This window comes from Cyprinodon tularosa, unplaced genomic scaffold (assembly GCF_016077235.1).
Source record: "Cyprinodon tularosa strain WSP-4 unplaced genomic scaffold, ASM1607723v1 ctg61, whole genome shotgun sequence".
Taxonomy (NCBI): domain Eukaryota; kingdom Metazoa; phylum Chordata; class Actinopteri; order Cyprinodontiformes; family Cyprinodontidae; genus Cyprinodon; species Cyprinodon tularosa.
The window spans coordinates 923,374-995,462 of record NW_024039352.1 but is presented as its reverse complement, the minus strand read 5'-3'; the positions used below and the strand labels follow the sequence as shown (position 1 = coordinate 995,462).

The 72,089-nt window shown below is 38.3% G+C and overlaps 2 protein-coding genes across 3 annotated transcripts; one reads left to right on the top strand and one right to left on the bottom strand.

Moving 5' to 3' along the window:
- The first annotated feature begins 11,755 nt into the window (after window positions 1-11,755).
- LOC119798090 (sprouty-related, EVH1 domain-containing protein 2-like) lies at window positions 11,756-41,561 on the top strand. The gene is made up of 6 exons (XM_038307433.1): window positions 11,756-12,380; window positions 29,823-30,015; window positions 30,178-30,346; window positions 31,838-31,902; window positions 39,782-39,943; window positions 40,543-41,561. The coding sequence occupies exons 1-6, from the start codon at window positions 12,355-12,357 to the stop codon at window positions 41,323-41,325; spliced, it is 1,398 nt and encodes a 465-aa protein (XP_038163361.1). The 5' UTR covers window positions 11,756-12,354; the 3' UTR covers window positions 41,326-41,561.
- Window positions 41,562-51,542: 9,981 nt separating this feature from the next.
- On the bottom strand, window positions 51,543-70,272 carry LOC119798082 (actin-related protein 2-B). 2 transcript variants are annotated; one of them, XM_038307421.1, is made up of 10 exons: window positions 70,112-70,272; window positions 66,346-66,456; window positions 66,118-66,132; window positions 64,833-65,048; window positions 64,536-64,608; window positions 60,313-60,449; window positions 60,075-60,224; window positions 55,966-56,111; window positions 55,666-55,798; window positions 51,543-52,902 (listed from the first exon to the last, which is right to left on the bottom strand). In XM_038307421.1, exons 1-10 carry the CDS (start codon window positions 70,157-70,159, stop codon window positions 52,732-52,734), a joined length of 1,200 nt encoding a protein of 399 aa, XP_038163349.1. In that variant the 5' UTR covers window positions 70,160-70,272; the 3' UTR covers window positions 51,543-52,731. The 2 variants fall into 2 exon arrangements, with proteins under 2 accessions (XP_038163349.1, XP_038163350.1); XM_038307422.1 differs by lacking the exon at window positions 66,118-66,132.
- Between the last annotated feature and the right edge of the window lie 1,817 nt (window positions 70,273-72,089).

Here is a 72,089-nt window from a genome sequence, read left to right as displayed (position 1 = left end):
TTCTTATATTGATTCTTGTTCCCTTTCCATCATTAATACATACTAGATTTTTCATTTCCATTATTTCTTCTATAACTTGTCCGTTTTTATCATTACATTTACCCCACACTGTACTATTTGCATTAAAATCTCCACACCAAATTACCTTCCCTTCCAAATATTCAGTTAACTCCTCCATTATTTCAATCGATAATGTTTTACATGGATTATAAAAATTTATTATTTTTAATTTACCTTCTTTTTCCCATATCTCAATTACTACATATTCTAGTTCTTTCCCTTTCCCCAATATCTGATATTGTATTCCTTTTTTGATAAATATTGCACATCCTCCTCCACTTCCCTCTGCTCGATCTCTTCTTACTCTATCATATCCTTTGATCACAAAATCTAATGTTGTTTTTAACCATGTTTCCTGAACACAAACAATTTCCGGTTGTTCTTCCAGCTCATCAATATAACCTTTAAGTTCCTGTCCATTAGCGATTAAACTTCTAGCATTCCATTGTAGTATTAACATGAACCGTTTTCACCCGAAGGTCCTGGTCTCCCATCTTCCTCCAACTTTTTATTTATGTTCTCCCATGATCCCTCTTTAAATCCCAAAAACTTTTCAGCTCCTCTCACTATTATTTTAATCTTCTCAGTTTTGTGTTTGGCTTGGTCAGTGCAGTTGACAACATAAGCTATGAATAATATTAGTTTTTCCACTGGAATTGTGGCTTTTTCTTCTGTCTGTACTTTGCTTTGTTGTGTAGTTTGTCTCACTGTTTGTTTAATCTCTCTTGTTTCCTGTTCCTTCACATTCTTAACTGCTTCTGCATAGCTTATGTTTTTAGTTGTTTTAATCTGTACGATTTCTTTTGCCCTTTTCCTTACTTCGCATCCTCCAAACGTGACTCTATGGCTCCCTCCACAGTTACATTTTTCTTGTTCTTCTTTACACTCTTCTAATTTGTGATCTTCTCCACATTTTGGGCATCTTTGCCTCCCTTTGCAGACTGCTGCTATGTGTCCATATCTTTGGCATTTGAAACACCGAAGTGGTGGAGGTACATATGGTCTGACCTGAAAATTGAGGTATCCTATTTTGATGTTTTTTGGCAGCTCTTCATCTTCAAATTCAATAAGGATTGACAAGCTTCCTACTCTTTCTCCATTCACTGTTTTTGATAATCCTTTCAAGTTGTTCACCTTTGCACCCACAACACTTCTCTTGATTTTATCAAGATCTTCATCAAGAGGGATCCCATAAATCACTCCTCTAATTTTTTTATTTTCTCCCATGATTTTTTTCTCCAGAACAGTTCTTTTGCAGATACTCTCCACATTTAAAGCCTTATTCTTTTGTTCTATATCTTTACATATCACCAATAGGTTTCCGTCTCTCAAAATCTTTACCATTTCAACATCTCCAATTTTCTTTTTTATTTCTCTTGATACCACAATGGGACTGATTTTATCCTTTTCTTCCTCATTTTTAAGTTTTAATATTACTTTAAATTCCTCCCTCACAACTTTCCTCCTAACCACCCTTTCTTCTTCTGAGCTACTTCCTTCCAACTCCCGTTTATTACCTTGACTGTCACCTTTTCCCCTTCCTTCATCAGTTTTATTTCTTCCACGACCTCTCCCTCTCCCTCTTCCCGCAGGGGTCCACCCTTCAAAATCCTCGTCTTCCTCATTTCCTATCTCCATTTCCATCCGAACCATTCACATACCAGTTTATGCCAATCCGCCTTCTCACAAGTGATGTTTTGAATTTTTCCGCGTCCAACACAAACGTTCACCACACGTGCTCAACCGCTCGCGACCGTGTGTCCGATTGGGCGCAGCGGCTTCTTATATACCACGCCCACTTTGCCCAACCTGAACCTCGCACCTGAAAGCTATTTGTATAGCAATACATATATTTCTATACCACTACACTTGCTTTATTGAGCGCCCATGCAGCCCTTGAACAGGAAATTAAACATCGCCACATTGTGCTTCCTACAAAAGCTGCTTTTGGCGTTCCTTCTTCTATGGTTATATTTTCACCCTGTTTACAATGAGAAAAACACATTTCCAAAGTTAAAATGGTTAACAAAAGGTCCTGGCTAAATCCAATACCTATATCGGTCATACTGATGGTGGAGTTGCTGTCTTAACCTTATCACATTCAAGGTTCCTATTGAACAACACTGACACACAACTCATGTGAGTAGCATTGATACAGGACTTAAAATATTTCACCCAGATTTATGTATTTTTATTTCATAATAAATTCCCTTTTGCTTTTTTTGAGATCATTTAGCACAAACATATTATATAAATATTACATGATGCATATTACTTTGTTCAATAAAGCTTATTTATTTCAATTATATAATCATCAGATTTATGTATTACTATCAATAAAATCAATAATATCAATGAAACCTCTGCTATGCTGATGGAAAATTAACCTTGACCATGTGTGTAGAAGAAAACACTTCAGTGAGCTGACATTTCAGTCTGAAAAATCTTTTTTTTTAGTGCTTTGAATGTAAAAGATATTTCTGATCAAATTCTTTGCTCTGTTTTTTAATTAATATTAATTTTTAAAAAACAGAACACTCACAATGCACCAGTTCATATGTAATTGAGATAATTGATATCACTTTCAATGCTTGAATTGATTAACTGAAATAATTTGGTTTTCATTGTTAGTTTTGTTTTTAGTTTTTTTTTTTTTGTTGTTGTTTATTTATATGGAATAACTGCATCGTGAGTGAAGAAAAATTGATTTCTCACATTCTTACCACATGGGGGCAATGTTATACCAACATGGCCTCAGTCTGGATTATAACAGCATTTAATGTAGGGATATCCACCTTCATCAAAATCCTTACAATATATTAAATTCAGTTAATGATTATCGTTAATTGTTAATTGTTTGTGCACACTGGGTTTGTTTCAAAGTTCTAGTTTTTCAAAGCATTAAGCCTTTTATCCCTCTTAAAAGCAAGTTGGTCAATTGTTTCTGTTTTATGTTTGTTTACTTTGTGTTTAAACTATAACACTAAAATAAAAAAGCCAAAAAGGCAAATATATATATATATATATATATATATATATATATATATATATATATATTTGAAATGTCTGCCTTTGTTTTATAGAGGGTTGGTCTTGTGTTTATTTTGAAGTGTAGAAAAAACACCCAATCATTTTCAAACTCTTAAGATCTTATTGAAAGAGGAAAATTCATAAATATATGTGTCAAAAGACAGCAAAGAAAATACATTCTCAGACCTTTGCTGTTTCCCACTGTTGACTGTTTCAGATCTTCAAGCAAGTGTTAATCCCAGACAGAGATAAACTGAGAAAATAAAAAGGGTCTTTTTTTTTTTTTTAAGATGATTTCATTAACTAAAAACTATCCAAAGAAAAGTGTTTATGGATAATAATAATTTATGGATCTGTTTATTCATTTTTTTTTTCAAATCAGGAATTAAACCTGATAAACTACATCCTCTTTAGTTCAGTTTCACTAGCGAAACCCAGGTTGACTGATACCAGACCGGCATAAAATTTAAATTGTTTGAAATAGGTGTGTAACAGAAAAGTGAAAACAGTGGGGAATCTTTTATTAATTTATCTGAGGTACTTCAGGGAGCAAAGTTACAAAGAGCAATATTTACATGAATCCAACAAACTCACTAAATAACAGTTTTTTTTCTTTTTCTTGCTTCATTTTTTGGTTTATATGTATATTATGTATATTTAAACTCAACAGCTTTCTTCAGTCTATATAGCATTACAGTTTCCAACATGCATTAAGGACACACAACTCCATTGTAGAGATACACTATATTGCCAAAAGTATTTGCTCACCTGCCTTGACTCACATATGAGCTTAAGTGACATCCCGTTCCTAATCCATAGGGTTCAATATGACGTCGGTCCACCCTTTGCAGCTAGAACAGCTTCAACTCTTCTGGGAAGGCTGTCCACAAGGTTTAGGAGTGTGTTTATGGGAATTTTTGACCATTCTTCCAGAAGCGCATTTGTGAGGTCGCACACTGATGTTGGACGAGAAGGCCTGGCTCTCAGTCTCCGCTCTAATTCATCCCAAAGGTGTTCTATCGGGTTGAGGTCAGGACTCTGTGCAGGCCAGTCAAGTTCATCCACACCAGACTCTGTCATCCATGTCTTTATGGACCTTGCTTTGTGCACTGGTGCACAGTCATGTTGGAAGAGGAAGGGGCCAGCTCCAAACTGTTCCCACAAAGTTGGGAGCATGGAATTGTCCAAAATGTCTTGGTATGCTGAAGCATTCAGAGTTCCTTTCACTGAAACTAAGGGGCCAAGCCCAGCTCCTGAAAAACAACCTCACACCATAATCCCCCCTCCACCAAACTTTACACTTGGCACAATGCAGTCAGACAAGTACCGTTCTCCTGGCAACCGCCAAACCCAGACCCGTCCATCAGATTGCCAGATGGAGAAGCGCGATTCGTCACTCCAGAGAACGCGTCTCCACTGCTCTAGAGTCCAGTGGCGGCGTGCTTTACACCACCGCATCCGACGCTTTGCATTGCACTTGGTGATGTATGGCTTGGATGCAGCTGCTCGACCATGGAAACCCATTCCATGAAGCTCTCTGCGCACTGTTCTTGAGCTAATCTGAAGGCCACATGAAGTTTGGAGGTCTGTAGTGATTGACTCTGCAGAAAGTTGGCGACCTCTTCGCACTATGCGCGTCAGCATCCGCTGACCCCGCTCCGTCAGTTTACGTGGCCTACCACTTCGTGGCTGAGTTGCTGTCGTTCCCAAACACTTCCATTTTCTTATAATACAGCTGACAGTTGACTGTGGAATATTTAGGAGCGAGGAAATTTCACGACTGGATTTGTTGCACAGGTGGCATCCTATCACAGTTCCACGCTGGAATTCACTGAGCTCCTGAGAGCGACCCATTCTTTCACAAATGTTTGTAAAAACAGTCTGCATGCCTAGGTGCTTGAATTTATACACCTGTGGCCATGGAAGTGATTGGAACACCTGATTCCAATAATTTGGATGGGTGAGCAAATACTTTTGGCAATATAGTGTATGTAGCTATTAGCATCTCATAGGAGATTATATATGTTGAATTGTTCTGGATTCTGTTTAACTTTTCAATGCAGTTTGTTTTCTTTTTTGTTTGTGTTTTTTAATTGGAGGGGAAGCCTGATATGAATGAGTATTGCATGAAAAGCTGAGACAAACCAGGATCTGATAAGCTTGTGATCTACTCATGTTGATTAATGATCTCAGACTGCTGCAGTCTAAAACAACCTAAATCAACAATATATTGGTAACAATGGGGAGCAACACTTAACAGTTCCATCAAAAGGTTTTCTATCAGATAAAGATTACATAAGTCAATTTAAAAAAGTGTTTTTAAATTATGAAATAGATCACTTCTAACCAGAAATAACAGCTAAGTATCTTTTGTGGTAAAGCCATCTTCCCTCAAAAGACATATGACTTATTTTTCCCTTATTGTAACAATAACTATTGTCAGCATTTCCAATAACTTGCACTGAATATTTACATCACTGTGGAGGAATTTTGTGTAATTCAGACACATTGTAAGGTTTCCTCTTTTTGGTTTGTTTGAGATACATGAAATTTACATTTGGACTTTGACTAGGCCACAGTGAACCCCAAGATCAAGTCAGCCACAAAAGCAGAGTATGCTATGGGAGGTGTGCCACTGTAATTGGAGAAGGGAAATGGTAGACAAGTAACTGAATAAATGATTTGAGAGATAGTTCTTCATTTAAAAATGAAAAAAGTATTTATGGCAATGTTGAAATCTGTTTCACACTGAAATACATAATTAAACTTAAAATGGTCATACCTTAAAGGTGATGGTTTGGTGATTTAAATGGAATTGTTTTGCATGTTGTTGTAATGTGGTTTACCGCAGTTGAACTTTGTTGTTCAAACACCAGAAATATTGGTCAAAGGGGAGCATGAAAACTTTCTTTTAAATCACAGGGGGCCAACATTAAAAGTCTGGCAACCCCACCAATCTGAGCGCCAGTTGCAGTCAGAGTAGGTGAAGGCAGCAGGTGGAAGCAAAGGAATTCCTTTGGCTTATTTTACTGTGCGTTGCATAGACAGAGGCACATCCATCTATTTGAAATAAAACATGTTTGTCGCTCCTACTTTATCATCCTTTTCATGTTTCCATCTTTAACACATAGCTCTGAAAGTACCATCATTGACATTTAATTAACATGGTAAATAATGTTAAATTAACTGAAATGTAGAGATTAATAACACAAAAGGCACAAACAAAATATATATTCAAGCATAATCTTTGGCAAGCAGTGAAGTCCAGTATTTCAAAAGCTCCAAAGTATAAACTAGTGAACAACCTGAGTATTTAGACAGAACTCAGTTTAATAGTAAAGTTATAACTTTTTGATCTGAACGAATCAAACCCAAATAGTTCAATTTTGTACGTGCTAATATAAAAACCTGAGGGATATGTTAGACTTACTGTCTTCTGCTAAGCAATATTACTACACAATCTAATAATCTATTTTTCTATAGCACTATAGTTTCTATGGTGCTTTATGTTTTTAAATAACATGATTTATTTGATCAGACTATCTAAAATACAGTTTATTTATTCTGTATCTATATTAGTTTTTGCAATGATTTGCAGCTAAATTAGATTTTGAGGTTGGAACTACTGAGAAAACACCAACTTTTCAGATTTGAATTCCTACTATAATTAACTTTTTGTCCCTTTTTCCAGACTGAAATACAGACATACAGAAAACGTAATTTATGATTAAATATGGAATGCCTTCACATTCACAATACCCCCTAATCAATAATTAGTTAATAATTAATAAAAACTTATTATTTTGTTTTTCATGACATAGCCAATTATAAAAGGTCCAGGTCATGTTTAACTACCATTTTAAAAAAAAATTAAATAAAACATTTTTTTATGTAGGTTGCATCAGTCACCAGCAGAGGGCAGTGCACGATCACAACATTATCCTTTCTACTTTTTCTTTTTCTTTTTTTTTTTTTTTTTTTTTTTTTTCCTTACCATAAACACAACCCTGGAAGGAAATTCGTCAATCTTTGTGACTAATGTCAAATACTCGTTCACTCTAAAGTAGATCAAGGTTTACAGGATTACCAATGACGGTTAACAAGATTAGCTTGCAAATTCTTTTAATCTCCTTGTGTTTGATCAGAAATGCACTTACCGGTACACTGTAACCGTTACTCCTTAAAACTAACTCATCTTTTATTCTGTCTTGTAACAAGTTTAAAAACCGTGCATCACTGTGGGGGTCCAAAGGTCTATAGTCCATATATCATTCAATCCCTGAATGTCCTGAGATAATAGAAAAATATTATGTAAATAATGTGTTAATGATTAGTAAATTATTAAATATGTAATTAGTTAAAATGTATTAATCTTCTGTTTTTTTGTTTTATTTTCATTCATCGTATTACTCAGACTTACATATCAGTCAGTTGGTGGGGAAAACAAGCAGTTTTCAAACTGTGGCGCAAGAGCTGCTTTTAAATTTACTCAGAAAAGTGACAGTATTAATTATTTGCAATGTAAATGTGAACAAAATAAATGCTATGAAAATTTTAAAACAAATACAAGTTGCCATTGATATGTTATGTTTAGCTCTGAGGTCAGATCTCTGTTCTGGTTACAATGAGTTTGAGAAGCTGTGCCCTACCTGCTAGGTTTTCCAGATCATACTTTATTTGGCTCATATGAAACCTAAAGGGTTGAAATCAAGCCATGAACATTTCTCACTGGATCCAACGCGAGAAGTAGTCAAAACACTTAACCACCCTTATAGTTTCCAACAAAAGGTGGTTGTGCAGGGATATTCTAATCTAAGAAATATTCTGTTCAGCAGAAACTGATGCAGATTATATGTTGAGAATGGTGCCCAGCACCATTTCTTATATATAGCACCATGACACCATAAAGGGACTAATTTAAATTGTCTCATGTGGTCTTAACGTACAGTTCACATATTAGGATTTACTTGACCAGACAATGACAGTTTTCATTTATTATAGTAAAATTATGTAACAATTAAACATGTTCAACAAACTAAACAACAATAATAGTCATCTCCATAGCAAAATGTGCAATAATGCAAGCATGGAGATGTACTTTGGCAAAATCATTGATAAGAAATATTTTTACAGATGACATTAGCTAATGCTCTTCTTGCTAAAAATACTTTAGATGCATGCTATTTAAACATAGATTAGAGTAATCCAGATCAAAAACCTGCAATGGTGGGTACATTCTTATCAAAAAGACAGACAGCAGTAGGAAAATGTGCCTCATGGTGCGTTCCATTAACTTCTGATGTTGGACGTTACAGTGATGGTAAAGGTAAAGGTTTCCAATTTCCAGCTCATTCATTAATGGTCACGACAGCAACGACAAAAACAGTCTTTGCACGGTATCTTGCACACGTAAAAACATGTGTTTGTAGGATATAATGAGTAAGACTGACCAAATACTACCTAATAAAGAGAGACCTGCTAAAAGCAATGGAAGTAAGAAAGTTTTACTGCTGTTCATGTGAGTAGCAGCCATCTTTACTGCTAATATCAGCTACAGTCGTGTTGACTAAAGTGAATCTGAATACAGTAAATAGGAGTTCCTGGTCAACATCAAGGACATTGCCATTGGTATGAAAGGAACTTAAGACTGCTGTGGCGAATCAAGGCATTGTTTAGTCTTAATGCGATGGAATTGCACATAGATGATGCAAGCAAAAATAGAAATACAGCCTTCTGAAAAAAAAATACAGAAAAGTTAAGTTATACAAATGTAAAGAAAAGCTAAGTCTGTTAGGAAGCGTAAAGTCTCCTTTTTCTACCTCCTTCCTCACTGTTAGCATTATTTGGATAGCACTCAAGATGGTTGACTGCTGACACTCTTCTGCTTAGGCTTAAGTCCCTACAGATATTGCTTAAAAGATCGAGTCTTTGACAAGTACATTTGAGATCCAGTAATGATTTTTTTATATTCTAAAAATACATTATGTAAGATTTAATTGAAAAACAATGACTGATGAGCAGACTCGCAGCTCAGTAGTTAAGAGCCAGTGCATCTTGACCAGCTTATTTCCCTGGATTTACTTTGGTTCAGATGTTCCCGCACTGTTCAGCGAATGAGTCTGACCTATTAAACAATCCATCCATCTATTTTCCATCACGCTTATCCCTGCTGGTGTCACGAGGGTGCTGGGGCCTATCTCCAGCTGTCCATGGGTGAGAGGCAGGGTTCACCCTTGACAGGTCGCCAGTCCATCACAGGGCAACACAGAGACAACCAGGACAAACAACCATTCACACACTCACACCTAAGGAGAATTTAGAGAAGCCAATTAACCTAACCTTCATGTTTTTGGACTACGGGAGGAAGCCGGAGTACCCGGAGAGAGAACATGCAAACTATTAAACGATATATTAAGGATGGATTTGTGGATACTATAAAAGCCCGCATAGAGCTCAACTCAGAAACCAATGGCAACTCCCCTTAAAAAATCTTGTTAAGTGCGATCACAAGCTACAACAATAAGCAGAAGAGCGTTGCAGTTCTGTGTTTTGGCCACAGGTGGCGGTATTTTCAGAAATGTCTGTAATGCCTCTTTAACAAAATATTAACTTCCAAGAAATTACATGAATCACATTCAAAAACAAGATTACAGCAATAAAAATATTGGTTTTCCCAACAATACCATGTAGAAAAACAACTTAATTGATAAATAACTTGTATTGCAACCTTTTTATTGCAATTTAGATTAATGGTGCAGCTGTACATTTATATTTTCGGAAAATATATAGTGTTTGTCTATTATAACTACACACACATATATATATATATATATATATATATATATATATATATATATATATATATATATATACAGTGTTGTGCCTGAACGCGTTCATTGAACGAAAGTTCATGAACTCGTTCATATTTTGGGCGAACGTGAACTGAACGTACTGCATTATTGCCTGATGAACGTTATTGTGAACTCGTTCATTCTGGTGTCTGTGAACGGCACGCTCTCTCAGTTCAGTTCCTTTCAATCGGTTGCCAGATTTCTATAAAGCCCTCCAGGCGAAACCCCGGCTAAATCACACCGTAAACAGGCCTTAATATGTAGAGGGAAAAACACCCAATCTGGCAACAGCAGCTACCAGCCTCGTAGCCTACAGCCGCGTGCGTCATCAAAACAAAATGCAGCGTTGAAGCTACAGCAGTATGGAGGCGACTTAAAACAGGTTTATGACCAGGTGGTCGGTGAGGATGATGGCAACAAGTTTGCCCACCGGCTTTCAGTAAAAAAATCCGCACTTCAGTAACCTTAAATTCCTACCTCAGCCTGGTCCCTCAGTTTGTGTTAGTAAAATCTTCTTGAGCGGAGGTCTTCACCAGGGAATCCGCGACCCCTAGGGGGTCTACGGAGGTACTGCATGAGGGTCTGCATGGTTAGTTGATATTTTTATATTCCCCCCCCCCCCCCCCCCCCCGCATTTTTTCCCCCACTAATTGAAATGTCTTTAAATACTCATTAACATGAAATCAACACACTGTAGTAAACAGATAAATGGAGACAAAAGATGTCTTTCAGTCATCAATGCTCACATTCAGCGACACACAGGAGCTCTTTCAAGCTGGGCACCGTTTCCTTCACAACACCTGTCCCATCAACCAGGAATCAGAATCAGAAAAACTTTAATAATCCCAGGGAGAAATTAATTTCATTACATTACTCCATCTGTAATAGAGTGACTATAGGACACAATTTCATACAATATATATAGTTAGGGGGTCCCCGCTCCATCTCGCCATCAGTTTGGGGGTTCTTGGTCTGGAAAAGAAGACCCCTGTTCTTGAGGGTTTTACTATCCATGTAACTTGTTTGTTAAACCTGCCTGTTATAATTTTCCAGGATTCCTTTTTAGTATGTATTGAAATGGAATTTCAAATGGAAAAAAATATTAAAATAAAAAAAAAACATTTGCAGCTTAAAGACTACTTTCCTATTTTTCTTTTAATAATTACTCATAAAAAAGACCATTCAAGCAGCACATTTTTCCTGATGTTTTTGAGAATATACTGTAGGGGTGAAAGCTGCAGCTGCTACTAATGTGAAGTGAATGGAAATGCTGTCCCCTCAATGCTAATGTAAACCCTGGTTGGATAAGGATTCAAAACTGGATATGAAGATGAAATCTGACGCACAGTTTTAGTATTACAACTGATAAAATAATTGCTGTCTGTGGTTCTACAGTAGGCTATGGTGTAATTGAGCAATATATGAAAAAAAAAATGAAAAAAAAAGAACTATGAACTAGTTCGTTTTTTGGAATTGTGAACTATGAACTGAACTAGTTCATTTTAAAATGTGTGAACTGAACTTTGAACTAGTTCACGTAGAAAGAGAACTTTCCCAACACTGTATATATATATATATACACATCCATACATATAGATTTTTTTAGTATTTTGAAGTAGTTTTGTTTTCAGACACGCACCGGGAAATGGAATATGTATGGCTAGGGGGGTTGGGTTTGCACTATATGCATCATGCGTCTTGGACAGTCCACCGAAATGTAGCACGAAGTGATCGTTTCCGCCCAGCTCCCCTCTCCACCCTCCCTCCCTCCCCCTCCACTCCCTCCCCCTCCACTCCCTCCCTCACTCTCTCCTCCCCCCGGTGTCGTAGGAACAGCGCTGCCGCCTGCTATCCAACATGGAGTAGTGAGAGAGATGGGGCTCTAGCGGGGCCACCCCTCGGCAACAGCGGCGAAGACGCGCTTTTTTCTTACGCACAACTGGAAGCGGAGTCGTCGGTGAAAACATGCGCCTTAGGACTTAAAAAAAACAAAAAACAAAAACCGGAGCGTGTGTGAGGGAGGGAGAGTGTGAGTGTTTGTGTGTGTTTGGTGGTGGGGGGGTAGAGAGAATCAAGAGCTGGATTCGGAAACCAACATTTAGCAGTGCAGCCTGCGTTTCTCCACTGATTGGGTATTAAAGTTCCACACGGAGGAGAGGAGGTTCATTTCTTTTTTCCTCCAAAAGAAAAACAGCGTGGCTCCAGGGGAGGAAAGAAGGAGAAGAAGAGGGAGAATTTCAGGGAGAGAGAGGAGAAAAAAAAAAGGGCTGTCGAGGGCAAAGCCCGAGAGCCGACACTCGCACAAAGGCGCAGGGGGGATTTATGCGCAATCGGACACAGGATCGGAGGTGGAAGAATGACGAGTGAAAAGTATGCAACCGCCGTGGTACATTACCTGAGGTGAAACGAAAAAATGATAGAGGAAACACACCCAAACGAGTAAGTAATACTGCTTAAAGACCCCCCCCCCCCTTTTTTTTTTTCTTTTTTCTCTGTGCTTCTAAGTTGGAGGTGCTTGGAGCAATGTGCAAACTCCCCTTAGAATCTATAGACTGCTTCTACTTATCATATCTGCTTGTGTTTATGCTGATCTAATGCTTCAACTGTGTGCGCTTTTTAACTATTTTTGTTTGATTTGTTTTTATGCCCCCCCCCCCTATATTGTGTTGAAGACTACAGTCTAAAGAAGGCGAGAGAGAAAGGAGAAGGAGAGGAGGGGGAGGAAGGGGGGAATAAGCGTGGGTGGATCGGAAACATTTTCTGAAAGGATCTCAAGCGAGAGCGCAGCAGCGAGGCCCTGTTGCAGCGTAACTTGGGAACTCAAACACGCCGAGCAGGCTGCACCCTTACAAAAAAAAATAAGTACAAAAACTAAATAAAGAAAATAAAGATAGAGGAACCACTGCTGGGATTTGGGGCGCAGTTAGTTGCGCCAAAACGGCGGCTGCGCGTTTTATTTTTACGCTCCTCTTGTGTTTGGTCACATCTGTGTGTTTGCTTCCAACCGAAGGGGGGAAGTCTCACAGGATATGAGATATCCGATATGCCTCTGCCGCCATCTCTTTCTCAATCGCACCTCATTTGCATAGCCTGCCGCGCTCCATTCATAAAAAAAAGAATAGTTGGTAAACGGATTGGAAACGACGGCTGATTTCCACAGGGAAGAAATGTTGGATCTGATTCGATTTTTTTATGTGCGCCACGCAGGATCGTTTTATTTATTTATTTTTTTTTGTGTGTGTGTGCAAAATGTAGGCCCACGGACCTGTTTACACGACACCAGTGGGTCGGTGTTTAAAAACCAAGCGGTACGGTTATATTAGAGTCTTTCTGTGGTGCGCGCCAGGCTGGCCGCTGGACATGCCTGCGCGCCTGTGTTGGTGTGGTGGTGGGGGGGGGGTTTGGAAGGGCGAAGGGCACCGGATGGGGGGATGTTTGCGCTGCGGTGGCGTGAGGCCGGCCCATTCATAAAAGCCCTCTAACCTTAAACGCGTCCCCATTCATGCCTGCTGGCAGGCAGCGTGGTAGTCAGCATTGGCTCTCTGAGCGTCTGTCCTCCGATCCCACAAGGAGAAGGAGGCAGTCAGCTGGCACTGCCCTGCGCTACAAAAATAAATTTTAGGAGCTTAAAAATATAGATCAATAAAATAAATCTGTGTTTTAATCAAAACATGAGTTTGTGTACCAAACTTAAATCATTTGAATGGAATTATTAAATATTCGTAGCTTCCTTTTCATGTTAAAATATAACAACAAATCTGTTTTTAAACTAGAAGGAGGTTGGTCTGAGATTAGATTAGATTCAACTTTACTGTCATTACACAGGTACAAGGCAACGAAATGCAGTTTAGGTCTAACCAGAAGTGCAATAGCAGCAAGTGCAGGATAAATAATGGGTTTCTACTGAATAAGTTTAGAGATGAATACCATTATAAACAGAATCTTTCTAATAGATGAATATAATATATAGATAACTAGTGTTATAAACTAAATTTACAGCTGCATATGTACCGAATAAAATATACAGGTGGATATTACTATAAAAAGGGTTTTTGCAGTTATGTACAATAGCATATATACAGATGGATTTTACTATAAAATGAATAAATAAAGTTTGGACAGAAGCTATCTAAATTATAGCGCAGTGGAAGATAATTGCATATTACAGTTAAGTGAGATTCTTACACTATTATGATACCTGCTTTAGTGATTACTGGTGGAACCTGCAATATCAGAATAGTAAAAGCAATAAATCATAGTTGGTTTTTTTGGTGTCATGATCAGGCTCTCTGTGTCTTCAGTATGTTGGTTGAAAGTTTTTCGAAAGTAATGTAGTAGGAAATTAATACTGCTATGTTTTGTTTTTTGTTGTTTTAATTGCAAAAATAGCATACGCTAGCCAGAAGTATTTTATTCAATGAAATCTGTTTTTTCAGATGGAAATATTGCTTTTGCTCTATAGTGAGGTGGACTACATATCACATGGTTCTGTTTCCTGGAAACTCGTAGCTAAACAGATGTTTTATTAGTTTGTGCAAGTTTTGTCAGTATAGCATCGATGGCATACAGCGTGCTTTCACTTTTTTGTAGTATTTGCACAAATCTTAAAAAAAAAGTATACCGTATAGAATAGTCCAAATTATGATAAAACAGCATTATAATTACAATGTAATAACAATTGTGAGTTTTCTTCCATAAAATCACAGTCTATTTTTCACTGATGTTTTTTTTTTTCTTCTAAACACTCTATTCGGTGTTTGTTATAAGGAAATGGAGTAGTAGCTTTCTCTCACCCAGCTGACCAGCAGTGCACAGCAGCAGCTGGAGGAGAAACATGCACAACCTTGTCAGTGCAGGGCTTCATTGGGTGCCGCATTGCAAGGGCTTTACCTTTCAGAAACAGTTATGTTGCCTTGAAAGGATGTGATACCTAAAAAAAAAAGAATGAGTCAGAGATAAACTATTGTCTCTTTAGTTTATTTAGCATTGTTTATTAAATAATCATTGCAAAATAAATCTTTTCCCCCTGCATACAATCATTGTATGTGTGTATCTATGTGTAATTTCTGGTTCAGGATAGAGTTTGTCTGTGCACAGTGGCTCCAGAAGCACTAACTCCAGCTCTAATTTAGTATCTTTGAAGCTCCCCTGAATTGTTGCACTGCCTTTGCTTGACGGTCCAAATTGCGGTTGTGGTTGTTTTTGTTGCTGGCACGGCTTCTCCTACCACAGTTTGTCCTTCCACTCAACCTTCTATAACTATAGCTATAACGTTTCTACGATATTCTAATTTTCTTAAGCAACCGCCAATTTGAGGTTCCATTGTTGGTAAGCCATTTTCATCAAAACTTAAAGGGGAAGAAAGCTGGAATATTACACTCTTTGTTAAGAATCTAAACTAACCATTTTCTGAGTTGAGATACAAAAAAGAAACACACATTTTTCAGAATTATTAAACAAACTATATTTGCATACAGACAATTAAACTGCAATATACTTCTAAAATATGTATCTAAATATAAAAGGAATATGCAATCATAAACTGTTTTCTTTTCCATTTAAAAAATATGGAAAGCATATTTGCAATCAATGCACAATTGGTATGATCAGTATGCCACAGAAAAAACAGCATTCGGATATGTTGTCAATACTGCTATGCTAATTTCACAGCAAATTCAAAAGCTCCAAAAATCTAAAAAAAAAAACAGATTAGCAAACACAAAAATGAGATCAACACACAAACCCCATAATGCAAGCAATGAAAAAATGCTGCTAGTTTGAAAAAAAAAAAAAAACGGTTGCAAATTAAGAGAAGCTGAGATCACAGAAAATGGAGCACAGCAACAAATAAAGCTGCTGCGAAACGATGCTAAAAAAAAAAAACATGCAAAAGAAAAAACTGCTGCAGGTAGAAGAAAACCCACCGCCAGTAAAGATAAACTGCTAACTAGTGTCATATAATGGGAGTTCTCCAGACCACGAAGGGAAGACAATTATGAAATCACATTGAGAAAAGCTTCCTTAGTAAAGGCATAAAAAGATGCAAAGAGAGATTAATTATTTCAAATGAATAAAATAAAATAAAAACCTATCCTTGCTTCATTTTCTCTTCAGATTTATCTAACCTAGTAATGTTTATGTTTTGATCCCATATAAGTTCATAATCGTCTCCCACTAGTGGTCTGGAGCACTTCAGTTATGCTGCGATAATTTGCAGGTTTTCTAAACTTGCTGTTGGTTTACCTGTTTGCAGCATTTTTTCTCAACATGCATTTAGTGTGGATGTGTTGCTATTATTGTTGTGTTTGCTGGTCTAACTTTTGAGTTTCCTGTTTAAATAATGTATTTGCACTGCGTTTTGACCCCTCAGCCACCGTACAAGTTGGCCTTTAATCAGCCGCACGTGTCCCTACATATAAAATATTCAGAACAATTTGGAAAATTTCAACATTGTAATACATATATTACACACACATATATATATATATATATATATATATATATATATATATATATATATATATATATATATATATATATATATATATATATATATATATATATATATATATATATATATATATATATATACATATATATATATACATATGTATATATACATATGTATATATATATGTATATGTTTACCATGAAAAATGTGTCATGTAAAGCTAAACAGTTACTGAATTAATGACTAATTTTTTATTTTATTTTTTATCCATTCAGTTAGTAGACATATGTTAGGCTCCTTGGGGTTTAAAATCTCGGGTGATCTGAATGGTTATTTATAGGATTTTTAATTTATTACTTGAAGTACTTGAGGTATTTTTTCTGAAAACAATTCCCTTTAAACATGTGACCTTTTTTTAAGAATTTATCCTTTTATTGGATTAGGTCTGAGTGATATGGCTTAAAAATGAAATTTCTTTGAATTTTTTAAATACCAATTCTGGTTATTGGATTGTTTTCCTTTGATTTAGTCTCATGAAAAGATATTTAAAATGATAGAAATAACTTTTAAAGACTTGCTTTTATTTCAGTCAGCAGGACTGGGAGTTAACCTGAATTCAAAGTGCAAGTAAACCCAAGCTGTGTAACATGCTTGTAAAACAAGGTGGCAGGTTTGTTTAACACCCAAAACGTTTGCAGGTAGTGGTGTTACACAATGAGCCAGTTTATGGGATAACATCTAAGATCAAAAAGTGATAGGTTAATGTTACAAAGGAGTGCATAGGTGGGGAAAGAAAATTTAGATAAAAAAAAAAAATCCTAAACGGCAGATTTGTTTTAATCCATAAGATCCTTTTATTTATTTTTTTGCTGATCTCTTCGTCGAATGAAACCATGCTATCTGTAATAGAAGTGTTTTTCTTGTTACAAATTATTAATTCTATTTTATGCAGGTTTTGTTTTCTAAAGTAAAGTCACTTATAGGATTAAGGCAGGATTAGAATATTAAGACCTACCTAATATGCTTGTAGTGTCACGTGTTTTATAAGGTTCGTACACAGCAACACTTGTGTCTCGCCTTTTTGCAATTTCAGCATTTCATTATCTGCCCTCTCTTGACTCGCTGTCCAGTTGTTGATCCATTTGTTTATCACCTGCACAGGCTGTGAAGTTGTTTGTTCTTAAAAGGTTGTTATCTTTGTCATATCCCTTGTTAGGAAGTAGCTTTTCTCCCCTCAGGACACGTATTACCCTTCATGAACGTGGAATACACTTAGTAAAAATAAAAAAAAGGAGCAGAGGATGTATTGATCCAGTGTGAGCTGCTGCCCAGTCAGCATGTGCACAGTCAGTATTGGACAGGAGATGCTCGGTGACATTCAGCTAAGGTCGACATGGAGTTGAAACCGAATCTATTCCTGAAATAAAAAGCTGTCATGAAGTGTGGAACACAGCAGCGAGGAGTTAGACGGCCGGTATGTTCCCTCAGCAGGACTGTCCTGTTTCTTGTTCAGATCGTTTTCTAACTTTGCTGAAACTGATATGAACCAGACAGGAGTGAGAGAAAACTCTCAACCTAAACCACCATAGAAAGTGGATTTGTTGTTGCAAGCTATTGTTAAAAGAAAGTCTAGTTTGCACTTTGCCCTTAGACACGTAGCTCTTACAGCAAACATGTAGGAGAAGCTTGGATTATGAGCCAATGATTCAAATTTTTGGCCTTACATTTGTAGGTTGGACTGAAGAATGTGCTTTTAAAATCTCTTCTTCTGGTGAATATTAGCTAAAGGATGGACAGCAATGCTTAAAACTTTATGTTAATAATGTGACCTTTCATACACCTGGAAAATGCGCACAGAGGAAGAAGTTTTGGGGGTTTCCTGATGCTATCAAGCAGCTTTGTTCATAAATATGTCTTTTTAAACAGAAACATAGGCATTTGAAAAACAAAATATTACTGATCCAAGGGGGAAAAAATCGTATCTAGATTTGTAAAGCAAGTGGATGCATTTTTATTTCCTTTTTTTATATATACCTTATGTCTTCAAAGAAAAAGAAAAAGGCTAATTAAAAAATAAAACAGAAAGATAAATAAAGCGGAGTTATTTTTTCCTAAAGTCAAACGGATGTTTCCAAGATGTTAACTGTCAGAAATGTATTTTTTTGTTAAGTGCACGAGTGCAATAAAAACCAAAAACCATTTAACAAACTGGAAGCCAGTGAAGCGAGGCCGACACTGCTGTTGTATCGACACGTTTGTCTGTATTTTTTAAAGACAAGTGGCTTCATTTTGTGCCAGAGGCAGACATCGAAGTGATGAGGAGGCCTTAAAATGAATGGCATGTGTTGAAATGTTTTTTTCTCGGATGGATAAACACACTCAGCATGTCCACAGATAACCTTCCTTTGCAGAGCCTTGGTATTTTTTTATTTGCCCCTCTGTATTCCCCCTCCACAGGCCCACGCATGCACGCACACATCACATGGAACAGATGCTTTCCACAGAGTTTCCTGTGTTTCACAGAGAGGCTCATCACTGCTTGCTCTCCGAAGCCTTTAGGCCATATAATGGCCCAAGCTGTTTATATCAGGAGACCAAACAATGGACCTAGATTGTCTTCCCCCCTTTTTTTTTCATAAATCTGTGCTCATCAGCTGACTCGATGACCAAGATTATAATAGCTCAAGTATTCACTCTCTTCACTGTTTCTTTCCCCCCTGGTAGAGCATGTATACAACGGCTCATAGGATGTTTGCAGATAGCTCCCACTCTTCTCTGCATCCCAGTAAATGAACTCCATGAACTTTCAGTTCTTCAGGAAGTATTTAGCTGGTGTTACACCATAGTTAGCTTCAGGCCCAACTTCAGGGTGTGTTAGTGAATTTAATTTATAAGGTGTTCAAAGCTGAGATAGCATTTACGGCATTTCATGATTTGTTTTTTTTTCTTCCAGTAACAAGATAAAATGACTTATTTGGCAGATTTAAAGCTAGGTTTTAACATCGGTGTGTTTAGCTATTATCTCACACTTACAGTTCTGGTAGGGATACACGGATGCAGTAAATTGTGGCATCAACTTTAGCTGTGTTTTTGTTTTTTCAAATTTGAATACGATGCTAGGTCAGCTCCACTACACTTTAACACTCCACATGTTGCCATTTTGTCTCTTCAAACATCTTTTTTCTGCATCTACCTGCTTTTTAACATCTTATTTCCCAATTTAGGCCTTTGACTCCCATGAAACGTGAGATTCTGATTTCTAACCAAACCAAATGGCCACAAGTGACCTACTGCTGGTATTTATCTTTGAAGACATGTGACTAGATTTACTGACAGTGAAAAAGGGGAACATTATATATCAAAACATTTAGGTGGTATTGTGCTAAGGAGGATACTATAAAGTCAACTTTTCCATTTCTAACCCAAGTGAATATGGTAAAGACCAAAGGTGGTAAATTATTGCATAATTTGAATAGACTGCAAACACCGCAGTCTTCCTCCAAAACAGTGGGTGCTGCTACTTAGGCAATGCCTCTTGATTATTCACTTTAGTTGAAACAAAATAGCAACAAATAATACAATATTTTGAATGTATGTATCATATATGCACAGGTGAAAGTATATAGCTTCTACTGAGCTACTGCATATACTGTGATATTTGAAATTTTTAATAATTTAAAGCATTTAGTAGCAGCAAAACTTTCAACTTGAAGGCTGCTAGCTATTCATTTTAAAGGCACAATAAGTCATCAATCAAAAATGTATTGACTATTTATATATATATATATATATATATATATATATATATATATATATATATATATATATATATATATATATATATATATATATATATATATATATATATATATGCATATGCTCTGGTCACTCTAAACACATCAGGTGACAAACGTAACATGCAGTATGAGATATTTTCCATTTGGAATAGTTTCATTTTACACATTTTAGTTAAAAGGTCAATATAAGTAAATCTTAAGAACTGAGACTGTTTAAGAAATTTTAAGCACATTCTGTTGGTAAAATCTGAACATTATGTGACATTACTCCAACTTTCAACAAACTCTAATATTTAATAGTAGCTTTTTTATGGCTGAAAAAGTCCATATATGCCAAGTGTAGGGAAGCCCTGAGTGAACAGGCTTCCTAGTGTTCATTATGCAAATAATTTTCAGTTGGTTTGATGCCCTGGAGCTGGACCAGAGTTTGTCCAATTAAAAGATAAACCATTGACATCTGACAGTTTATGTAAACGAAGTCCACCTGATCAAACACACCTTACGCTTACGTTGTGTTGGATGTCTGTCAAAAATGCAAATAGGATTAGAGAGCCCCCTTCTGCACTTTCGCCCAGCCCAAAGCGTTAAGTTGAACCAAGGTTAAGCGGATGCAAGGCTTTATTGAGGGTCTGTAAGAGGTTTAGGACCAATCAGCTTAGTTTTAATAAAGTTTGTGTTAACTGGAAGGGGTGCTGAATCACTTTTTGAATACAGTTTCTGGAGCAATACATCAACATTTCAGCAGAGTTGTTGAAAACAAGATCCAGTTTTCCTTGTCTGTGATTTCAACATTTTGGCATTTAAAACATTTGACTCGAGCAGAAAGTTCTCATTCATAGTAGAAAAAGAAGAAATGTTGCACTTTATTTGTGTTGGATATGGTAATGACATCAAAATCCATTTTTCAGCCTTTCAGCTACAACTCAGAAAACAGTGAAGACTTGCTTATTGTTGTGGTGCTAGCTAGGATTAGCATTGGGGCCAATGTCAATGATTTCTTTCAGCTTTTATTTTATTTAAACACACAAAAACATGTTTCAAAATAAATATTTAACAGCTGGGTATGGTTTTAAAAGGTGTCAGCTGTCAAAATTGTGAGGAAATGCTTTGTATTTTCCTCTTTTACTAAGTTCTACATTAGCGGCAGCCATATTGGATGCTAATCATTGGATAGCCCCTCAAGAAAAGTCTAACTTCTGAGTAGAAAGAGAATGACATTGGAGAGACTAACAACTGTTAGGATTTACTAATTTTTATGGTACAAAATGATTAGAACTGCTTTTTTTTGGTAATTATTCTTGCGTATGACTGGCGCGGTTAACATTAGTTACCGTAAATTGTTTTTGATCATCTTTTGGTTTTATCTTCAGCATTTAATTCTTAGTTTAAATCTGAAATGTAAAAAAAAAAAAAATCTTATACCAATGAAAACAAGATGTTCCATATTACAGTGGCAGAAGGCTTCATGTTACTTTATTCTAAAATTAGATGTTGTAAGTAGCTGTGTCCTCTTTCTGCCATAACTTCTTCACTGAAGAGCATTGCTACTGGTGTATCCTGATCGTGCTTTCAGGGTTAAAAAAGCAAAAAATTCTTTCTTTCCAACAAGTATATCATTAAATTAAAATTAAGTTATTCTAACAATTGCAGAATATAAAAAAATAATATATGTGAAACAAGAATAATTTCTAATAGCTGTTATTCAGCTATTTAAAAGTTGATGTTTTCTACATGCTTCATTCCAGTTGAACAGAAAGCGTTTTGAGGAATGGCTTCCTCCCTTCCTCTGCAGATGTTTATCCACCCTTGCTGTTTCAGAGTGAATACAGACCAGTAACGATCTGTGACCAATTGATCAGAGCGCCCTTGCAGTTTTTGCACTGTGACTGGTCAGTTGGCCGTGGCATCTTATCCGTTAACGTCGTTCCCATATCAACTGACGCACTCATTTTAAGCAGCGGCTCGAGCCTTGTGCCGTGCTGACATGTGAACGTTCCACATGGCTACAGCTGATTGACAGAAAGCCGATCAGACTTCCCTTCAGGAAGCTCCGGTGTCAATAGTTGTGAATGAATTCCTTTCACCTCCACCTCCTGACCCTGCGCTTCCTGTCCCTCTGAATGAGAGGTAATGTAATAAAAGAACAAGCAGAGTACAGTGAACTCTATTCTTTTTGTATGTTTGTGTCATTTAAAAAACAACTAATTGTCTTTCAGTGTAGACAAACCAATTTAAGAACCATAGATGCTTACTTAGTCTGCCCTATATAAACAAAAAACACAGATATCACAATTCAAAGTGATGTGAGACAGCAAATTGACATATAAAAACATTGAAAAGCATTTGGTCTGCTTTTTTTATTTTTATTTTCCCCTGTGTGCTATTCAGTTGGCATTACCCTTGTCCTTGCACAAGTGGTATCAGGCAAATGCCTGGAGACACTGTCAGCATTCAGGACATCAGAACAACAAACCAATAATGAAATGATCCTGATTGTGAAGTGCCCTTCAGTCACTTCCTGATTGCAGCAAACAGAGCGTATACTGTGTGCAAAGGGGGTCGTGTGTGTGTGTGTGTGTGTGTGTTTGGTGCTGTTGATCATGCAGAGGCGTGGCCAGTTATTTTTTATCACAGGAAGTATAGCCACCCTTATCACACATGGCTTGACTGGCCTCACCGGCCCGTTTATCTGGCACACATGAGCTGGATTCCACCCCTCTTTGCTTCCAAGCCCTGTTTACTGTTTTATTACAGCCCTGTTGCACAAAGAGATTCTTTGGGTCAACCCAACTCTGGACTACATGCAAAAGCCTGTTTGTTGTGTATACATATAAAGTGGACATGGTGAAAAAGTTATAAACAGCCTCTAATTGTTTCCATGCCATTGTCCAATGCACTCATATTTTGTTTTTATTTTTTTGTAAAGTTTTAAATGAGTCTTTATCAACAGATCTGTCTAGGCTTTTATCTAGTATTTGGCAGCTTTTTTTCTTTTTATAAAATTTAGATTCAACGCTTTTAATGAAACCTTATTGAAACCTGATTAGCCAAATCAATTGTTTTTTAAAAGTAAGGTCTTTAAAGAATTATAAAGACTGGTCTGCTTTGCTAAATACATGCTAAATAAAATACTTTAATGCTAATTTAAGAGATTGATCATGTTAAAATTGATAGAAAGATGCCAAAGCTCACTGGAACTCAAGTCACTATGGGGGTATTTATGAGACGGGGCTGTTGCCATAGCGGCAAGGCTACGGCAGTCAGTTGTTCTGGGTGGCATTACAGCGTTTTTCAGCCGATACTATTACTGGTTGAAGATTCAAATGCAGTACACTCATTAAACATGAGGAGCCCTGCACAGATGGTTTCAGACACAAAAGCTGGATTTTTTAAAATGAGCAGTAATCATATCTTATAGAACTTTTTGTTCTATAACGAAGAAAGGAAACTAAAAAATAGGACCAAAGAGAGGACAGGGTGACCTCTTCATCTGTTGTAACCACTTTTTCTCTGGTTGCAAACCATTTTACCATCAGTTAACACTTTCAAATGTTGTTTTTTTTATATAGATTAGAAATAAAATAAAGAAATTAAAATGCCATTTTAAAGTTTGCAGCTATTTTCCAACCTCTGGTTCAGCAAAACACTTGTTTGTGCCAACATTTTAAAAAAACAGATAATGGATGAAATTTAGAACGGATGTATTGAAACTTACAAATTGTAAAGCGGAGACTGGTATTAAACATTTTTAGCTTTTCCTCATCCTTTATTCTACAGTATAAGTAGGCCATTTTCTCTTGGAATCTGAGTATTTTTCTTGTTCAGAGCAATTTTCCAATATTTAATGGGAGTGTTGGCCTAGTGGTTAGAGCAGTGTGCTTGCGCTCTGAAAAGGTGAGAAGTACCTGGTTCGATCCCCACTGACTGCATGCTTAGTGTCTGAACAAGACACTTAACCCCCAACTGCTTCCCGGGCGCCAAACGATGGCAGCCTACTGCTCCCCAAGGGGATGGATTAAATGCAGAGGTGAATTTCTCCATTTGGTGATCAATAAAGTTAAATTTCTTTACTTTCAAATAATGGAAAATATACTTGATTTAGAAAATTAGTCATCGGTTTTTGATCCGTTTTAGGGTCAGAGGTCTGTTGAACAGCCTTTTCTCTAAAGTATGTTGGGTTCATTGTGACATCATACTATTTTCGAACAAACTTGAAACTCTTGTTTCAAGATGAGCTCAAAGGAGACCGGGTGTCCGGACGCGGCCACAGAGGCTGGTCCGAGACCTGAGACATGGAGTACGTCTTAGCTTCGAATGTCGACAATGGGCGAATATTTGCAAACTGACTCAGCAGAGTTCCTTGCTCTCATTTGTGGATCTCTAGGTCTGTATTCCAATCTGTTGAACCTATGAGTAATTGTTTGATATGCAGTATAAGTGGTATTGCAACAAATACAAATAGCGGGCAATTGGACTTCCGTGACCTTTTTTTAAGACATGGCTGCCTGACACACCCTGCACCCTTTGTCCTGAAAGCTTACAATAAAGTATAAAAGGTCATGATTCATGGATTTCCTGCTGTTATCAGGAATCATGCTATCATCCATCGGAACTGAGTCATCAATCGTGTTTGGTTGTAAAAGCATCAATCTAACACCTGAAAGATGTGTCTAAAACAGTATTTATCCTTTAATTCACAACCACTTTGCTGCTGTTGGGGGAAAAAAGTATGTGTGAGACTTTTTATTATCATGCTGGGTTGTGTACGCATTGATCATTATAGTGTATCTGTCATCTTGTGTCAAAGCGGGTGTCTGTCCTTATTTCAGGATCATCTCATGCAACATTCACATGGACAGAATTAGATTCACAGTTCCTAAACCTTAGTGTGAGTGCATCTGTGCCAAGATGTTTAGTCTCCTCCAAGTGTATTAAAGTAGCGTTTTGCTGCTGGTTGTGGCCGTCTGTGTGTTCCAACCACAGATTATAGGGCCTGTCGGCAGACGGGGCTCTAGACATGGGTCACAAGACAGACCAAAATGTGACAAGTTCATCTCAGAGAGCTGATAGCCTGGATCATGTATCTGAGAGCACGTGTGCCTATTTATTGCAGAATTTAAGGTTTATTTCACTATGTGGGTGGCATGCGTGCGTTGTTCTATATCTAGATGTGTGTGTTTGAGTCACGTAAAGGCAAAACTATGGGTTTTAAACTAACCCTTTAGCTGCCATAAGGCCAGGAACATATAACGACTAACAGGATTTGAAGTTTAAAGTAATCGAGTCCCGGTTTGTTAAATCTAACAAATGGAAAAGACTAGCTTCCTATTTCTTTTTTAAAGAAGAGTTTCTTTAGCTTTAAAGAGTCACAATGGTTTTCCTCTGCTCTACATTTTGCTGCACACTGCCATCCAGCTGGCTGAAGGCCTAAGGTACATTTTAGCCTTGCTTCCAAGAAAGCTGAACAGTTATAGACAAAACACTCATAGGGTAAAAACTAAAGGAGCTCCATGCGTCGTTTTTATAAAAGCAACTGTTTCAAATCTACACATCGAAGGGTATTGTTCAGCAGATGAATACAGGCTAGCTACACGAGCAGGTAGCTTAGCTTTTTTACATCCTTGCATCAGTTTGTTTTAGTTCTTTATTTCTAAAAATGCTGTGCTATACATATGTTAAAAACACTTGGAATCCCCTGCTTAGATCGAGGTATTGGGAACATAAAGAAAAGACATATTTTAGTCACTATTTTATTAAATATGTCAAACACCAGTCTTAATCATTGCTTCTTTTTAAATTTAAATATAAATAATGTGATCATTTTATATATTTTCAAAAGAGAAAATGTTTTTTATTTGTGTCATGTTTTATCGATTGAATGTCAGCTGTCCGGTTGTTCAATAATGGTGCTTATTAGCTTCACAAACTCGAGCAGTTACTGGAAAACATGTTACCCAACAGCACGCATCATTCTCTTTCTATATAACTAGAGGTGACCTCATCGATGCCGTAGACTTGGTATATGATGTCGTAGACTGTGTGGGAGTGCTTTAATTTTGGTTGGTAAGCTCTGGTTCAGTGGTAATTATAAGGGAAGACAAGGTTTGGGGTGTTTGGACCCTTTTAGCTGCATTTTGGCAGCATATGGGCCTTGTTAAGAGTTGGCATTCATGTATGGAAAAAAGGAGGTCTAAGTTTGGGATGTCATTTGTGCTATAGCTGGATTGAGGAGTTTATTTTAGTTGTTTTTATTTAAGGCTTACGGTGATAATCTCTTGTAGGTTCCTGGAACAAGACTATTTATTCCTTTGATGGAAACTGCAACCCTTTTTATGCTCTTGGTTGGTTATTTCACTCTAAAATAGCAAATAAAGCCTATTTTCTAATCAGTTTTTGCCTTTTTTATTTTACCATAAAATAGGTGTGTTGCTTCTCACTGTAATTTAGCTTGTCAGCTTGCAGTTACTTTAGTTTGTTAATGGAAATTCAGTTCAGTTGAAAAATACTTTATTTATCCTAAAGGGAAATTAAATATTGCATTAAATGAGGGAACCATTGCGGATTCTCTTTCAAATTGATCTTATTTCCTTTGTTGCTTTTCAAGTTTTCTAGTGGCACAAAGGAAGGTGAATGATTTTTGGCCTACGCCCATCTAGCTTTTGACATGAAAGTAACAACAGACATGACACAGCTAAACGGGCCTCTACCAATAACAACACTAAACCTCAATTTAGTCTGTTTATTACATCTTATCTGAAAGCATCAGTTTAAGTCGCAGCGTCCATACTTTCTCACACTAAAGGTTGATTCTGTGGTTGCTTTTCTGTAAGGGCTGTTTGTCTGCTATCACCCAGTCAGCCATTCTGTCATTCAGTCACTTTTCTGAATGTGTGTGGGTGGGAGCTGGTGAACCAGTTTTGCCACCTGTATGTGTGTGTCTGCATTAGATCCTTTGCACTATCTGAAAGCTAATTCTACCCGTTCTCATTCACTCCCGCGCTTCCTCTCCACCTCCATATCTCTTTTTAATGTCCCTCTTCACATGCCCCGTCCCCACCGCCCCACAAAGAGCTTCGATTGAAAATATAAAGGCACATCCTGTTATTGTCAGGTCATTCATGAGGATTGGGATCGTGTCCATTAGGTCCCCATGTGGGTGGTGGCTGCCATGCTAAGACTCGTGCTTTTGCTGCTCACTTCCGCTGTCTCCTGTTTGTTTATTTTTTGTTTTGCTTTGGGTTTTTTTTTTTGTTGGTCACATATTGTTTTGTGTTGCTAAACAGTAAACTGCGGCTGCATGATCTCACTGGTTTTGTATGTGGTTTTGAATGTGTGTCCGATTAAGGCTCCAGCCGGCTGTTGTTTTATCTAAATGATCTGTGGTCTGCGATTTAAAAAACAGTCTTATCTGTTTAATCTGACTAATTCTGATCACATATTGGTTTTATTGTCTGTCAACTTTAATTGTTTTAGTACAGCAACCTTTAAGTTAATAAAAAAAAAAACCTTGGCAAACATTTATTTGCATTTTTTAAAAAGTTAGTAAGGTTACATTAATAAACAAATTTCTTGTGGTATGAAATGGCTGCAGTGTGACGAGCTTAGTAAAATTGTCAGTTTGAAGGTATCACGGTATTAACACAAGAATTTAAAATGCAAATCTACAGCATATAATAATTCCTTTAAACAGGAAAAAAGATACACTTTGACTAATACAAAATATGGAATAATTTTCTATTTGCAACGATATTTATTTTTCATTTTCTAGCCGATATAAAGATTACCATTGTAATTTACTACTGATTTAAATGTGCTTCTTTGTTGAATATGATAAATTTTTCCCATTTTGTTGAATAAACACAATTACAATAGGTGTTTTAATTTGTCAAACGACTAAGAAACAAGCTAGCCTGCAATCTGCTGCTTTACAGACAACTTATAGCTTTTTGTCCAGGTTTATTGAGACATGCAACAACTCGTTTAATTTTTCTTGCTAGTTGCAGGATTGTGTGATCTATCCTTCATTATGACAAAGTGTATGTATAGTAAAGCTTTTTAAAGGGCTTGAAAACATTTATTAAAAAAAAGCTTTTTTTGTAGTTTTAGACCTGTACAACCATGGTGGAAAATAAACAAGTGTCTCTTTCAGATTTAGATTTTTATTTCAAACAAAATATGATAGCAGTTGCTTTAAATGTTAAAATTCTGGTAATATTGTCTAATTTCATAAAACTGTATATTAACAAGAAATGTGCATTTAAAAATAATTCTACATATTGTCTTTTAACTTACCACTCATATTTGGGACAAAAGATAAAAACATAAACCATATCCTGCAGGATATATGCAATGCAATGCTTCTACAGCAGGAAGTGTTGTAATAGACTACAAAGCAAGTTTAAATAGCAGTAAAGTATGATTATAGATAACAGTTCTTAAAGTGTGAAGTTGGGGGTGTTTTTAGAAAAAGAACACCAATGAACTGAGGAAGCAGCTATCACTCACAGATAGAGCTGTTATGTCTGCATTTGTTAAAAAATAAACTTGTATCATGTTACTAAAAAGGAGTAAAACGTAATTGCTTTGATTTTTAGTGGTTTTATTAGCCGAGTTCAAACTGCTGTACCTGCATGATCTCATTTATCTACCCATATAATACCAATATAGTGAAAGGCTGTAAATTATTGCACCATTCGCTTAATTGTATAATAATCACATAAATGTCATGCTGCATGCATGATTTTTACAAAATGTATTACTTAAAAGCATAATCGCTGACAGTCAGGGGTTGAACATTGATCCCTGAGTGTGTGTGTTTTAATGCTGACTTATTCTGGTGCAACACCTCCCACATCAGTGAGGGCCAAGCAAAGTCGTGACTTGCGACGCCCTCAAACAGTCTGCCAGGGTGAGAATCTGGTGCTGGACTAAAACTTTTGTGGCTTTAAGTCCATTTTGACTTTGCAAAGAAATCTGCTAAAAGAAATGCAGAATCTTTGTCTTTATGAATCCAAGGGCTTCCAAAAAAATACTTGTAGGAATATCAAACACCCTTAGGAGGAAGATATGTGCATAAAGTGCAGCTAGTGGAAGAAATGGTCCGTTCCATTCTGGAAGGATGTGATTGAATCAAGGTTAAAATGTTAGTTTTTATTTTATTTTCTATGTTTTTTGGTGAGTGGTAGCCTAGTGGTTAGGGCATAGAGCTTAGAATCTTGAGTTTCTGAGTTTGAGCCCCACTCCCACAGACTGCCACTCTGGGTCTCCGAGCAAAGACCCTTTACCCCACACTGCTCCCCAAGGGGATGAGTTAAATGAAGAGTTAAATTTAAATTATTACTACATATTTCTTTATTTGTTAGCAATGTTTTTATTTAATTATTATTTTTTGACTCTTGGTTCTGTTCTCATTTTTGGTGTAACTGCAGGCGGTAGTTACTCTGTATATTTTACCACATATAAGCAAATTAGAACCTACTGTAACAAAACAAGCATGCGATAACTGATTGAGTAAATTTTTTAATCTGTATGATTGAGTTCATCTAAGGTTTATTTTTTTCTGTGTGTTCTTAAAGTATTCAGATACTTAGAACTTCCCTTTCCATTAATCTTTCACCTCTGATTTCCTTCCAGTGACAGCTACATCGTGCGTGTGAAAGCGGTGGTGATGACGCGGGACGATTCAAGCGGCGGCTGGCTGGCTCAAGATGGAGGGGCCCTCAGCCGGGTGGGCGTTTGTCGCCTCCTTCCCTCAGAGGTGACGCATCTTTCTGGCTCCAGCACTTCCCAGTTCGTCATCCGGGGAGAGCGGCTGCGTGACAAACAGGTAAAACCCTGCTGGATGCAGGTTAGCTGAATACTAAAATAATAGAATTATAATCTGGATTTAAGATTTAGCTTCTTAACATGGTGATATAGAGAAATGAGCAGCTTGGTAGAGGTCTGCTTTGGTAGAGTGTCACTGAGTTGTTATTGGCCGGATGCGCAGGTGATCCTGGACTGTCCGCTGAGGAAGGATATAGTGTACACCATTGCAATGCCCACATTTCACCACTGGAAGGTGGAGGACCGGAGGTGTGGCTTGTCCTTCCAGTGTCCAGCTGATGGCAGAGCTTTCGACCGGGGGGTGCGGAAGGCAATAGAGGACTTGGCTGAAGGTATGCTGTGCTTCAATGTAGAAGTCATCACTGTTTCAGTAGAAGAGCAACTAAAGATGCACCAAACAATTCGCCTCATTAATGGAACCAGACAATTGGTTGGAAACCGGAACCTTGTTATCGGTTGCCTAAGCTCTACCAGGTCCCACTAACAGCACCGCTCTTCAGTTCGGATGCTCTGACTGAGGGAAAAAAACAGCTTTAATTTAGTTAAAATAATATATTTCTTACCTTTCTGTAATGGCGTCAGTCTTTTGGGTCACGTGACCAATTCAGCTATTGACCAGATCCTTTTAAAGTAACATACAATGGCGTAACGACACAACGATAGGCCCGTAATCATCATTATCTGGTTGGGCCCCATATGAAGTACAACACATGATAAAGGTTCAGGATTTGACGAAAGTTCCATAAATCGGCCAAGAAGATACAATTATGCAATTCCCACTAGCATATGATCACACGTGGAAAATAGTGACTGCGCACCTTGAATGGAACCATTGGTGACAGCGCACCACCACATGTTACAGACATCCCAAGTTCCAAAAACTCATTTCAGGGAAATGCTTATCGAAGCATGGTTTCAATCTATGCTCTAGGTTACCCATAATTCCAAGTCGTAGTTTAAAAAATAAAACACTTAAATACGTTGTTCTTTTAAGATCTTTATCGCGGTTTGAAACATTATATGAGTGTATTTTTTACCAACCGCCTAATGAAGTTATTAATATAGTAATTAAAAGTACTACTGCTTTCTGGCATGTGTTGCGGTATAAATACGGTCAGTCATTTCAGTATCAGGTGGGTTTAAGAGCAATTTTTCTCACCATTACATCTGCTAAGAGACGTCCTAGTTTACAATTGTGTATATCTTAACTTAAGCCACTACTTTGGTCAAACGTTGCACAGTGTTTCTTAGGTCATTTGTTAATGCTTAAATAATTAAATAGTTATTAATTTCAGAAATGTTTATCAGACATCTTTATTTCGCCTCTGCTCATAATTTAGATTATTTTTTAGAGAAATTTGATTACATTTTGGTATCAGCAGATCAAAGCTTTGCAAAAACCCAGAAATATAAAGTCGTCCAGAAAACCATGATGGGTGCATCTCTGCCTAAAACAGTGTTTGTTTTTTCCCCAGTGAAGTTAAGAGTTTTAAAAAAGAAAGCAAGACAAGGAAAAACACCTTGCTGATTCATGACTGTTTTAGTAGGTGGCGACCTAAACAGGACGGGTAAAACCAGTCGGTCCTGGTGAGGACATGAATGAGTTTAAAGTATGTGGAGAAACGTGTAACCTGTCAACTAATAATAGTTATTCTGAAATGTTGATGGGTGACAGGATGTTTTTCTTTTTACATCCAGAGATGGTAAAGCAGAATGTTTGTGTTTTCTGCAGGTTCAACTGTCTAAACAGTGACATGCAGACTGAAATGGAAACTATAGCTGCAATTTCAGAGCTGCTCACTTTCATGTTTTTCTCTTCATAGGCTCCACAACCTCCTCTACAGCGCTCCAGAATGAGGGAGAACTGGGAGACGATGACGTTTTCACTGTAAGCATTTTATAAAACATCATTAAATGCATGTTGAATCCACATAGTCTTAAAAAATGGATCAACAAATGAATGTTGGTATTTTTGTGTTTAAAACCTTTGTAAAGGTCATGTTGCTTTTGCACACTGACTCAGTCATGCTGCTGATTTTAGGGAGGACGTTTGTGGTTGCCTTGCGCCATGCTGGTGTTTTTGTTAGAGGGGGTCAAAGTTGATGCATCTCTGAGTGGAGCAGCAGAGGAAGTCTCGGTGCCCCGTGCTAAGTCACTGCTTTCGTTTTTACAAAATCAGAGGCGGGGGTGGGAAGCATTTGCCTCACCCAAAAAGAAGGAAATACATACCGTATAGAAATGGCTCTTCAAAGTATGGATGCTCAAAATGATTTTATTGTGGTTTTGTACTTTGAAGTATAAGTTAGCTGTGGGTTCTACCTCAGGGTAACGTGTGATGTGAAGAGGAAGCTCAAGATGGAAGCTGGTTTGGTTTCTGTCAAAAACTAACAAATATGGCTGTTAACTTTTTTTTTTTTTTTTTTTTTCCCAACATTTTCATGAACAACAAATAAATATTTAAAAACTGAAGCATTTGAATATAATCAACCCCTTATCAGGACATGTTCAACTTCTAGATGCTGCCTTCAGGTCCTGTAGGTTGGAAGCATTTTGAATTTGCAGAAGCTTATAATTTAGGGAGTGGGACTTGATCTCTGCGGAAGTGCATCTTTTATCACAATCACCACATCTAAACAGAAGTAGATACTTAGCAGCAGTGCTGGTCGGTCAGGTAATGGTGTTGCTGCATTTTTCTTTAGTTTATGGTGTAACGATGTATAAAGCAGCTGCTGCAACACACAGGGCGTTAGGGTTAGATACAACAGGGCGTGCTCGGTCTGATCACATTGTTCGAACAACATTCTGGGAGCTGGTGGCTCTGAATCTGTGATTTCTGATGTTGTTCGACTTAAATGGAGTCCAGATCAAAAATGGAAAATCCCACAATCCTTTGCCCTGATTCTAAACTTGTACTATAAATACAGATACTTTAAAACGAGTCAAAGAGCCCAAAGTTTAGAGAAATTAACATTCCTCTTCTGTTATGTATACCTGCCTCAGCAGATAGATGGAGCGTGGGTCATTTGTGTGTCGGGCCCTCTTTACCTTAAGTTAGCATAAAGTGTTGTAATCTGACACCGAAATGCGGGGTCACAAGGTCACTTGTCCCACTATCCTACCAAGTCCCTCTGTGCACGCTCACACATAGTCTATCTTTGCACCCTCCCATTTGGAAGGGAGAGCAGCAGCCGAGCAGCTGTTTCCCAGCTTAGTGCAGGGCTGGTGATTTACGAGAGGAAGTTCCTCGTGGTTCATCTTTGACTCGAGCTGTCTGTTAAAGCCAAGACTAATAGGTGCTCTGCTGGGAGAGCACAGCCACCACAGAGACGCACACAAACACATGAGCAGGAGCGCAGAGGTGAGGCTTGAGCGGAGGGGAGGCGTGTGAGGCAGGGGGGGCGGGTGTTCAGGAGCACTATAGGAGGTTTTAGTGGAACAAATCTGAAGCAGTTTTTGTTGGCAGTGAAGCTGCATTATTTTTAAAATAAATCACTGCTCATTCATCTCGCAGCCTATGATAAAAAAAACGTCTAAAATAAAATGATCTACTCGATGGTTCCATTTTAGAGGTGGCTTCATTTGATTTGTTTGACAAGCACAAAGCCCTCCCTGTTCGATTTGGGGATCCAGCTCAAGCACGTTTGAACAAATGTTTTGCATTCCTCCTTTTAAAGGGATGACATTTAACAAAAACTTCCAGCTAAAAGTGAGTCTGTATTTGTAATCGATAAAAAGTGTGACGAAATTTAACAGACTCATAGCTTAAGGCACGTTAACGCCAAACACCAATCATCCAATTGGAGCAAAGGAAGTGCTAAGAGCGTTTTTCTATCATCGCAAAGAGTCTGATTAAGGTAAAAAAAAAGCCAAGTTCAATAGTCTAAACTTTTCTGTCAATGCTCGTCGTATCAATAATCAGGAAGTGTGTGTTGCGTTGTCAGGCGTTTCAGCTTAGCAAAGAAAAATATTCTTTCAAAATAAATGAAAGATACAGAAAAGAAAAGATGACATGAGATTAAGTAAGAAACAGTGTTTTGGAGATGCATGGCTGGCTTAAAAAAACCTCCTGTGCTACCTCCAGAGCTGGTTCGAACCAGCCACCTCTGCTACTTCCTAAACTCCGGGAGATCTGCACACTTCCTAAACTCCGGGAGATCTGCACACTTCCTAAACTCCGGGAGATCTGCACATCGCCTTAAGAATGCACCTGTAATTTTTAATGGCAGCGTTTTTGCTGCCTCCACTGTCCACCAAAATTTGACCTAATTGTAGTATTTGCTGGGCAACCAGAGCCGAACTGTGGTCCACTTAATATATGCGTCAATTCGTACATTGCCTGTTATTAATTTTGGCATTATGTGCACATTAACTGCACAATTATAAAAATAAAAAAAAACATTGTACAAAATGCCTGAAATTATCTGGAGGCAAAAAACCCTTTTCCAATTATTTTGATCTGGTCCCAGCTTTTATGTGGCTCTCCATCCTTGCCTCTCTGAGCATCTCAGTGCTTTACAGTGAATCAAAGCACATACAGTGTAAACTAGGATTAAAACAAAGGCTGGTGAAGTCTGGACCACAACCGGAGCCACCGCCCATACTTCAGAGCCAGAAACGGTGTTATTGATCTTCCTTCATGACGTCTTCCTTAGAGATGTGATCGAAGCATTTAACTAAACCCCCAACATCTTCCCTGCAACCAGTTTACCAGTAAATCTATGAGAGTTATAGAACGCCCAAAGGTTTGGTTGAAATTAGGGCTGAAACTATTTAACGGATTAATCTTGATTTATAGATTATTGAATTATCATCAACAAAGGCAGTAATCACTTAATCATATAGAGACTGTAACAGGCCTTTAGCTAACAGAGAAACCTACTTAGAGCAGTAATTACCGGTATACCACGATTGCAGAAAAAAATATAAACATTTTTCATTTAAGATAAAGATAAAGATTTAAGATCTGTCAATCTGCTCTATCCAGAACTCCTCAAGTGGAAAAGTTTGCGTTTCACCTGGTTTAATTTTGTTTAAAAAAAATTATTTTAAGAATCTTTGGCTATCTAATTAATAATCGAAAAAATATTCAACATATTTATCGATTTGCAAAATAACCTTAAGTTGCAGCCCTAGTTGAAACTAAGGTTGTAGGCGTTTTATTCATGGTGTGGACAGCGTACCTCACCTGGTTCCTCACCTCAGTGCTGTTAACTGAGGTATTTTCTTTTAGTGCCACTTTGATTTGGTCTGTGTCGTCACCTTCACCAGCTATCCATTGTGTCGTGCAAAAGCATCAATACTCCTTAGGTTTTTTTCCACATTTCCACACCATACACTCTTGAACTTTAAAGGTACACTATGCAACCGGTGTTAATTTTCCAGCGAGGCTCCCCCCAGAGGGCGAAAGTAAAAGTGCACTGTCGTAAATATGCACAGCTGTTCTCCTGGTTTCTCCGTCAAGCCAGGCGCGGTTGTTTTGAGCTTAGCAGACAGGCGAACGCAATGAATGACTAAAACAGTGAAAGTATGAACATGCACACAGAGAGAGAGAAACCATTCCAATGTTACTTACAATCGCATCAGCAGTAACGCGAGGTCTGCGTCAGCCTTGCAGCCTTCTTTTTATTTTAGCTCTCGCCATTCCGAAAAAGCTTGCCCGATGTTCACCCGTGTACGACTCCTCTCTCTGTTCAGAGCCCTTTTCCTCTTTCTTGCCTGCTCCGACATGGGCTTTCGCTGTTTTCACGCTGGTTCCGCCATGATAACTGCACAAAGATCGCCACTGCGCTAGCAACGAGCATGTTTTTAACTGGGGGCGTGTAGCAGTTCTCGCCGTAAAGCAAGACCGACTCTCGCGAGACTTCTGAGCCTGTGGGTGCGGGCCGAGGGCTCCTGCAATTGCAAGTGCGGTATTTCCCCCACAGACCACCAGGGCGGCCGAGAATACCTTTGTTCAACCTGAAATGACTCATTTAATCATCCAAAACGTTATGGAGCACATTAATTAACTGAAAAATGTTGCATAGTGTGCCTATAATGTTTTCTCTGTCATCAACGCAAAGTATTGAATCTGATAGGTAGAAAAATTAACACTCCTCAAGTTTTATCAACTTAAATAAAAATTTAGAGCTACCAATTGCTTTTAGAGGTCAGGTGAATTTAAAAACTGAAGCAGCAGCATTCCTCCCATCTTATAAAAAAATAAGGCACAACTGCAAACCTGTGGATGAAGGCGGTATGGACATTTAAGACAAAAACTGACCCTTTGATCCTCCAAGCTAAGCTCACTCTGCAAAAATTGGTCATAAAATAGATAAAAAATATCTTGAAATCAGCGTTTTTGGTCTTTACTGGAGCAGTTTAGTAAAATAAACTGTGTTTTTTCCTTAAATTAAGATAGTTATATATACTGTACTTGAAATTAGATTTATTTTCCCTCTATTAAGTGAAAAAAGTCCCCGATTGGCAGCCTGTTTTACTAACCCACTCAAATCAATTGGAAATACTTATTTTAAGGAAATTCCCTTATTTTTCGTTCACATTTAGCAGTGCAGCTTGCTGTGGAAAACATTTTCTGCATGTTCACCCTGAACCAAACCGGGAAAGGGATCTAGAATGAAACAGTTTAGATCAGAACATGTGATAGTTTGTCCCAGTCAAAGTCTTGAACTAAATCGAATTGAGAATCTGGGACAGAAAAAAAGGGGGAAAAATTCACTCACTCTCCATTTAATATGACTGAGTTTAAGCTGTATAAGGTGGAAACTCTTGTCAAAGTACATTGTCACAGGGGGTGCAGGCTTTCAAAAAGTCCACCTGTTAAGTGACAACATGAGAGCAATGCATTGACACTCATTGTTTGAACGTGGTTTGTCTTCCTCTTAGCATCTGCCTCCTGAGGTTAACGGACACTGTGGTGGAGCTTGAGAGCTCCACTGTGGACAAGAGGAAGTGCTTCATCAGATTTACTGCCATTTAGGGGGTTGGAAGGGGGAGAGAGAGCAATGATGTGCAGACTTCCCTAAATTATTCCTCATTTAACAAACCTAAACTTAACCCAACCCACCCCCATCCAATCGTCTCCTGTCTCCTTCTCTACTTTGGCTAATTCACAACAGGGGGAGTGAAGCAATTCCGGGCTCGACCCGGGCGTGCAGGATTGGCCTGCTGAAGGATGAATCCTCCCCAGCTTTTAGCTTCGACATGTTTTGTGTCAGAAAATAACTTGAAATGCCCTCCGTCCAGCCTTGGACTGGAATATACAGCAAGAGGATGTCCTGAAATATGAACCCCCTCCCCCCCTTCTCCATGTCCTCTTGTGGAGTTTGGGCTTGCAGCAGAAAAGTCTGGTCTGTGTTTTGAATTAGTTGCAGCCATGGAGGCCAGAGTCGGACTGGTTTTGTATGGTATCGGCTCCTCCTTCTCCCAGTAATGTCTTATCCAGGGGGCGGGTATGTTATGTTATTTTTGGCTGGCTGCTCTTGGGGCTTTGTAAGAAAGCTGGGGGAAATTCTCGGCATGGCAGTATCCATGTGGGGAGCAGGATATAATGGGGTTGGCTTCAGCAGACAGACATCATCCACACACTCAGCCGTTAACATTATGCTATTTGTAGTGAGCACCATGTATCGACTCCTATTGATTTTCTTTCATTTTTAACCCTTCTATGGTCTAATCCTGAAACTAAACCCAAACCTAACCATTACCAGAGCATGCCTGACCATAAATTCCACTGCACACCTTAGTCCTACACATAGCAAAAGAAAAATAACCCCATTTTGTTACAAACTGTCCTCAATTTGGTAGTGAAATTGTAAAAATTGTCTTCAGTGTGGTGCCAAAACAGGATCACACACCAGATCTGGGTCATGAGGCTTTGATAACATCCCAGATTTGTTCTGCATGCATCAAAGTGGTAGCTATGTAGTGGAAGTGTCTGCAGATAAACATAACCAAGGAGTTAATGAGATCAACACAACAATTTTACCCAACGTTTATTTTTACGAATGTCTGCATCTTGAACAGGTGCTTGCAGTTGTGGGATTCATAAAAAGTCGCCGGCATCCAAACAATGATCACAACCTGAAATAGGAAGACATGTCCTGGACTTGCATTGGATATCCATCAATATCTATGATCCAGCAGCTAGACCAAAGGTTATTGCCACTGGTGGTTTGGTCAATAGTGGGGGATTGGGGGGGTGTCCTTAGACAGCTTAGATCTCAGCAGCATAATGCAGCTCTGATGTCCAGCTTTAGATGAATCTTCCCCAACTCTGCAAAATGTCACAGAATTGCATTGGTTTTTTCAGTGCAGAAATTAGTGCAAACATAAAATGATAGATTGTAATGACCAAGAAATGCTTTAATAATAGTTTACTACAATATCATATTTAACACAATTAAATAACATTGCAAACCTGAGGTTACTTGGTTCAAAGCACATTTAAACTATTTTTTTTCTCCATTTGGCATGGATGTTAGCACAAAGTTATAATTAGTGATATTTTGTTAGTTGCTTCTGATCTGCTCCTAGGCGCTTTCTTGGAGAAAAAAAAATCAGGTAAAACTCAAAGTATCATTTGTTTTCCTGTTTAAATTTGAAGTAAACAGAATCCCAAACACTGAACCCTGTGCTCCATTGTTTAAACACTGACTTGTCTCTTAATAGTTTTTAAGCACAGACAGACAAAAGTCTGTTTCAAAAAAGAATGGACCCAAAACATTTGGGAGAGTGTATGGTTGGCTTTTAATAGGGTTACCATGCGAGATGTTTTGGGATTTTTTTACAGATACCTTTACAAAACTAGACTGCATTGTTTGCTTTGAAACCATGTTTTTTTATATGTCTAGAAGATATAAAACACTTAGGAAATGAATTTTTTTTCTTTTTTTATATAAGAAAAGGAGCCTGGAAATCATCTGAACTTGCTGATTTTAAAAGTTTGGATGCCATTGTCTAGTTAGACTCTTTCCCTTGACTGAACACATCTATAATAGCTCCCACCCATGCACGCATATAACCATGATGACACGATGAGACAGGAGGAGCACCAACCGTCCTGTCAGACGGTGCCCCCAGAGGACGACCCCCGGTTTGCTCTGTCTGAAAATGTGACCGTCTGAGCACTACATGGCAACACCCCGACTGCCTTGTGTCTGGCCAAGGTTTGGGTTGGATTCAAGCCCTGACGGCCTTTAGCGGAAAGGGAACAGGATACTATCCGTGCACACACACACATATAGGCATATGCAGCAGCCCAGTGCCGGCGAGAGATGAGAGGTGGAATGTGGAACAGGTTGTTGTGAGGGTAGGAGAGTTAGGATCGGGGGGGGGAGTGCATCGGAGAGGCCAAAAAAGGTGACTCTGGTTACTGTGTGCAAATGTCTGCAGTCCTGATATCAAGTTGCTCTGCATACATACAACATTTAAAAAGTTTTTTGTTTCTTACTTAAACTTTATTTAATTTATTCAAGCTCTTAAAAAGGAAGCATAATAACTGAGTTTCTACTTGCATTTGTTGGAGCTAAAATGAGTAAGTTTGGTTGTTACTGCAGGAGTCTTACCGTAGTTGCTGCCATCTAAACTTGGATCAAGTGGCTTTTGAAAGTTCACATGTTTCCTGTTTTTTTTCAATCAGTGCTGCTTCGAGGCTTCCTGTTTTTGTTTGTCCAATCACGGTGTCCTCCAACACTGGCTATTTGTCTGCCGCTTCCAATGAAAGAGCGGCTGTTAAGCGCACATCCTGTGTTTGTTTGTCCACTCAGAACGCCACGGACAGCTCGTCCAACTCCTCTCAAAAGTTGGACGGCTCCCTGCCACCGCCTCTCGAGTCCTCACCCCTTCCTCAGAGACACAAGTGCCCATCAGGACATCGACATGACCTGCATGACTCCTACCGCCTCACAGACCACTACTACTTGGACCAGGTAAATGGGTGATTTGTATATTTACAGTTCAACTTTTTTGCGACCTACTCAGGAATGTGACTAAAAATGGTTGCTTTGCTCAGATGAAACCAAGACTGAGCTATTCATGAAACAAAAAAAGTTCCCTGACCTCCATCTGGACACATGTGCTCAGTGCCATGTCAACACTGTGTGTAAACTGTGTGCTTGGTAACACTGTAGGACTGACTTGGTTTGCCGTTTCTTGACAATACAAAAAGTTCCATAAGTCTTCTTGTTGCATTTGAGTCTTCCACAGGCATAACTTGTGCATCTTTGTCTTAAGAAGGATAAGCTGTTGCGATGCATTATAGGAGATGTAGTAGGATTGTTTAGGCCGTTAAGCAGGCTAAACTGTTACTAATGAATTTTTTTTTGACGATTGTAAGATTTTTCTTCTTTCTGAGATATAAAAGGTTTCTTGTTCCTGGAATTGTTCTGTGTAATTTTATACTGTACCTGTTTAAAATGAGTGTATTTCAAGGTTCTTTACTGTCTAATGGTTTAATGAAGTCTGTTGCCCTTTATTGCACAAGTAAAGGTTATTTAAGGTAAAGCCTCTTTTTGTCTTTTCCTCTTAGCCATCGTCTCGGATTCACCGACATGTCACCTTCGATGAGGAGATTGTCCGAATAAACCCGAGAGAGCGGAGCTGGGAGCGAAGCACGGATCGCTTCCTTGGACGGCAAGCGGAGCGCTCCTGGATCACGGGCTACGAGGACTACAGACACGCAATAGTGCGTGACAGATTCATCCACTCGGATGACTCTGAATCCTATGTACACTTCGACAAAACAGAGGCGCATAAACACGACTATACTTACCCCCTGGCTCCGGCCCTGTCGCCTTCAGACTCTGATCCCGCCCTAGGATCCTTGAACTCGAAGGGTCACGGCGGCTCCTACCACCAACCCTTCTCCTCTGTCGTCTCTAACCAGCCCCGCTCATTTTTCGCGAGCTCCTCCCCATCCTCCAATGGAAGGAAGGGGCGGAAGGACAATGGGTTGGAACGTGCTCAGTGTGAGCACTGTGGCGAGACCTTTTACCTCTCTGAAAATCGGAGAGGACGCTGCCAAGATGCTCCAGACCCCTTGCGCGTGTGTATCCGACGGGTCAGTTGCATGTGGCTGGCAGACACCATGCTCTATCACTGCATGTCTGACCCCGAAGGGGAGTACTCGGACCCTTGCTCCTGCGACGGGGGCGAGGGCAGCGGCGGCGGCCGTCTAGGCACTCGCTGGTTGGCTCTTCTCGGTCTGTCCGTGGTGGCGCCCTGCCTTTGCCTTTACCCACCCCTCCACGCTTGCCACCGGGCGGGGCTGGCATGCGGCTGCTGCGGAGGCCGACACAAGGCCCAGAGCTGAGACGCCCTGCTTGGAATCTTCTGAGGAAAATCCAAAAAAACTTAAGCCAACGCAAGCACAGGGAAAAGGAGGGATGGGGAAAACGCTCACAGAGGAGGGACAAGTGGCCACAGCTGCTCGCTCTCTTGCCTTGGTTTTTCTGGGTTTCTCTACAAATTCCAGAATCTGAAATAAGCCAAATAAGAAAAAAAAAAAACAGTTGTTGCATTTTGTGAACAGCCTGGGAAGATAAGCTCCCCCTTATGGCAGACAGTTCTCTCAGCTCTCCATGTGGCCATTTCATGCTCTGTTTCAAAAGAGAGAGCAGTCTTTTTCAGGGGGCCTTTTTTATAGCCAACCTATACGTCATGTATCACATATGCAGGTACTTTATATTGTTATATTTGTACTTTGACTCGGCCTCAAAGAACTTAAATTCTTTGTTGTATTTTTTTTTTCTTTCCTTTAAAGTCTCTGTGGCCATATTGTTTATTTTCTATTCAAACATTAGGCCCGCTCAGTTCAAAACAGAAATCAGACACTACAACTCTTTGGGAACGTACGTGTGTGCGTGCGTGCGTGCGTGCGTGCGTGCGTGCGTGCGTGCGTGTGCTTGCTTCGTGCGTATGCGTGTTTGTATGTGTGTGCGTTGAGGCCTTCGGTTGTCTCTCCTGCAGCTTGTAGTAAAGCTAATGTATATAGTTTTTATAGTTCTCAGAACACATCCTTGCTCATACAAACAAATGTGGTACTCCTCTTAAAAGAGCAGTTTGGAGTTTTGAAGTGGGATTGGTGAAGTTGTTATCAATAACAGGTCAGCAGACTGATGTCACATAGCAGTAAGTCTGTAGAAACGTTGGTGAATCCTCAGACGGACTTCCCTTTTTAGCTGATTTTGGCAATACAAAAAAATGTCATGTGGGAATACCACAATACAGCAGAAGAAGTTGGTTGACTATACTTCTCCAACTGGTTTTATTAACTAAACAGTTTCACCTTTGGACAAGGTTTAAGTCGCTACCTGATTGCCTGGAAAAACTCAGGCATACACCATCCTCAATGGTGTTACACAACATCCAGAAGTTTTGCGCTCTCTTTCAGAGTAGTGCAGACTCAAGTAATTTAGTTACAGTATGGGACATACATATGTATACAAGGATGTACACAAATCCATGTCCATTCACTCTTTCCAAGAAGGCCTTTGTATAGACAGTAGGCTATGCCCAAGTAACCTTTCATCCTGCAGATGAGTATATGCAATGTTTAAGGCCCTGAAACTGTCATACGAATATTTGAATGCACTTCAATACACGGTAAATGAGGGTAGGGTTAGAGTAATGTAATCTTTTTAGGTTTTTTTTTTTTAGATAAGCTTTCTATATGAATGCCTTTGAATGTAACCATACACTCTTGAGGCCTTAGACTCAACTTCAGCTCCCAACCAGTAATTGTTTTTATAATAGATATTTTTCCCTGATAACAAAATCATAAAGGTTTGACGTGATGTTAGAGTTAAGCTTGTTCTTTAACAGCTATTTAGTAAAAATAGGCCCAATTTTCAGGATTAACCTGGGCGGATAATCTGCTCTCTATGCTGATCCGAAGAAAGAAATACAGAACCAAGAAAAGAGCCTAATGTGAATCAGAGTCAAGCCTAATCCCTTTCTTTTAGATTTAGCTTAATTTGTTGTTTATAGGCAGCAGTTTTAATCCACTTAGCTTCTTGTAGTAACACAAAAGGCAACATTGTCTTGTATGGCTGTTGGATAACTGCAAATATAGCCTCGTTTCCAATGAAATGTAAATTTTCAAAATCAAGTTAAGCTCAGCTAAAGCTAAATGACCTGTACTTGTAGCGCCTTTTCAAGTCAGGAGACTTGTCCAAAGTCTACATTCAGTCATTCACACATTCAGACACACACTGATGGTGGTGAGCTACATTGTAGCCACAGCTGCCCTGGGGCCACCAGGCCCTCTGACCACCATCGGTATGCAATGCGGGTAAAGATGTTTAGCCCAGGGATACAACAATATCGAAAGTCATTTTACCTTTGGTTGCAGGGAAAATCCTGCATCTGACCCCACTGTTTAGTTTGGCTAAAGCTAAGGTCAGCTAAAGCTAAGGGCAGCTCTGATGGCCTCTTCACTGCTTACAGGCTTGCTGCCATGTGACTGTTTTCTTTAAGTGATAATACCATAGCAGAATCTCACTTCAACAAATCCAATCTAGCTTTTTACTACATTAAAGATCTTTCAAAGATCTGTGTTTATTTTCTACCCTTAAGAGTGTGATTCGACATTGCCTCAGTAACGCTACGATAATCGAGCATCCTTGCATCTTTCTTGCGACTTTAAACAGTGCCTAAGAAGTCCCTTAGCCAGATCACGTGCTAAGATTCACTATTCCTGTCAGATTTCACTCAGCAAAAATAGAAACTCCATCCAGAAGTCAGAAGGTGATTTTTTTTTTTTTGTCAAAAGAAGAATTAGTGCCTGTATGCCTTAAAGATGTAGAGCCTCAGTCTAAACTTCACCACTCTCTTTAAAGATGTCTGCAACAATCGGAAAAATCAGCTCAGCTTAAATATGATCATCTAACAAGAATGAAATAAAGCAAAGAATAAAAAAAGTTCTCGTTGCATTTAAGGACGTGTTTAGAATCATGTTTGCCTGCGATGTACAATCAACACCCCCTTTTTTAAAGCAGCCAATTCCTTTCTCTTTCTTACCAGTCAGGATTTGGAAGGCCTGAGTAAAAGTGGTCTAGATCAATGATTACTGTTTTGTCTGTCAAACAATCAAAGTAGTGGAAGAGACTCATGACTAGGGATGTGCTGGTATGAGACTCTGAAAGAATAACACTGAGAATAAGTATCACAATATCACCATTAAAAATGAAGCTAAAAATACAAACGTTATCTAAATGGTTTTATTCAAAGCAGAACACCAAAAATTAGTCATGCTGCAGCTTACAGCAGATAGCTTGTTGAAGCATGGATCAAAAACAAACAGCATTTACATTCAGTTTCAGTCGTTTTTAAAGTAAAAGTGCTTAATAATGCTCATGCCTAGTTGCTGCTCTGCTCCTCATTTAACTACACATGTGAAACAAACCTGGTTAACTTGGCAGCTAGCCTGCAGTCTGCTGCTTTACAGACCTGCAGCTGTTTCAGAGCAGCATTGCCTTAATATGATGCTTCGTCTAGTTTCCCAACAATGAATGCCTCTTTCTTTTTTTTTCCTTCCTTTTTTTGCGACTGTATATTTCCTGACAGGTAAATTTTCTTATCACGCAAAATGTGTAGTAGCTGTCTTTCAGCCAACTGACTTGCAGTGCTCAGCATCTGATAAAGTTGTCAATTCTGTGCTTTCTCTGGTATTTAATTAAAAAAAAGTACTTTAAAACCACAAGAAAATCTTTGCAGCTGTGAAAATGTGCCTTTTTAAGAGCTTGTTTTATGTTTGCTAACTGGCCTATGTCAACTCGTGAGCCAAAGGATCAGCTGGAACGACTAATAGCTCAGTTAATTGGTTATAAAAATGACAGGAACACAATCAAAACTCAACACACTCCTTTATCTCTTACTGTTTTCATTTATTATAAAATGTATGGTATAAATATGCTTTACTGTTTCTTTTTATATTTACTTGTAAATCCTTATTCTCAACCCCAACTTTTCTTGTGAACCACTGGTCTGGATGGAGCCCTATGAAAGCTAAGAACATGTACGTAAAATAGACTGTTAATTTGCTGTTTTAATTTAACTTAAGACAAAACTGAACTCTGTGCTCTTACTTGTAAAGTGACCTAATTTATCTCAGAATTTAGACCATGCCTCCACGCTTTAAAAGCTGCGGTTGAGAACACAAGAAACAAACTCGCTGAAACCACATGTGACCTGCTCTGCGCCTTAGGGCACGCCACCACCAGCCCCTTTGCATGCCAGATTTGGCTCAGCAACAGAAGCGAGGAGTGAAGTCAGGACACCTCAGCTGGACTGCAAAAGAAACGGTTTAAGGTTTTCTGTATTTTACGGCAAAGGTCGCAAAAAAACAGAAAAAAAAAAAAAGGCAGGGAACTTTTTCCCACCTGCTGCTTTACTGCCTCCTCAGCCTTTGGCCTTTTGGCAGGGTCTGGGATGTGATGGGGAACACAATAAGCTGTTTAAAGATCAAACGAGGCAGGATGTCTGTAGGAATCCCTCAGAGAGCACAAAGTGTTAAAAAAATACATTCAAAATCCTAAAAACAAGCATTCAGCCCTCATTGTTTTGCCAAGGAAATGTCCTTTTACTGTAGCCGAAAAGTCCAGAGTGGTTGAGGAAGTCCTCCTTCCCCGGCTGTATCAGTTTGATACATCCTGTATCCACTTGTATGTCATAGTGTGTATGCGTGGGTGTGTATGTGAAGCTGGCATCCTTTCAAAACTGTCCATCCTGCTCCTTGATCCAAAGCTACTGGGATCAGCTCACAGTCACATACTGGCTTTGTTCTCCTAAACTGGGATCCACGAATGATGATGCATCAGGGACTGGGCCGACCCGTTCAGAAGGTTTCTCTGTGTGTTTTTTTTTTTTAACATTTGTTCATTTTTACATTGATCTCACATGTCAGAGCCATTTACAAAGTGCCTGAAAACATTCTCCTTATCTCCTTGTGCATTTAAATTGAAAACAAATTTGAAAAAAAAATCACCTTGTACTGAATTGGATCCTTTTTTTTTACATTTAGTATTTTTACCTCTGTAAAAAAAAAAACTGATAAGAGCAAAAATTATATTATATATATATATAAATATATCAATTGTATGTTGTACATTTTTATTTCTATATTTGTTTTTTAAGTAACTGTTTCTAACATGTACGTTGGATGTAGCTCTTGCTTTCAAGAAGGACAAGGAAGTACTTTGTAGATACTAAAGAGTGGCCAGGGTCTGTGAGAAAATCCAAATGAAATGTGTGTCTTACCTTCTGCCTCTAATAAACCCAGAGAGCTCAGAGGAAAACCCCCGCCGCAAGTTTGCTGATTAATTCCAGTCTCACATTTTCTTTTCACACACATGCTAAAGGGTTGCTGTACTACGCTTAAACACATTAAATCAACCATGTTCATTATAAAAAGCAAAATCCTGCTTTATTTCCCCACATTTGTTTGCATTGAGGCTGCTTAGTGGAGCAGTGGGTAGCAATGCTGCCTTGCAGCAAGAAGACTCTGGGGCCTTTTTGCATGGAGTTTGCATGTTCTCCCTGAATATGCGTGGGTTCTCTCGGGGTACTCCAGCTTTTTCCCACAGCCCAACTAGCACACCTAGATTCTCCTTAGGTGTGAGTGAATGGTTGTTTGTCTCTGTGTTGCCCTGCGATGGACTGGCGACCTTTCCAGGGTGTACCCCGCCTCTCACCCGCTGATAGCTGGAGATAGGCACCAGCACCCCTTTCGACCCCATCTGGGATAAGCGTGAAGGAAAATGGATGGATGGATGTTTGCATTGATTCAAAAGGCCCAAACCTAAAGTATTATCAGAATACCTGCTTAAAATTTCAGTCTCAAAATCCGAGAATTTGGCCATGATTACAATTTATTTTCAAGATAAGCCTCAACTGTTAGACATCGACCAGTGGAATGACTCAAAAACAAGTCTTTGAAAACAATCAGGTAATGTGATGGTGAAAAGTAAGAAACAAAAAAGTTATAAGGTTGAGACATTCAGAAATCATTGGAAGTTAAAACTACTTTCAAATATATTTGATAAAATCTTAATAACCAAAGACTTTTGCATGTGAAGGTCTCCATAAAATAGAAGATACTCGGTCAATTGTTGTAATTCTATTCAACAAGTGAACAATCACGGTTGTTTCCATTTTTCCAAAGCTGGATGTTCAGTTATGCAAGTACAAACCTGTTATATTTGAAATGATACATGAAAAGAAGCAGTATTTAAAGATCTAGATCTTTAAATACTGCTCAAAATACTTCAAAATGACTCCAGCTGCCCTAAATGCCCTCTCCTGGTGTAGGTTTTAGTTGGTCAGGTACAAAAGCACAAAGACTGTGAAGAAGACATTAAAAACAAAGACAAAAAATGTTATTACCATAAATAATACCAGCATTATAATTATGCTTTTCTGGCATCAAGGAGCCTGACTCTACATTTCCTGTCTGACCATAAATCAGATTGAGCTCTTAGTATGTTTGATCAGTTAGTATTAACAAAATTATCAGATATTTTCATCAAAAGTCAGTAATTTACTTAATAGTAGGGTTTTATTTTTTTGTAATCCTCTAGCAGGTTTGTTGACAGCTTTTGAGATACTGATGCACAAACATGGATGTATTTTAATGTGATACCATAAACCTGCTGCTTCTTTTGCTTCTCGAAAGGTTAAAAGAAATGAACCAAGATATCAGAAAAGGCAATTGTAAAAACCTCTGCAGATCTGATATCTCTGGATACAATTTCCATTTGCCCGAAGGGGCCAAATTCATCTGCTCTGCATAAATAAAATGATGCAAAAATAAATAAGGGAATGTCCACCGAACCCCATTTAAGAAGGATTAGGACACCGCATCCCAAAAACCAACTAAGACCACAGAAGCAATCCCACTGAAGGCATTAAAGGCAGATTGCAGTTTGCCAGTTCAAACAGGGACACAGATTTTCACTTGGAGACATGTTCTCTGGTCTTATGACAGCACAGTAAAGTGTTTGGCTATGGTGAACAATTGATCCATTCGGATTTTAGACAGAAGAGTCAAAAGAAATAGTTTTCCATATGCAGACAGACCTGGAATTATCAGGTTTATGTGAAGACTTTAAGTAAGGTACTCGATAAAAAAACAGCATCTATTCACTCACCATACACTGAAACGTGACGGATTTCAAAGCTAGACGAAGTCCCCAAGACACAGCGAAAAAAACTGGTAACTGGTTTCAAAGGCAAACCAGACCAGAATGGCCCAATCAGTCACGCCACCTGTATCACACACAGATCACATAGAAAAGAGAAAAATCTAGCTCTGGAATAGATTTTGATTCAGCGGAATAAAATTTCACCTCTGAATTTTTGAAACAAAGCATTTTTTTGTTAATTTTATAATTCCTTGATATCAATCAGTATTTACTGGCATTGCAAAAGTTGTTGGTATATAAAATCACTTTCCAGAATAATATGCCCACAATCATGGATTTATTTATTTTTTTTGGGGGGGGGGCATATTTCACTGTCCAAAAGCAATGTTGCACTACAGAACAGTTATTCGTCGAGCACTAGGACCAAGCAGAAGACCACAAATAGAACTGAAACTGCTTCCCTGAGTTTAATTCAACTCAATTCAATTCAGTTTATTTCTATAGCACCAATTCATAACACATGTCATCTCAAGGCACTTTACAATTCAGCCAGATCATCCAGTCAGATTGATTCAAAGTTTTCTGTCTAAGGAAAACCAGCTGATTGCATCGACTCATTGACTCAAAGGCAATCCCTCACAGCATTCCTGTAGCGACAGTGGAGAGGAAAAAATCCCTTTTAACAGGAAGAAACCTCCAGCAGAACCAGGCTTAGTGTGAGCGGCCATCTGCCGAGGCTGACTGGGGTTCAAGGAGACAGAAGCAGAGATACAAAAAGAACTGTAAAGCAGCTCCACAGGCGGCCCCTGATTGGCCTACCGTCTTTTTTTGTGTGATTGCCTGTCACTGCTGTCACTCCTTAGAATATTCCTTTACAAACATCTGATGCACCACTGAATCAGGTCTTAGGTTAGTTATATAATAAAAAATACATGCGTCCCCCCTACTTGTGAAATCAAACTTTTGTCAATGCCCACAATTGTGTTAAAGATAAAGGCTTCGGCTTGAGACTGCTACCATTTACTGTAATGCTACTCGAGTAAACAAAAAGCCATAAAAACCATTAATCTTAAGCAAACCACCATTCAGTGGTTCTATGCAAACGTAGTCTCGTATTATTTTTATTGGAGAAAATCAGCAAATCAAAAAAGACACAATCATAATAACTTAGTGACCACTCAGGGTTTATTTTAAAATTTTTAATATTCCAAACTTCTTTAAATCGACTTCTGTTAAGAATGCATGTTTGTCTTTTTTTCTTTATTTGTCCTAACCAACAGTTTTAAAAGGTTTTAATGATTAAGTAGAAAGAGGAGAATAAATCTTAACCTGCCACTTTATCCTTTAGATCTCTGTAAACTTAAATGGCTTTAAACGCCATCACTTCATGTGGTAAAAGCAGTTTTAAATACCCTGATCAGAGTTTATTTATTTTTTTAAAGGAGTTAAAGTTTGGTCATATAACAAAAAAGAAGAAAAAAATGATACAAATGAGTCTTTTCAAGATGTATTTTCTTCTTTTTTTTTTCCTTCAGCAGGAACATGTGATAGCCATCGAAGCCGTCGAACTGTTTCACTCAGGATGTCTCTGGAAAAGCATGTGGGCGATAATGATGGAGCCCAAGAGAGAGAAAAAGAGAGGAGGGGGAGGGAAAGCAAAGAGAAGAGAAAGAGAGGGTCCCTCAGGGCTTTTGGGGGCCTGCTAAGCAGCTCAACTGCTGCAAACAGCATCAGAGTCCACATGTGCAAACATTTAAGATATCTGCCTGTGTAATGGGGTCAACATGGCCCCTCTCTGGGTGCACCGAGCACCGCCGTTCATTTCCCACACAAATGAGGCGACTGCACTTCAGTAAAAAGATAGGGACTGACTTTAGGTGCTGTTGGTTTGTTACCTCAGGGATTTGCTTCAGGATGACTCAAACTGAGCCCTTACACTTGCAAACATTACAGTCTGCTGTCTTGTAGTAATCTTTGAATGTTTTGGAGCTCCTCTGAGGTTTTCAGCCAATGAAACTCTGGAAGTAAAGAGTAAAAGTACTTGGCTGAGAGTTGTCACACTAAAGGGAATATTTGGTTGGTAAAAACATAATTTGGCATCAATAGTTTTTAAGAGTTTGTTTTTTGCACATATTTATTTTAGAGCATAAAGAACAATTCTAAGTTTTTGTTTAGCTGATGTTCTTGTTTGCTTCCCTGTCATAGAAAACATGTTACTTTTTTTATTTCATTTTAGAAAAGCTCAAGGTTGAGTCTTTTCATAATGATCAAGCTAGCACAGGTAAGTTTAGAGTATCAAGTTGGTCTTAAAAGTTGCCCTTCCCCCACCTATTGCTTTGCCTTGCAGATCATTTGCTGAAAGAAATCAGCTGTTTTCCCACATTGTAAACCTCAGGTTTAAAAAAAAAAACAAAAAAACATCCAGTGTTTAAAACCTAAAGGAGCGCCACCCATCTCTCACACTAAGATACTGCCATCTTAAAACAATAAGCGAATTATGGGATGTATTGCAATTTACCAGCTAAAACCATCCCCTATACTGTGCAGCTGAATTGTTCAATGTTTGACATTCCGCACAATAGGCAGGGAAGTTACTAAATTAGGTTTACTGCAGTTACAGCTGACATTGTTCATTCCTCTGGTAGAATTCATCTTTTAATCTGACCAGATTGAGCTAATGTTTAGGAAGAAGATAGGCAGAAGCCCAACCAATTCAATAATGAGTGATCACAAAGAGGCCTTTCCAAGCTTAAAAACCTGGGAACTCCATTAACGTATCATAATAACAGTGGTTAAAAGCTAAAATTTAGATGCTTGATTATCAAACAGGGAATCAATCATTTGATGGCAATTATATGGTTCATTCAATCAGCAGTATCGGTACTAGACCACCTGCTCAGCCAAGGTATCGGTGCACCTATAGTTTTACAATGCCAAGTCTGACGGGTTAATCAGCTATTTTTAGCTGCTTTTTTTCTTTAATGATACCGGTAAATTTTTAAGGTTTCTTCGGTTGTTTTGCCGTAACAGTTCTCAGCTACGTAACAAACACCCTTAAGATCTGACCTGAAGGTAACAGTTCAAGGTTAGGAGGGAAGTGATGCGTGTCAAGGGATTAAAACAGAACATGGCCGGAAGAGTCTGGGGTGAGATCTTTATTTCAGGCACGGAAAGAGTCTCTTCCTCTGATGGCGCCACAACCTCTGTTCCATTTCCCCTTCCTTCTTTTGGTCACCGCGCACAGATCCAGTCCCGCGTCCTGCATCCGTGATCCTCCCCTCCCAGTCTGTGCGAGTACAATAAGCACCTCTAAACACTCATCTGCAGTTCAATAGTTAAAGAAATGAGACGAAAAATAAACAAACGTTCATAATGACCCACACAGGCATCATTATAAATCACTTTTATTTAAATCAGCGTTAGGCAGTTATGCTATGAACGACACAAGAAATAAAAAAGAAAATAAAGCAACAAAAAAAGACATTAAAACATGAGATCCAGTTAACATTAACTGCACTTGGCACTGGATAGACGTTCATGGAAAGAGGGGAAGGCAAAAAAATAATATACACATTTTTTTATTTTTTTTAATACCCGAAATAGAAGTGCCTCCGGTAAGAGTCAGAGACCTCAAACATTTCTACTTTCATCAGGATGATGTGATATTTTCCAAGCTTTATAATCATTCAACCTGCGTCTGCCTCCAAACGTCTGTCCGCTCCTTCAGCCTCAGCTTTACATCCAAAAACAGGAGACAGAGGCTAAGCTGCGTTATAAACAAATCTGAAATCCTTCCCGTTTATTAACCGTGAAATATAACCCCCCCACCCCCCCGAATAACCCCAAACGTACCGTCACACACTCGCCGTCAAGCTCTGGGGCTTTTACTTCGTTTTTTTTTCTGTCCCTTTATGAATCAACCATTATTTATATAAAAGAAGAAAGTGAAGAGTGTGTCACCCTGTGCTCACCATTTAATGGTAGTAATGCACAACACCAGGAGGAGAAGATAGAGGAAAACAAAAGAGAATCCAGCCAAAGAAAAATAATCCCTCACCAGAAAACATGTCATATCATTCATATAAAAAAAAAAAAAAATGTGATCGGTTCGCGCTCGCCTATATCAGGTGCTGAAAGCGGCCGTGGCTGTTTGTGAGGGGGCTGTGAATGAGATTGAAACTTTGCATCGTTTTAATCCTCCTAAAGGCCTGAAGCCGCTGGGTTGGAGAATCTATCTGCAGGTAAACGTCTCCCCCAGGAAACAAAACAAAAGAAAAACTGCTTCCATCAGCAGGGCCGGTCAAGCTGGGGGCTTCTTCATGGGGTGTCCTAGCCAGGATCTGAGCCAATCTTCAAACAGGAGAGAAGAGAGGTAGGAGGAGAGAAGAGGAGCAAGAAGAGGTCAACTCTGATTCTTTTGGATGTTTGAGGAAAATCAAAAGCATCTGAGGCTCAAGAAAAAAATAAAATAAAGAGGGATAAATAGATAAACTCTGCAATATGGGCGAATGGAAGAAATGTGTTTGTGAATGGTGTTTTTTTCAGGTGTGTGAGGTTGTTCTGTCCATCCTGGTGCTTTATCTGACGGTGACTCCAAGTTTTTCCAGCACGCGGACTCCTTTCTCCTGGTACTCCTCTCGGGTCAGCCAGAAGTTGTCCTTGTCCTTCATGATGTCGGCCAGCACAGCTCCGCCCAGGAACACCATGTGCTTTCGCCTGGGAGGATCTTCAATCCGGATCTTAAATTTCTATGAGATGGAGGAACACGGAGGAATTATAAAAAGTTCACAAGGCAACAGCATGTCCCCCCGATGAAGGCCTTCATGCTTCTTTCATCAGGATGATCTGGATCTAAGCTCAACTTCAAACAGTTTTTCTGCAGCGCTTAAAGTAATGTTTCTGCTCCCAGAATCACAAAATATGTACAAACAACATATCCAGCTGGATGGTGTTTTCAAACTTTCTGTCCTAAAAGATGGCAGACAGTTCTGATTCCTCTATTTACAAATTTCACACTTCATTTAGGCTTTTTCTTTTAATTTAAAACTTAACAGATATATACTATTGTGGATTGTATTGAAATAGAAAAGCAGCAAACTACAGAAATATGGGTGTACTGATGAACAATAGGAACGATTGCTGAGTATTTTAGCGTTGCATGTTGCAAGGCTGAAATTAGGGCTAAAACAATCAATGTGATTAATCATGATTAATCGATAATTGAAATAATTGTCAACTAATTCAGTAATTGAATAATCATTAACTGTAGTATAGAGACTAAAATATGCCTTGAGCTGACAGAGCCACCCACTTAGAGCAGTAAATAAAAAAATATGTTAGCATTTTGGATTCAAAACTTTCTCATCTGTCACTATGCTCTATCCAGAACTCCTCCAGTGGAAAAGTTTTAACTCTGGTTTAATTTAACAAAAAGTATTTTTTGAGAAACCTTTTGCTATCCGATTATTAATTGATTAATGGAAAAAAATAATCGACAGATTTAAAAGATTTGCAAAATAATAGTTAGTTGCAGTCCTAGCTGATATAAAAATGTTATGCAAATATTTAGGCCGATACGTTTATCATTTAAGAGCATACCAGCCCTTTGACTGACATGTGAGCCCCCTTCCCTGTCCAGCATTTTTCAGTACAACCTTGTCATACGCTTAAAGTAATAAGAATTACCCTGACATTAGGCCGCTAACAATTATTTGCACATATACACGAGAAAAGTGCTCTGAGAAATAAACCCAGCACCATTCAGACTCGCCCTGAGTGCTTGGAGGCAGGTGCACGCATGTGCTTCTGCTCCACCAGCGAACAGAGAGTCACCTTTGATGCAGGGGTGGAGTATCCAGGTTAGGAAGGATTCCTAAAGTGCCGGTCTGTCAAGCAGAACCAGCTGTTTTTTTTCTTCTACCTATTAAAACGCAGCATCACTGCTGTGTTGGTCTGTGGCAGCAGGTGGATCACAGCAACGTCTCACCCAATCAATCATATAGTTTGGATTTTAAGGGCAGATAAGGAGGTCACCCCCCCCCCCCCCAACAAGGAAGGTTGGGAATAAATAGAAGTGGCTTAAAAGAGGCTAGATTGGTATAGCATGAAAATAATGTCAGTTTTTTTTCTGGAGACGCTTATTTTCAAACCTTAAAATATTTTTTATGTAGACAAATCGAACAGGGGATGAATTCAAACATAAATACAGATAAAACAATAGTTTCTTTTTCTCAAAATAATCCAGAGTGGGAAATGCTTGTCTTATTTCAAGTTTGGTAAATTTAGCTAACATATTTTATGCTAAAATCATCATTCATTGGCAGATCGTTTTAGTTAGCTGCTTAAGTGAAGAGAAACATCATTTCAATCAGGGTTCTAATGTTTCCAAACTCAAACTTCATGATTTTCTTATAATATTGTCAACATTTCAGAACCTTCATTTTTACGATAATCAGATCAGTTTCTGATCAGTGATCTCTTTTGTTTGTAGCACAAGTATCAATACCTTTATGCATCTAATCACACATCCAGTTCAGAGCCTTGAATTTAGAAGCTGTCATTTTCTTCACTTGACTAAATGTAGTTTAAATTCATTTTTTCAAGTCACCTTTAAATGCATTTGTTTTGTCACATAATTTTATTGAACTTTGTTCATTTATCCAAAAGCTCTTTGAGTCGAGTTGTTTCTCTTTACCTCAGTGATTGAATTTCACTGGATGGTTTTTGTGGTAGCATTTTCAAAATATGTTGCAAGTACAGGAAATTAATTGAAAAGCTGCCATTTTTTGACAAATTATTAAAAATAATTAAAAATAATAATTTTCTGGTGGTCCAAGAATCATTTTAAACTATTTATTACTTTAGCAAGAAAATAAGGGAGGAAAACTTGAAATACTGGATTACCAAGAGGTAATCTGAGGTAATATGAAGCACACTTCCATTTGTCCAAATAAGCATGAATGCATATTTCTACCAACCAAGTTTACGTGAGGTTGCTTTGATCCAACTTCAAGCTTTGTAACGATCAGTCTGAACTTCCTGAAATCTTTAATGTTTTAAACTAAAGCAGATGTTTTTCTTTTTACTGTGAAAATACCAATTAGAAAAATAAAAAAACAAAAGCTGAACTGCTTTTAGGCTTGTTTTATTGGCAAAAAATCTCAAGCTGATTCTATTTAAAGTTGAAGCTGGGCATAAAAATACAGGACTAATGCAATTCAGGGAAACACAGGAACCTTAGATAGATGGATAATGTGACTGGGGCGCCACCTGGTGGTTATTTATGCACACTGCCTATCAAGTAAAAAACCTTAACCTGTTCTTCAAAAAAATCATAATTAACTTTGCATAAAATTCTGATTTTATTTCTTTAAAAGGGTTAAACTTTTCATGCCTTTTCTCCATATAGTCAAAGGCCCAGTTATGCTAATCTGGACAATCTCTGTAGACTGTTGGAAGATGTAATTAACTCTAATTGGAAGCCTAAGAAGAGAATCTGAACAGATGCTCACCGAAAGTTTGTCCACATCTCCCTTGAGCACGCGCTCCAAGTATAGCTGTTTAAGTTCCCTCTCCAGTCGGGATGGCAGACCTGGGTACATGGTGGAGCCTCCGGACAACACAATGTGTTTGTAGAACTCGGCCCTGATTGGAGGAGGATGGACAAAGGTGTTTCACTTTAAGAGCCTGTATCCATCATAGAATAATCTTTTTGCTCTTTTATTTGCACAAGTATTCAAATTTAAACATTATTATAGGTTACTCAGAATATCTTAGAGCCCATTTTCAAAGAAATGGTGCAGTGGTCTCACCTGGTGTCTATGTCAGCGGCCTGGATGGTGTTGAAGAGGAGCTCAGCCACTCCGACGCCCTCCACGTTGATGAGGTGGGGCTGGAACAGAGCCTCGGGGGCCTCAAAGCGCTCTCCTCCCACCTTGATCACACGGCCATCTGGCAGCTGGAAACGTGTGGGAGGGTTGAGATGAAAAGAGAAGGGATGAGGAGGGAGTTTGACACCATTAGAGTGCCTCTGGGTGTAATTCCAGTTTGAAAAAACAACATGAAATTCACACAAAAAATGGCTTTGAACTAAATAACTTCTAAATAATGTTGCTATGGAAAGTAAAATCCTCAGAGTGATGCCGGAGGAACTGTGGGCTGGAAGCCATGTTGAGCGAACACACTCAGTGTAAAAAGGCTTCATTGAGCAGAGGGCAGCGGGAGGAAGTGGATCCCAGCCGCTGCAGCGGCTGCACAGGAAATGATGTCATACACAGCTTAGCGGCCCCTTCGGCCATGCTCACATTGCCCTCCTTGTTTCGTCCGAGCCGACTCACCTACACTAACCATAACACACACGGTCACAGTGAGCGCTGAGACACAACACGAGTTCGGGAAGGCGTGCAGGACAGGCAGACGCTTAGATTCTGCGGTGTGTGTCCCCCGACAGGAAAAAGAACCTCGGAAAGAAAAGCAAGTCTGATCGCGGAGAGCTGCACGCCCAGATGTTAGAGACCCAGAGAAAACAGCGCTACCCCGTCATTAAGCAGCCGACAGCGGCCATCTGGTGGTCCCTGCAGCTCACTGCTGATATTTAATAACCTACTAGTTCCTCATAATGAATCCTTTGAGAGGATTTCTTTCTTTGATTATAATGCTTTATGCGGTAACATGAAACATAAACTGGTGTGTGGGGCATGGAAAGAACTTATTTTAGATTTTTTTTTTAAAGTAAACTAGATCCTGATGTTCTCCAAAGGGCAGGGTTTATGCTGGCGGGAACATCTCAGGCGCACCGTAGGTCCTGGAAAAATGCAGATGTTCCAGTTTGTTATATTTATTTTAGAAGCAACTGCAGACTTGTCCTTTTCTTTATTCTCTTTTTCTTTTCTGTTCAGATCAAATTAGAATCCAGATAATGAGAAGCTAAAAAAAAAAAAAAAGTATGAGCCGACCAGCCACACATCTGTCTGATAAACACCTGCAGATCCATAAATGCAGCTGTGATCTAAGTTTATATACAGTTTCTCTTTATAAAAATTTGGTTAATGTACTAAATGTCCAATAGAAATCAGCAACAGGCCTGTTTCATAAAATCTAGATACGCTATTATTTTACAGCTGTGGGCTAAACATCTAGGTAAGAAAAAGTCATTCAGAGCTGCAAATATTGCAGCTTGTTATTGTGGTTAAATATCTGCTATGGTAGTTCGGCATCTAATGATTATTTTGCAAATTGATTAATCTGTGTTGATTACTTGCTCAATTAATTGTTAATAATCAGATAGTCAAAGATTCCTTAAAGAACACTTTTAACATAATTAAACCAGGTAAAAATAAAACGTCTCCACTTGAGAAGTTTTGCATAGAGCATACTGACAGACGAAAAAGTTTTTTCATCCTAAATGCAAAATGTTTATATATATTTATTATTTTATTTTTTACAACTTAGATATAATGACAGCTCTCAGTGGGTTGCTCTGTCAGCTAAAGGCATGTTTTACAGTCTCTATACTCCCATTTACGAGTAACCAATTACTAAATTAGTTGGCGATTATTTCAATAATCGATTAATCAGGATTAACTGTTTCAGCCCTTTTACTATAGTAAACCTAATACCATTTTAATAAAGCTGCTTATTTGTAGCCTTTAAAATAAGGAAATGCATAAAATGTTTCATAAGGAAAGAGCAAGATAAAACAAAACAAAAAAAAAACTTAATGACAAGAAAACAGATTTTTTTTTTGTTCTGTTGTGAAAAATTCAAATATTCTTAAACAAAAAATGTTTCTTAGACTGATAATTGTCCTTATACTACATTAGTTGGTTCTTTATATCTTTTTAAGCTGCTTTTCACTGTAGAGGCTCCAAAGTCACTGTGACGAGCTCAGACTGTAGACCCCTTTTCTAGACCCTGCTAATTATGATAAAAAAAATCTGATTAATTTCTGAAATAATTGACTAAATTAAGTGATCAAACCACCTTTAACTGGGAGAAACACTCTTTGACAGCCATTTGCTGAAACAATCATCAGAGGAGTATTTAGACCAAAATTGTACAGCTTTATTCTATTAAGCACCTCATGCAAACGATTATTAATATTCAATTGAAAGAAAAGGTCACCACTGAGGAAAGCATTAGCTCCAACCATAGACCCCTAGAGTCACCTGGTCAGTAAATGAACATGTGGAGGCAACTTCAGCCTCAAAACAAGGTTGGTTGTAACCAACAACTGTCGCCAGTTTACGATCTCAAACGGCTGCTTTGGTGCAATGTTTGATCGCTTGTTTATCCCATATGTCACAAATGAAAGCTCTGTCTTTAAAGTCCACAGCTGAAACAAATCGAAGCGACTGGGTTGGAAGAGGGAGGGTACGTCATTACAACGGCTTACTATAATACTGCAGAATCTGGTTTTTCTAGTGTTGCGCAAACACTGCTTTGTCTGAGCAAAATGTCCCAGCAGGAATCCTACGTTCCTTAAGATGGCGACTCAATGCTCTGAAGAAGCACAAAGATAGAATCTTATGTTAATCAAGATGATTTAGTCAGAAAAGATCTCATAATTTATCAAGCATGTCTGACAGCAGATTGAATCTTTCTCTCTAATCCTTTTGACGCTCAAACTCCTGAATTTAGTTAAAATCACAAACAGAGCATGTTTTATGAACAATCATAGTTAAGATCAGTTATCAAAGCAAGGTTCAGGGATCCCTCAAGGTTTTTTATTATTGTGATGTTTAAGGTGTTTAATGGGACAAACATTTTACATGAAATACATCAATTGGAAAAGTGACAAGTAACAGATAAATGTACTACAAAATAAGTAGGTTAAAAATGTATCTAACTGATTCAAATATAAAATGTAACATGAAATTTTAAAATGCTTCATTAGACTGTTTAAATATATTTCAACTGATGAACTGCATAATTAAACTTAATTTTTAAATATTTGTTCCCCTTTATATGTAAATTTAGAGTCAATTAATCAAATGTATTTTAGGGGTCATCAGGGGTCACATGCTTGAAGGTTTTTTGGAACCCCTGATCCACATGTTTAGACTTCATTATCTTCGACTGCTGGGCAGAAGGATTGTGGGTAATTCAAAGCAAAAACTGTTTTAAAATGGTCAAATTTTTGTATAAGAAAAAACAATAATCTGGAGCTTTAACTTATAAAACAAAATAAATTAACATAAAATTCCAGCAGTCAATTAATCTCCAAAGCTGGATTGTAAGTTGAGTTTTTAATCTTCTAGTTAACCATCAAATATCAGTTAACCTCTTCATTTATATTTTTATATGTCTTATTGTACTGCTGCTTCTTGGCCAGGTCTCCCTCGAAAAAGAGATTTTATCTCAAGGGAATTCCTGGTAAAATAAAGGTTAAATAAAAATAAATAAAATAAATAAATATCATTCTGCTCATATTAATGCGCTAAAATGCTTCAAAACCAAATGTTTTTTGACTTCTCTCTTTAAAGAAAATATCCTAAACATTTGTAAACTTGAAACTGTGAGAACATGGTGTTTGCAGAAGAGTTAAAAGTCAACTTTGCAAGATGGTTTGAATATGAGAGAGCTAACTTTAGAGGTTAAACTAAAAAGCAGACCTTCGGTCTGCTTTCAGGAGGCATTTCTCACCACAGCACTTCCTTTTCTACCATATAAAGTAGTGATCTACCTCCATGGTATGAAAAGGACCATGGCTCAATCTGCAGATACCCCTTCACAACTGGTTTTGATTGCCAGTAGAAGCTGCTGGTTATGCAACAAAGATTGTGAAACAGTAGTCCTTTTTATTTATCAAGTGATTGCACCAAAAAGAAAATTATTATTTAATTAGCTTTAATTTTTTTCTGATACGATTAAAATGAAGTTGCACCAACCACAGAGTTAGCATAAATAAGTGCAAGTTTACCGTATACGACTCCACCAACACGGTGGTCTCCAGCGCCAGCTTCTGCTCCTGCTCGATGTTGTAGCCCACGTAGCACAGCTTCTCCTTCATCATGCGAACCGTCTCAAAGTCTGCAGAGTGGTTGAAGGCGTAACCCCTCAACAACAGCAGCTGTTTAAAAAAAACAAGAAGAAAGTTGGGTTAGCTTACAAATCAGGACAACTTTGAATTTGTGGTGTCCAGCATTAGGAGCGTATACCTTAATGAGGTAGCGAGTGATGTCCCTCCCTGCAATGTCCAGACGCCTTGTCAGGTGGGGCAGACTGAAACCCTCGTATACCGGACAGATGTGTGTCACACCGTCACCTGAATCCACCACCACACCAGTCAGGAGGCCTGAAACACACACACAGGGCAGGTTATTATACGAGTACATCATAGGCAGGAAGGATGACAGATAGGAAAAGTGTCTAATAAAAAAAAGAGAATGAGGCTAGTATAAATCCCAATCGTTTCCAATTTCTTACTAAACCACACTGACAGTAGAGGATGGAATATTTAGGAGCTTGTCGCAGAGATGGTGAAAGAACCATCCAAGGGTCACTGAGCGACCCTTTCTTTAGTGACCAGAGCAGATTTTATACACCTGCAGCCATGATGGGGAGCAGAAGTTACCTGATGTCATTATATGGAGGGTGAAAAAACAACAACAGGAAATTAGGATTAGATCAAATCTGAGAAGTCCATCAATGGGGGAAATATGATCAAATTGCACTAATCTCTAGCTAGACAAAATTGGTGTTTCATTAAAACCCCTTCAAATATTACAATTCCAGATGACAAAAATTCTGCACCGATTCACAAAAAAAAAGCAAACCATGATAGCATCCTATACTATAATCTTTTTGAACTAAAAAATAAACTTAGCAGTTGTTCTATGTTTTTCTCAATACTTTTGTTTTTCTTTTTTCTAAGGAATTTAGCCATTTAGTCACATAGGGAATTTCTTTACCCTTAACTCATGCAGAATGTAAATATCATATTGATCAACATTGCCCCAGAAATCATTTATTTCTAATCTAAAGTATTTTTTAACTTAAAATGGTCAGAGTTAATACTAGATTTAATAATAATTTGATAATAATAATCTAACTTTATCTCACACTGGAGAAATTCACTCCAGTGTGAATTGGGCTGCCATTGAGTAGCGCCCGGGGAGCAGTGTGGGGATTAAGGTTCTTGTTCAGGAACCCAGAGTGGAGGCTGTTGGGATCGAACCAGTTCCTTGCAAACTTTTCAGAGCACAACAGCACGGCTCTAACCTACTTAGCCAATGCTAGATTCTGATTGGGTGCAGGGTGTCTGCCTAAAATTGTTGTAGGACAAATGAAAGTTCAGGTAAAAATTGCCCGATTGGCGAGATAGTACACAAAAAAGTGCCTTTATAGGCTTTACTATAATCAGTTACCTTAGTGACGTATCACAACAAGAGATTAAATAGTCAACTCAGTTGCTTCTGTGTAAAAGTTATGATTTTAACAGTTATAAAAACCATTAACATGTTAATAATTTTGTTATCCATTTCTTTCATAAGCGACCATGGTATAGGTTAGATAATGACCTTGGAAATTTCCATTTTCCAAAACGAATGGACTTAGCACCAGGGGGTTAATTTAGCCTCTACTGATTCTGCCCACACATTTATCTATATTTGAATTCAAAACCGATTTTCACTTCTGCTTGTTAAAATTAGCTCTACCAATGTTAAAGGAGAAGTTCGGTTTTTTACACTTTAAGCCCATTTTCTGTAGTGTCCAGGATGAAATCGAATGAAGGACACCAAAATTTTGACAATTGGTCCTGTCTCTGCTTTTTGGCTCATTTAGAATCACCCCCTGGCTGCTTTAGAATGGCTAGCATAGAGCATGTCCGATAATGTCCTTAAAACAACCTTAAACGTTCTTTTTTTAAAATATGCTACTCACCGTGTCGTCAGCGCTGTTCAATGACGTTCCAAAAAAAGTTTCGTAAAGAAAAAACGTTCCTGTAGTGTTTTATTTAGCATTTTGTAAATCCCATTGAGTTCTGTAGGAATAGTCAATATTCCGCTGCCACCGGAAACGGAAATGGGGCCTGTTTACACAGTTGTAGTCTTTTCGCTTCACTCTGCGTACTCCGACGTCGAGAATCAAGAATCCACCTTTCGTATTCCATTTTCAGAGTTTTTTAAAGTGTTTAACAGAGACGTTAGCACCTCGACGTCGGAGTACGCAGAGTGAAGCGAAAAGACTACAACTGTGTAAACGGCCCCATTTCCGTTTCCGGTGGCAGCGGAATATTGACTATTCCTACAGAACTCAATGGGATTTACAAAATGCTAAATAAAACACTACAGGAACGTTTTTTCTTCACGAAACTTTTTTTGGAACGTCATTGAACAGCGCTGACGACACGGTGAGTAGCATATTTTAAAAAAAGAAAGTTTAAGGTTGTTTTAAGGACATTATCGGACATGCTCTATGCTAGCCATTCTAAAGCAGCCAGGGGGTGATTCTGCATGAGCCAAAAAGCAGAGACAGGACCAATTGTCAAAATTTTGGTGTCCTTCATTCGATTTCATCCTGGACACTACAGAAAATGGGCTTAAAGTGTAAAAAACCGAACTTCTCCTTTAACAGATTAGTAACTGTCATATTAATAGCTAAAAAGCTGCTAATAAAATGAAAAATTAAGAAGCAAAAGGAGGACGATGCATTGGAATGAGCCTTTTATCCACTACTGACTGAAATTCTGCTGCAGATCACTGAACCAGGTGGACAATCAACAGCCGTGACATTTAAATCTAAAATCCAGGGAGGAGATTAGGGATTGTTCTACACAGTTATAGCATAGTAAATAGAATAATCCCAATGTAATCCCAATGTATAGTATAATTAGACGAACGATTATCAGATTTCTTAGATATGAGCATGTTGAGATTGATGCATTTTTGTTTTAGAAACTTTTTGGGCTGCGACATCCTTTCTACTACATGTGGGAGTAGTAGTGTTGTCACGATACTAAACTTTTCAACTCGATACCGATACTAAGTAAAATATTCGATACTCAATACCCTTTTCGATACAAGAATAAAAACAAAGACTCTAAAATTCAACAGAAATATTTTCATTTCTAAAAAAATACAAGAAATAAATAAAAAAACAATAAGAATAATATTTTGAGGTTGTATGCTGTGCACAATATTAAGCAAGTTTGATATTCAGCAAGTGCATTTTCCACTATTCTGCACTTTAGATGGCTGTATCGATACTTTTGAAAATGAGTATTGTATCCGGATACAACGTTTCAGTATCGATACTTTTTTGAGTATCGATACTTTTGACAACCCTAGGGAGTAGGGGTGGGTATTTTTCCCAAAGTCCTGAATCGATCTGATTTTGATTAATAAAGCTCTAAATCGATTAATTTTGATTCAATCTGTTTTTACTATAATGAAAGTGGTTCAACTGTGTTTCAAAATACTCATGTATTTTTTTTCTGTGATATTAAACACAAAGTGCAAACTTGTAAATCAGATAGTTTAAAGTTGAGATGTGAACAAAACTGTCTCATAAGTGCAAACTTGTTTGTGAAAAGTAAAAAAGTGAAGCCTCACTCACTCAGACATGCATGAGCTGCATTATCTTCAATGCAGAAACCATATTTGCAGCGTTGTCTGTAACAACTACAGGGTGTTTGCTGGTCAGCTCCCATTTGTTAATGTCTTCAGTCAACCTATTGGCTATGTTTGCAGCTGTTTGGCTTGAAGTAATCTTGAGTGCATCTTTCCTGCTCATTTGAATGTGAATGTCATGTACTAATCAATCTCGTCTCATAGACATCGATTTTGCAAAAATGTAAAGGAATCGATTCAAAATCAATTAAATCGATTTTTTTACCCAGCCCTTTGTGGGAGCAAAAAAAAATGTATTACTACACAGTTGACAGTTTTCACTTTAAATAGCAACAAAAGCAGCTAGCATCCCTGAATAAGAGCCTTCCAACTAGAGAAAATCATATCAATCTGAGAGTCTTTGAAAAACAGCATCTTCCATAAACAACTCCGTTTAGGATGAGAAAATAGATCTGCTATGTTCAGCCTTCGTGTTATCAGCTGAAAACTGTTCTCTCTCAGCTTGAAGGAGCCGAGGAAAACCTCTTTCCCCTCATATCACTTCTAAACACCAAATTCCAACTGTATATACCATTGATATCTAGCTTTGTGTTAATATTGCTGTAGTTAAAACCTACAGTAAAGCTCAACATGGCATGTTTAGTGAGTGGAACAACATGTGAGTTTTAAGGTCTAACCTGCCAACTTCTAATCCGAGACCTAAATAACACCTCTATTGTCTGGCTTCAGTAGAAATTATTTGTTAATGAAATTAATGGGGAACAAGGAAGAAAGTTTGATTAAACAGGATGTGAGGTGAGGACTCTTACCCTGAGCGTACAGCGTCAGGACAGCCTGAATAGCAATGTAGACTCCTGCAAACTGGTAGGTCTCAAACATCACCTGCAACAGGCATGAGAAAGCGCATTACTTACATAAGAAAACATAGCCAGTAACAAACGCAGACATCTTACTTTAAACATGATTTACAAGAATTTGCAGCAGTGTCACTTCTGCAAAGCTTTTAATACACACTTCCTCTGCAAATGGCTGCTTATAGGCAAAAAATGACACACAGCAGCCTCCCTACAGCCAGGCTACCTAGAGACAGACACACGCCTCCGTACCTCGATGATTTTCTCCCGGTTTTTGGTGGGATTCATGGGGGGCTCAGTCAAGAGGATCTTGCAGTTGCGAGAGTCGATGTTGAGTTTCTCTGGGCCGAAGGTATAATCCCAAAGGTGCTTCATGTCATCCCAGTTCCTGACAATGCCGTTCTCCATGGGGTAGTTTACCTCTAGCATGGAGCGCAGCTCGCTGGCCTCATCTCCTACCATCAAGTCCTGGAGGAAGGGACCAACAAAGAGAAAACACTGTTAAAAAGCTGCTTAAACATAAAAAAAAAAATAGCATTTAGCTTCAACAAAAAAGTTCAGAAAACCAATACACTAACTTAATCTTCTCTTTTTTTTTTGAATCATTTCAATCGTGAGCCTCACGTCTAACACCAACGGATGCATTCCTGCAGCCTTTCGGCTCAGGACTCTGCTACCCAGCATGCACTACAAACCATTTCCATGCATTTACACCTGGAACCACTTCCCCTCAGCAACAGCAAACCACTTTTTTCCCCTTCAATCCCCCCCATTCAAACAGCCACATGCAAGGCCGCCTAGCAATGTAAACAGCTGCTGGGTTAGAACTCAGTGTTAGCCACACAGTCAAGCATCTCGCGTTCCGCTTGGAGACATCAAAAGCCGACTGAAAGCAGCCATTTTATGGGTTCATCCTGTGTGCTTTGGCATTAACAATGTACCAGTCACAGGCATGGGCTCGACTGCTCTTAAAGGAAAAACAGATGTCCTCCTGTCTCAGACTCTCAGCTGTCTGCCATGCATCCTTGAGTATGCGCACTAGCTGGTCATTAATTGTAAACGTGTAATAGCTACACTGCCTACACATTTGTAACAGCGAACAAAGAGCTTAGATGAGGCTGACATTTTGAATTCTCTCCAGCTTAAAGCTGCGGTAGGACTGGTGTGGGCGTTAGGCTGTCAGGGCACACGAGGAGATCTGAGACTCTGACAATGGAAACGCTCCAAAATCTTTTTTAGCACTCCATCGATAACAGCTGGCCTGTGATTCATCTGAGGCATTTCTGCCAACAACCTCAGCCTGCAGAGGGGAGTACATTAAACAAAGTGATGGATGTCTTCCTTATTCCCTGCCACTCACTGGGCCACACACAAAAAGAAAGAAAATCCACAAACAAATCAGGGGTTAAAAATTAAAAACGAACTTAAAGCCAGTGACTAAAAAAGAAAAAGAGGTTCCTCATTTTCAGTTTGAGCAATACATTTCAAAACGATCCGCAGCAGGCAAGAACAGGAAGCCCACATAACCTGGACTTACCATCTTCTGGGAATTCTACTTCACCGAGGGAGAACAAAGCAAAGAGAAAAGGGGGCAAGGCGGGTAGAAAGAACAAAGGATGAATAAAGAAAAACGAACAGCAGAAAGGTAGAGACAGGGGCCAAAAAGTGACCCTCTGTCTGGCTGTCTTGGAATTCTGACCCAAACTTGATTCTTTAAAAGGGACATCAACTTCTGGAAACACTGGGAAAACCAGTTCACTCGTACCTTGATCTCAATGTTTCCCACTTTGGCTGTGGAACGGATGATGGGCCTCCCAACGAGCGCAGGGAAGATGTGCTCTGGGAAGTTGGAGCCTGCATAGCCGCACTTGACAAACTGCCGGAAAACAGGAGAGAGAAAGCGATTAGCAAACACATTACAATGCTTTAAAGATAAATGAACCCCATCTTAACTTTATTTGACAATGAGAGCTTAAAGCACAAAGCCTGGTCTGTTACAGTGTTATCAGTTTCATGCATTTCTGCTCTGCATGTCTAAAAAGAAATCTGTCCACAACCGGGTTAGATTGATTAACAGAAAGAAGGTTATATTAGCTTTTTAAAGCACTTTCACTCCAAGAATCAAAATGTTATTTCAAAATAAAGAGTAATTTCATAAGAAGACAGAATCGGGGCTAATTCTTAGTAGAGCGCTCCTCCTTCCCGTTTTTGCTTCGGACTGAAAGCTAACTGGCAGGAACAAGGCTCCTACATTTTTCCAACTCTTACAAGAAACGAATATAAAAATTAGCAGTTTTAAAGTTTTTTTTAAAATACCTTTCAATGTAAAAATATAAATAAAATGGACCGTCGTATTGTGGAAACTAAATAAGCCAACAAACTAGGAGCAGCACATTAGCAAAGGTAATGGCTGCAGGTTTACCAGAGCATTTAGCCCAAATTATCAACCAAGTAACAATGGCATGTTATCCTTACAACAAAAATTTTAAAAAGCACAACGTAATAGGTACTTTCACTAGTGCTGAAATGATTAATCGATTATTGAAATAATCACCAACTATTTTGGTAATCAACTCGTCACCTAGGCTAATGTTACACTGACTAGAAGATGCCTTTCACTAAATGAATAACCCATTACAGCAGTTAAGACCAAACAAAAATCTCTATATATCTATAGATATATATAGATAGAGATATTTATATCGATCTATATCTATCCATCTATTAGGGGCGTAAATCACATCCATCATGGCAATTTGATCCAGTACCAATTTCCTGACCCAACGATTAGATTATTTTCAATACTCAAGAATACACCACGATACGATTCCATTTACTTATTTTTTATTTTTTTTTTACCTTACAGGCTAGACAATGTTTCAAATTTGAAATAAATCAATGCAAGCTCTAATATTGTTATGCATTTTATTTGAGAAACAACAGCACATAACAGAAGTAGCAAAGTTGTACTCCACCTAGGCCTATGAAAACCTCATTCATTGAAAAATAATAATGCCCCTGTGTTTACGCGAGTGTGTGCAAGCGGAAAGAGGGTAGTGGGTAAAGGAAGTGACGTAGGAGGGAGAAATAGGTTTAGCGCCACCACAGCACGGGAGTCAGAATTATATCCAGGAGTATTTATGTATGTGTATATATATATATATATATATATATATATATATATATATATAAATTGTACTGTTTTAGGAGCCTCGTTCCAGCCAGTTAGCTTTAATAATATTGTTGTGTTTACGTATCTTTTAAGAGCAATAGAAAAAAGATAGATTAATGCATTTAAACTCTGCAAGCTAACATTATATAAGCTAATCTACTTGGATTATAGTGACTAAGAAAGAAAAAATTTAGGAGCATGATGGGTCATTGTGTTGAAAAAGGAGGAAAATAGTGATGACTGCAAATAATATCTCCATTAGATCATCCAAGAAAAATATAGTGTAAACACTGTGGTAAAATGGGGTATTTCTACTGAAACTCTTCCTAAACCAGACCATGACTTACACCAAGATCTAAAAGTTTGTAATCTCCATTTGATATTTGCTGCTTTTTCCCCTCTTATGGGGAAAAAACATTTTCCGTATCATAAACATCTCAAACAATTCGGATATCATGTTATCTCATTGCAACGATTAAACTGTGTGCATAAAGTTTTAATACAAATCAAGAACGACAAATGAAATCTTAAGATTTTTCATGCTACTGGTTTCCCCATCAGAGGGCAACTTTCAAAAATGTTACACCAGAAGAGAGAAATATATGTAACCATCCCTAAATAACCCGAGAAAAAAACTCCCCTCTTGTGCTGATTTAAAGCTATTTGGGTCTGTGACTTCGAAAAAAAATCTCACATTGATCTATGATGTGAACCAGAATGTGTCAGGTCTCTGAATATGTGCTGGTGACATAAGCAGCTGTGGTTTTGTCTCTTCTCACTTCCTCTTGACTTCTCTATTCAACTCTGACATACGGCATTTTTTTTTTTTTTATCTCCTCTACGGGGTTCTCAGACTGCTTTCAAAAAACTTGCATCCGAAAAAAGCCTTATTAGTCGTCAACGTGCTGAGCCAACATCCTCCCTGACTGCTGACAGTGTTTAGATAAGGAAGTCGCTGCACACTAGATGAGGCAGTGGTACCTGTGTGTGCAGTGAGCAAATTCCTGAGGTTGGGCAAGCATTGGGCAAACTCTGTTGTGTTTTAAAATGTCAAGAGGTCACAAAGAAGTTTAAATCCTAACCGTCCTCCATCAGGTTTGTAGCAATGATGGGAGAATATTTCAAACAAATTCTCCAAACTGCAAAGAAATAAAAATATCTAGAAGAAAAAAAGTGCTTTGCAACCAAGTGGGGTTTTAATTACTATTCAATGCAGTTACCAATGGGAAAAAAGCAAGCCAAGTATGTTTTGCTAGTTATTATAACCAAAATTCTTAGTTTAATGCATTTAAACCCTCCTTTAGTATCTATTGTCAAATATGTCCAATTCTAATCTCTGGTCTTTTGATTGGTGCATCTTTAATCAATAGTTTACAGATGCAAAGCTTTTATATGGATTCCAACTTAATTAAAAGAACTGCTATAAACTATTTCAATTAAAAACAACAGGGTGGAGTGTTTTGTAATAACTATGAAGCAAGATTAGTAAATAGAATATTTGCATAATAAATCTGCCTTATTTCAAAAGGTCAACATCTTCATTGACAAATGAAAAACGCTTTATTTGTGGACCTCTATGACAGATGTAGTTCATTTACTTTTGAAAGATCTGGGGTATTTTTCGACAAATAAAGCCTCTTGCATTCGCATTTCCTATATCCTCCTACGACCTTTTTTTTTTTTTTTTTTTTTTTTTTTTTTTAAGAAAACCGCATCAGCTTTGAGGATAATCATAGAAAAATATATGAGACGTGAATAAAACGTGACTATGTTTTTTTTACCTATGCTTCAGGTCGTCAGGTAACATTTTCTGGGCGAAGTCGCTCATAGAGGTGGTTCCCATATTCACCTGACAGGGCCTACATAGCCTAACACCAAGCTGTCGTGGCTTTCCGCTCATAAAAGACAACCGAATACATTAAAAAGCAAACCAAATATATATAAAACATGATAAGCCTGCTAATTTCTTTCATTTTTGTCGAACAAAGTATTAAAAACTCAGAGGCTGCTGCAAGACAACCAGCTGTTTAACCCGGCTAGCTACTTAGCTAGCATCTTTAGCGCAGTTACCGCTGGTTAAGAAGAACAGCTCTCGTTAGTCGCCATTATAAATAACACAAGAGCATTTTTCATAGCAATACGTTCAGATTTTAGCGTGACAATTGCAAACCACCGGTGGGGTGTTTTTGAGGAGAGTCTGGATGAATGAAATTTTGCTGGAAACGAAGCTACACGCCCAGTTGAGGCTAGCTAGCTTCAGACAGCTCCACTTCCTGTTTCAGCTAATTGCTCGACGGTTCGGTTCGGCCGAAAGCGAAGCGCGGTTCGGTGAAACAGCGAGCCGAAGACTCAAACCTACCCCGGTTCCATTGTCACAGACCACTACTTTCCTTCCCTGGCTGTCCATTGTGTAAAAGCCCAGTTGCCGCTGAACCCTCCTCAACTTTCTTCGGCAAGCCGGAAGGAAGACACAGCAGCCCGGCCAAGAAGAGGAAGGGAAGGGTGCTCATCCGGTGTGTGACGGAGCCGCTGAAATCACCACTCACTTCCTCTACTGTAAAAAAATTCATCTACTATATTTTACACTAGAATAGTTTCCTTCATTAGATCACCAGTGAAAAGCATCTAAGTTTAACGGCTGTTGTTTAATCTCCCACCAAACCTACACTTTGTTGAACCTCAAGAAGTGACTTGTTGCCACAAACTTTAAAGTAATCAGAATCAATTTCCAATTTTCTGCACACAAAACATTATAATTATAAATATATACGATTTATTCTGATATGTACCTATATGTTTTGGTAAATATATATATAAATGTTTTTACAACAAGGGCGGAGCAAGATGGGGGGCCAGGGGTGGCCCCCCTTAGCCAATCATCAGCCACCCCTACCATTTTTTCCTTCTAATACAGATGGTGGTAGCAGTAATACTCTCAAGTGGAATATTAGTTTTAATTTTTCATATAATACTTACTATATTTTCATATATTAATAATTTCTTGACAGTAAAAACACTATGGTTAATTATACACATCAATATTACAGGCCCCCCTGGGTGTCAGCGTAAAAAAAAAAAAAAAAGCCGGTGGAAATCCGTGGGCACGAATTGATAAACTAAGCGCACGGTTTTCCAATCCGCACAGATAAAAGAAGAAGTGCTCTCGGTTTATTAACCCATGCCCACGCGAATTGACTAAGTCTATATATATATATATATATATATATATATATATATATATATATATATATATATATATATATATATATATATATATATATATATATTGTTTTATATATATATATATATATATATAAAACAATTAATTGACTAAACTTACCTTGTAGGTGCGACCCTTGCATCAAGCTCTGAAGGTTCCGGAGCAGCTGTGTGCACATGGAATGCAAAGCAGGGCACACAGTTTATTGATGATCAATAAACCGAGAGCACAGCTTCTCAATCTGTCCGCACAGATTTTTTTTTTTTTTACCCTGACACCCAGGGGGCTCCTTACAATATAATAACATTAAAGATTAGCACAGAATTCATGCTCTTTTCAGAATTAGATTTTGTGTTACATGAGGTAAAGAGAAAGTGATGTGTCTCTGTAAGTCATCTAGGAGTCTTCGGTGAAATCATAGATAAAAACCTATTTTAATAAAAACGTTCAGTAGTTGTAAATATCAATTTTATACAGAATGATTATTGATAAAAGTTGGTAAGTACTGACAATGGAAAAGATGTTTGCCCCAGAACTCAGAATCAGAAATACTTTAATAATCCCAGAGGGAAATTACTTTTGTTACACGCTCCAGTTACAGTTTTACATGATATATACACACATCCAACTAACATGATATATACACACATCCAACTAACATGATATATACACACATCCAACTAACATGATATATACACACATCCAACTCAAACCTGAAAGTATTTTATCCACTATATCTTTTATCTCGAAAGCACGGATGTTTAAATATATGCGTCAGTTGCTTAGCAAAGGCTGTAGGAAAGTATAGTTAGTCTTATCTTTGGTTGACCCTGAGGTTCTGGCGCCTATCGACTTTCGGCCACCCCTCAGCGTACATTGGTTATTGCCTGGCCAGCCTTATAAAAAATTTCTGGCTACGCCTCTCTTTTTACAACAAAAATGTGGAGCTATAATACACTGATTCATATTCTGAAATCTGAAGTGCAGCAGGTACTGGAAAATAGTGAGTATAACTTAAATGCTTAGCTTTATAATTTAATTAAACTGTGCTTTGTGAGTATTTAGTTTACAGAATACTCTTCTAATTCATTTTTATTACTTGAAGTGAGGTTTTAAT

Bases quoted from the DNA above. Each gene is read 5' to 3' on its own strand.
- LOC119798090 (XM_038307433.1), top strand. From the start codon at position 12,355: ATGATAGAGGAAACACACCCAAACGA. The intron at 12,381-29,822 runs GTAAGTAATACT...ATTTCCTTCCAG, and splicing joins GAGGAAACACACCCAAACGA to TGACAGCTACATCGTGCGTG. The intron at 31,903-39,781 runs GTAAGCATTTTA...TTGTCCACTCAG, and splicing joins GAGACGATGACGTTTTCACT to AACGCCACGGACAGCTCGTC.
- LOC119798082 (XM_038307421.1), bottom strand. From the start codon at position 70,159: ATGGACAGCCAGGGAAGGAAAGTAGTGGTCTGTGACAATGGAACCGGG. The intron at 66,457-70,111 runs GTAGGTTTGAGT...GTTTTCCGGCAG, and splicing joins TCTGTGACAATGGAACCGGG to TTTGTCAAGTGCGGCTATGC. The intron at 64,609-64,832 runs GTACGGAGGCGT...TGCCTGTTGCAG, and splicing joins ACCGGGAGAAAATCATCGAG to GTGATGTTTGAGACCTACCA.